Source organism: Metopolophium dirhodum, chromosome 1, assembly GCF_019925205.1.
Source record: "Metopolophium dirhodum isolate CAU chromosome 1, ASM1992520v1, whole genome shotgun sequence".
NCBI lineage: Eukaryota > Metazoa > Arthropoda > Insecta > Hemiptera > Aphididae > Metopolophium > Metopolophium dirhodum.
The window spans coordinates 60753645-60814592 of NC_083560.1; the positions used below are offsets into that span (position 1 = coordinate 60753645).

Below are 60948 nucleotides of genomic sequence, written 5' to 3' on the forward strand. Positions count from 1 at the left end.
CATCATTGCAAATGGCAAATTACCAAAATAGTTTTCCCGTGTAGAAATTTAGATTTCAATAAACCAGATACCGTTCATTTTTTTGATGTAATAACATAGTGCTTAATTAATATTTTCACTATAACAATTGTTTTTAAATAGAATTTCAAAGTATTTAGTAAGGTATTTCACTGATTTCATTAATTATGAAATTAAAAATAATATCTATAAACTATTAGACAGTAAAAATACTAACACAGAATAGTTTATTCTATGATAGGTAGTAATACTTAGTTGCAATCTGTGTCTGCAGAAATAATAATGATTAAAATTGAATACATATAAATGAATACAATATTATTTCCATAATATTATTAATTCATCAAAAGATTCCATTAACCATTGCAAAATGTTTTTTTTTTTAATAAATTAATTGGTAGGTTTATTATGGAGGATGGTATTTTGTTACGTAATTCGGTTCCAGTTATTTCAAAATATTTACCAGATGTGGTTTTTACCTATAGCTAACAGACAAAACAGATGAGACAAAACAGATGAGCCCGATTTTGTAATCATTAATTTTAGCTATAATTAATTTTCTAAAAATATATTGTATTTATATACATAAAAAAAACATAAAAATATTATAACTTTTATAAAGAGCAACTATAATATAATAACAGAATTATTGACTATAAATAATATTTATTCATTTTTTATTTCATAATTACATAATAATTATAATGATAATATATTAGTATGTACCTATATTGTATAAATACAAACCCCCCACCGAGATAACTCGTGTCAGTGACCCTAATATAATAATATTTATGAATACAGCTACGACTAGGTACTTCTAACTTTCATAAAATAAGAATTGATAATTATTATGAAACTTCAATTATAGGTACTATGAATCGTGCCACCAATAACCCAGTTTATATTGGTAAACCTGGTTCCTAAAAACCCTTTGATTGACTCCAAAATCAAATTAATTCCATTGATAAGGCCTCAAAGACACTGGACTCAATCTGAACCAACTCATAGTATAGCATCAACATAGGCGTCACTGCAATTATTTGTTGTGGGGTGTGTCATGAAGAAAATGGGACACTTTCCCTTAAATGCCCTTAATAAACCAAACATAACTCCCCTCCTCCCACTTAAAAAGAAAAATAGACAAAATGTAATGCAAAATATAAATTCATAAATACTTATATTGGTTAGTTCCTACTCTATACACCTACCTAACTTTAAAAAAAAATTTTTTATTTGTTTCAACAAATAGATTATTATCTAAAAAAATAAGTATGTATATTTTGTAAAATTTTTATAAATATAAATAAAAATAATAAATGATTATACATCTACATTAGAATATTAAATAAAATGATTCCTTATTTACACCAATTACATCACCCAACTTAAAATCACATTTTTAATAATAGAAAGTTATAGGTTTTTTTTAGTTTTTTATAAGTAAAAGTAGGAACACACGTCTTGGAATAAAAATGTATATTAACACGATCTAACGGTCATTGAACGGTAGAGATGAATTATATCACCATTTGTGGTTGTTTTATTTAACTGGCTATCTAAATTTTGGTATAGTCATACTTCATACCTCATACTTCATACATCTTGGTTATTATTCTTACTATTTTTTTTGTAACTTGAATATTAAACAAAGCCCAAAATGAATAAAAGTCGTACAAATAGGCAATGGCCACAGACCACAACACACCTGGCATACCTACCCAGTTCGGACGCTTATGAGCATCAACCGATACACAATCAATTCCTAGATCCTCAAGAACTACTAAGCCTTCTCAACACAAACACATTTTCCTAAAATATGAATGTTGTTTTCATAAAAATAACAATTTAAATTACTTATCTATCGTTTATAACGTATTATACACCACACATAATAATATTATATATTTATATTATTATTATTAAGTTGCGTTTTAATATTGTTATCATAAACAGATAATAAATTGAAATGTTAACAATTTTATTATATTAAATCATAATTATTATAAAACCAAATGTTATTATAAGAAAAGAGGTGTTACGTATCAAATAAAGTTTATACATAATATATATGGTGGGGGATCGTCCTACCGGCTACCATACGCGATGTGTGTGTCTTGTACAAAACACAGCAGTCAATGTAGATTGTTTCAATAATAAACACGTATTTAAAATAACACAATTTTATGTTCGATTTGATTCTATCTATTTGATATAAATATTACGACTAACCTTAAACTCTTATTACCTACTATATAATATAATATACACTGTTACAAGCTTGAAATTCAACAATCTTAATAAAACGACTACAATTATTAATTATACCGTTGCGTCCTGCAGGAACGACGACCACGTTATGGTGTTGATCATCACTGTGCTGTGGAAGAGCTCATTGCACACGAAATGCAGACAAGTGATCGAGAAAGACCGCATCGTAGATTTCCTTCTAGAACTGTTGGCATACAAATTCGACGACCGGGTAATCGGCTACGCAGTCGCCACGCTGTCTGAATTGTGGAAATCTGAATCGTTGCGTGGCAAGCTCAGGCAATTTGCCGTGCCAAAGTATCTGGAACTGCTCAATACTAGCCTGCACAGCCTTGTTTTGGCACACGTGTGCACCGCTATAGGTCGAGCGTCTAGCGATCCGCAGAGCATGGAAATGATCGACGAGGCCAAAGGGTTTCGGTTGATTTTCGTACTGTTGCCGTCCCTGGACGTGGACGAGTTCGACAAGTACGAAGATTTCTACGAACCGCAAACGATCATAGCCGCTGCCGAATGCCTGGCCATGATAGTCGAAAACACACAAGTAAAATATACCTATTATACCTATCAATATTATATTATATTGTTAAGGCGGGTTTTCACTAACACGTACGTGCTACAAATCCTTTGCTGTGATTGGTTGGTTAGGTTAAGTTACCACACTGAATATTTTTCATGTACACGGCAAACGTGTATAGAGGAAACAACCCACCTTAAACGTGATACTTTATAGTGGTCTCTTATTCGTTTTTTTCAAAAAATTTTTCATCTTGTGTGTTTTTAGTTCAGCTTGAACCCTCTGAAGGGAATGTACGAGGCGATCTGTGACCTGGTAGATTTATTGACGCACAAGAATTTGGACTTTTTAGCGGCAGTTTGTCATCTGATCGTCGTTATTGCTACGTTCGATGAAAATTCAAAAATAATGGTCGACGCAGGAATTGTCGAAAATTTGGCAAAACTCGTATCTACGGTAAGTTTGCATTTTAATATAGGTGGAGTATGATATTATAGTTATAAAAATATAATATCTACCTACACATAATAAGAAAATATATTAAATAAGTGGGTAAGTAATAAATAACCATATGTGTTCTTACAGAAAAATACCCATTTATATTATTATCTGTTACAGGAGCACACGAACTTGAGAGCCAATCTCTGCAAAGCTTTGGGTAAATGCTGCACTGTTGGTGTGACTGCACGTAGATTCAGCTGCAAACAAATTATAGATAAATTAATTAAGTACACGCATTCTGAGCACAAAGTCGTCCGAGACAACGTTCCTCTTGCGCTTAGCGGATTATCCGAAGACCCCTTAAATTGTGTAAGGATTGAGGCGTTAGGATTCCTTCCGGTATGTTAACATTTTTTTTAAAGAAATAATGTGGGTACTTACTTATTTAAAAATGTTCTTGAAATCATTTAGTTTTTAAAAAAATGTATACATTCGGATAATCCTAATACGGCCATGGCTGCTGTTAACTGTTTGAGCAACGTAAGAAAAGCAAGCGCAGCTATAGGCCAATTTCAAGAGTGTACGACGAAGCATTGAAAATTACATTCTTACAATTTCTTTATTATAGTATGAAAATTATCGATGCAGTATACAAAATATATAAATAAAAAAATTGTAAATGTATGGATAAAAATGTGAATGTGCCTACTTACATAAATATATTATAAATATAAAAAAATTAATATTCATGGTTTATAAAAAGAAATAAATCAAAAATATTCTTAAAGTAAGGACATATTGCATATGCATTTTCATTATGATGTACATTAAAATGTATTTTAAATCATACTTTAACGTATATTTATTATATAGGTAGATATTATAATATGTACATCATGTTATTATTGCCATAAATCATAATGTATTTCAACATATACAGGGTATATCCCGTGAGGACTTACCCATTGCGAAATCTCCTGAAATAAAGGAGTTATTATAATTCTGGTTTTTTAATAAGACGACTCACAGGGACAAGAACTACAAACATTTCATGTTTTAATTTATTTTAATGTTTTGGTAAAAAAATTAAAAAATATATTTTTTACTTAATTGTTGTTAAAAAAATTAATGATAGCCATTTTGAAGAGTTAATTTTTCTGAAAATATTGACGTTTCAACATTTTAATTTCATTTATCTCCTGATTTTTAATATTTTTATTAGTTTTGAAATACTATATAAAAATACTATACTCATTGGCGTATATAGGGGGGGGGGGGCTTGGGGGGAGTTATTGGGAGTTTATCAAATCCGTTTTGTTGAAAACAGATTTTGCGTAAAAATTCACGTTTTTCCCTTACTTTTATATCAAGTATAAGTTTAAACATAATTAAACATTTAAAAAAAAAAAAGGCTCTGGAGGGGATCCATCCCCATCATCCCGCCCCCCCCCCCCACCAATAACTACACCACTGGCCTTCTTATGTTCTATTTCGGTGAAATTATTCCATTCTCACTGGTTTTAAGTTGATTAGGTGCAATTGCGCTAAATTTAAATAATTATTATAATTTAGTTTCGAAAATTATAGACATTTTTTTTATTTATTTATATTGAATTCAAAAATTTTGATACTATAATATGTTTAGTATAGTTATTAGTTTAATGTAAATTTCTACACAAATAATAATTAATTTTACAACTTAAAATTTTTTTTGTTCAAATGTCGAAGATTTAGGTACAGTAAATAATTAATAATTTTGAAAATCGGGAATATCTACGCAGCATCAGTTGATAAAACATAATTATTATTGCGATCTCTATTAAAAATATAATTTAACTATTCGAAGTTCAAATGATTACAAAATTATATATTTAGTCGAAAAATTACGATTATTCATCTTAGAATTTTTGTTGTAAATAATTTTAAAAATATTAACTATTAACACTTTTTCCCAATTACGTATATTAATATTTTCTGGATCTGATAAAATTATGAAAATAATTGGATTACAGTACGTACATCTTTATAAGTTAATACGAATAATAACTCCTGCCTAATTAATTATATCAAAAAGAGTGATATAATATTATAGTTCAATCTACCCTATGGCTATTATATAATACACTATGCAGCAGAGTGAGTTATTAGGTTTTATTGTTTCGATGCTTTTGTATTAAAAATACAAAGTTTTATTTGTACAATTAAATATAATATAATTTAAATGTTTATTCTCATAATATTAAAATTAATTATAAAAAACTTACCTTTCAACAACGTTTCCTCAGGAGTTTATTTGAAAAATATGCTGTGCTACATGTAAAATTGAAATAATAGTATAAGCAAAATATGTTCACCGTACGAAGTCAAAAAACAGACTAACAGTTAAGTTCTTTTATTTTACTTGAAAACATTCCTTAACATTTCTTTAACAGGCCCATTATAATTATAAATGTATTAAATATATGGGTGTATTTATTGTATTTATATATTATATTATTATGTATATGCCTATCCTTATTATCATATAATATTACACAATACACATGGGCACCGTATAGACTGAAGTTCTCAATAATTCGAAAACCAGCTATTAGTAAACCTATAATACATAATGTTATCATTTGAGAAATTGACATCTATAGGTAGTCGTGTCAGACGGGTCACCTTAATGAGTTTCAAACTCCACATCACAATAGGCAAAAAAATAATACAGCACTTACCATAGCACCCTACCTAACCTATAGTACAAAGGTATTTGCGGCAGATGCTGTTTTTAATAGGTAGATTTTATTGAAGCATAATGTTTTTAAATTATAAAATGTAATAATAATACTATACTACTATAATACCATAAAATACTACCGATTGATTTTTAAACCTTAACCGGTTGTATATAGATGAAATGAGTATTTTCATAAAACATTTTAAACGAAAACTAAAGAAAAAAATTGGTTAAATGTATTTTTTGTTTTGTTTTGGTTTTGAGAAGAGGGGGGGTGGCTGGGGAAATAGACCATAATCCTAGTTAAGTTAATGTAAAAGATTAATTCATATAAAAACATTTTAATAGTGTAAATATATGAATTTGATCTTGTGAATTTTAACCGGGAGGTAAAATTTCGCTAGTGAAATTTTATCTAGGTAAAATATTCCTAGCAAAACTTTACTTGTGGTAAATAATCACTAGTGAAATTTTGCCAGTGATTATTTACACGTGTGTGAAGTTGCCCCCCCCCCCCCCCCATATCGGGCAAATCGATCCGGACCAATTGTAAGTTAAAGATATTCATTTGTAAGTATTTGTAAGTTGGTTTTCAGAGTTTGTAAGTTAAAACCCTGCCCTCTGGCGAATTTCCAAAAATCCGCCCCAGCCCCCTCATATCGGCCGAATCGATCCGGACCAATTGTAAGTTAAAGATATTCATTTGTAAGTATTTGTAAGTTGGTCTTCAGAATTTGTAAGTTAAACCCCTACCGTCTGGCGAATTTCCAAAAATACTTCACCCATTCTTCAGAAAATCTGGTTTTTTGACTGTAGTACCATCCACTTCCACGGGAAAACTAATTTTTACCTACATAATATCAAAGAAAATTGTTGAATAACATAAATCAAAACAATTAATTATTGAAACTATAATATGTCAAAACAATTAATTAAACTAAAAAAAAAAAAAAATTTATATTTCATTAGTTAATTTTTTTTTAGTCATTCTTTAATATTTTAAAGTATCAATTTATTATTAATTATAAATATACATTAAAAAATCTATTTAATTTAGTTTATAGAATTTAGTATTTCTCAATTTCATCGCAATAAGCTTTTTCAAATTGGCTTTATAAATCTACGTTCAATCTATGGAAGTTAAAAAATCTATACTTGACAAAAAAATCTATTCATTAAGAAAATCTTTTTAATAAAATAATATACATGTGATAAGTCGGATAAAAAATCTATATTTGTTAAAAAAAACTATTCATAAAAAAAATGAACACAATTATTTATAAATATTATTAATGTATTAACAGCTTAGTTTAATTAATTGTTTTGACATATTATAGTTTATAATATTAATAACATTATATTATAGTTCATAATATTAATAACATATTATAGCCAGAGGGTAGGGGTTTAATTTACAAATTCCGAAGACCAACTTACAAATACTTACAAATGAATATCTTTAACTTACAATTGGTCCGGATCGATTCGGCAATATGGGGGGGGGGCTGGGGGGGGGGGCAACTTCACACACGTATTATTTACCCACGGTAAAATTTCGCTAGTGAATATTTACTGGTGGGTAAAATTTAACTGGGCCATATACACAGTTCCACCGGTAAGACGTTATTTTCTATCAATGTCTTTATTATCTATGTGAATCACACAAAAATGTGGTGGCCATATTCCTAGTTAGCAATCAGTGGTGACTGGTGACCATAAATATAATATTACAAAAGTTTTTAAAAATTACAATATAATATGTATGTAAAAACCATGACACTATTAAGTACATTCCGATTTTAAATAATTATGTTTTTATTTTTTCCATTATAGAAATTACTAATTAGTAACAGAATATTATAATATATTATTTTTTACATTTCATACCATAAAACTTCATACACTCACTTTAAAATAATATTAAAGAATATGATATTGATAATCGTTTATAAATTTACAAATTTTTCAATGTTCTTACATTTGATAGTCTATACTCTATATCCTAATTCCCAATACATTTCTTTAAATAGTAAGTATAAAAATTTAAAAACCTATTATTTATAAAAGTTTTAACAGTTATTGTTACACAATAATATATAGTATACATAATACATTTATTTAAATAGAAGGTGATAAATAATAATACATTTACAATAAAAAGTATTTATTATTTAGAAATATGTGTACAGTTGTAATTATAAAATAATAATAATTCTATTTTTAAGAGAAAAAAATTCTAATTACAAATAATACAATATTGTAGAAGTATGTTGAGTTCTTTTCGATTCTGAGCAATATATTGATTTTACAATGATGTGTGATTTTTATTTTTGTGCTTGTCATCACCTTTTAGGACAGTAAAAATGCTTGGATTTTCTTTAACAGTATCTTTTCTGATAGGAAAGTGAATCTAATTGGTACTTTGGGGGGGAAGGGGTCAAAAGTGAAATTTCCCCAGTAGTTTTCAAAAGCGACGTGAAATACAAAAGAAAAATTAAGGAAAAACGGGAATTTTTACGCAAAATTTGTTTTTGAGAAAATCGATTTTGGTTTTTGGTGTAACTCTAAAACAAATGAACGTATATACATGAAATTTTCAGTGGTTGTTTATATTTCGATAGTAATTTTAAAAATATTTTGATTTGTTTTGAACTGTTTAGGAACATTTTCAGTTTCCGATTTTATAAGTATTTTTTTCTATGGATGTCAATAATACTTTATTTGAGGTGCGTGACGCTGGCACCCGCAATTTTGAAATTCAACTCAACAACCACATCAGTAATTGTTATACAATTTGTACAAATTTGTAACCACAATTCCAAAATTTGTACATTTAAAATTTAATAATTATTTTGTAGTTAAAAATTTATAAAATGTTCAACTTTTATAGCTAAGGATTGACAATTTAAAACAAGACTCCAGGTAAATAGGTTATATATAAATTACTTTATTATCAATAATATCATCAAAATATATACTTGGTAATATCATAGGCTGACTGACCGTTTTCGCTCAGAATTTTTCTTATACAATGATATTATATCATTGAATTCAAATTTGAGGGGCGACATTCCATAATGTACTATTGCCACTTTTCATTAAGTTTAGGAATCACGATTTTCTATTGTATACTGTTATTAAGCAGTTGAAAAAAGGTAAAATATGTTAACACGTTGGTGGACAGTACTGCTATAGCAGTAATTTCAAAAATTGATGTCGGGGGACACTTTCAAATATTACTGTTATAGCAGTAATACGAAAACCGTCGAAAAAATGTCAGTACTGCTATAGCAGTAATTAATTCTATGGTCTTATATGAAAGAGCATATTGTTCTGACCAGTAGATTTCAAAAAACCATCGGGCACTGTCAAAATAAAGCCAAATAAAAATAAAAATAGTAAATTTAATTTCTCCTGTCTATTTGTATCCCTGTTCGTGTGTTTCCATTAATATATAATAATAATAATAATAATAATCAACATTAACAATCGTTATCGGTGTTGTCGGTATAGTTTTATGCACCGTATAATGTGACTGAATTAATCATTACGTTTGGCGACCTCGTTGTACGAACTACGAGTACCTACTATTTAGTGCGTTCAATATGTCATCACGACAAGATAAATTAATTGAACAATTCTTATCTGATGAATTAGATTCAGATGAATCTATAATGTACGATTCAGATGCCGTTCCTGAATATATTCCTGGTGGTAATAAATTGCAAAGTTGCCAAGAAACATCGACATCTAACACATTCGTTCCTGTTGGTAGATCAGATTCAGATGATGATGACATTTCTGTGGAGGTAAGTTCAAGTGACGAAGATTGTGATTGGTCTGACTCAGATTTATGGATAGACACTGAAAAAGATATACCGGATTTCAATTTTGATTCAACTCTATCGGGAATTAAAATAAACGTACCCGAATCTGCTCGAGATTCACCAATAAATTTATTTAAACTTTTATGGACTGACGAAATTTTTGATATAATTGTGAATTCTACAAATAATTATGGTCATAAAATTAAAGCAGTAAACCGTCCTCACAGTAAATATTCCCTTAAGAATTTAGAGAATAGTGAACCAAGTTTTTCTAAAACTTACTCCATATTTCCTCCAGATGTTGAATAGTATTTATGAAATAAAATCCAAAATAATTAAGTAGCCTTTTTTGAATAATGTATGATGGATGAAAACAGTAAAGTTGTAAAGTTTGTCTTCTAACATATTATTTCCAATACAAATATTTTACAGTTTTTGGATAGCATGGCACCAATTAATAACTAATAAATAATAACCTTTATAATAAAACAAACTTTTTTTTTACGATATTCCTTGTGAATCAGAATCTATGAATTCATTAATAAAGGTAAAAGGAGAAATTACTAAAATAAAACAAATAAAATAATTTAACAATATTAGATATTATCTTTATCTGTTTAAAATAAATACAGTTTATACAAAACTAAAATGTACCTTATAATATGGTCATAAAAACATAAAATGCATACCCATTGATGGCATTCATTTAAAATTAAATAATTATACATTTAAATTCAGTAGTTATGTATACCTAATACTTACTATAAATAATAAATTATATCATTTAATTTAAATGTGAGATTACTTATAAATAAATATAATAGGTAGGTGCATACCTACTTCATGGTTTAATATGAGTCTGTTTTTATGCTAGTCAAATATATTATTACACAATTAAAAAAAAATTATTCATTGAAAATGAATATCAATAGAATTATAATATAATGCCAAGAACATATTTTAAAGTATAATGTAATATTACCCACCCTATTCATCAGTAACCTGTTATAAAGTAGGTAATACATTTAAACAAATTTAATTCATACACTTTTAACAAAAATGTCATGCCTATTATAATAAGTTATGAATACAAAACTATATTTACTTATATTTAATACATTAAATAGTTTTTTGAAGACATAATATTTATATTATAATTTTATTATAGAATATTAATTATTATACTAGGTACACATTTGATTGTATCTACCTCCTGTATCCATTGAAGAATATTCTTATCATTATTTGATACATTATTTTCAACAGCAATATCTGGTGGATGGCGGATTGTTAAGTTATTACTGTCTTCAGTAGTATCCTGTTATAACATTTTAAATTTCAATAAAATGTAATCCATACACACAAAATGTCATATTAATATTATAATAATGAGTTATGAATACAAAACTGCATACTGTTTATACCTTACACTAAATGGGTAATAGTTTTATAAGACTATATAAGTTATGGCTTTATTAGTTTTGATGACTATATGTTTTGATGTATAACTCATATTTTAAATTTTTGGCAATAGTACACTTTAGAATGTCGCCCCTAATTTAACACCATCCATTACAGTGACCCACTTCTAACCTACTGTACAGCAGAGCGACATCCACTTACCTACTTTTTTTAGTCTCTTTGATATAAAAATATAAATTATGTATATAAATTGTACAAATTATGATATAATGCAAATGCCAAAAATTAATGTTATACCTACCTATACATTCTTATCAACACAAAAGTGATTTTTTAAAGAACATTTTATTTTTATTTATATTATACTATAGATACCTAATATGTATATTTTTTATATATTTAGATTTTTTAGATTTTTAATATTTTTTCTTGGTATTGTACCTACATTTTTATCATTTTATAATTTGTAAAATTCTTATAATATATATTGTTAAAGTCAAAGAAACCAAAAAAAAAACTTTTTAAAAATATTTTAACTATAACTTTGGTTTACACTTTAAATAAATCATAGGCAGTCTGCTAAAGTATGAAGAAAAATGTTAGTATAGTATAGTAATTACCAAAAACTATTAGGGACCCGGATTATAGTGTAGTACCCGAAAAAAACTGGTACCCCACTATTGTAGTACCTACCTATAAAAAACTGTGGGGACCCTACTAGTGTAGTAGGTACTTGAAAAAAAACCGGGATCCAAATAGTGTAGTACCTTAAATAATCTCAGACTCAATTAGTATAGCTGTAGTAATAAGTTAAGTAGGTATGGAGGTTTAGACGATTTGAAAAAGTTTGTATTTTATCAATATAAATAATTTGTAAAAATAAATCGAGTTTAATAAATACTACATCTATAATATTACGTCATATAGTTTACATTTTTAAGGATTATTATTCTTAGTATAAACATTTTAATAACATAGAAATTACTTATTAGTCATTAGAATTTTGATTTAGACACATCAACATTTCCAAGAATATATTATTATGTTATATTATGTAATATTATGGTTGCTGACGCCTTAGTTTAGAGCATAGGTCGCCAACCTATGACCCGGAAAACACCATACTGGAGAAGGATATCGTAGGATTTGTATACTCTATTCCAAGAGAGAAGGTACATGTTTTTTCGCCGGTCGATACTCGATGCGCTATTTTTGCCCGTTCGGATACGATCGTCAAACGTTCGGTGGTCGGCAACGACTTTCTCGTCACCGGGCAGAAAACATTGGGAGTGATTTGGCCTTCGTTTTGGCAGCTATCGCCGGCGACAGTCAGATGCATGAACGGAGTATATTATTCAGGGCCATAGGCGTGCGCACGGGGGGGGGGGGGGGCAGGGTTGGCAGCTGCCCCTCCTCCGAGCTGAAATTTTCTTCCAAATATTGTTTTTAAAAAACATAATATTATAATAATATCATTTTTATATTATAATGAATAATATATTAATTATTAATATGTAAATAACGAGTGATAACGAGTGTTTATAGATAGCGGCAATCACTGTGGTTTCACGGTAATCCAGACAAAATCGCGCCAATATATTCTACTATTAATTTTGACGTTTGATTTTTTTTGGAAATATCCAGCTCATTCATAATTTTATTGAAAGCAGCTGCATTAGACATGCAGTATTAGAGAAAATTGCCAATTCAATGAACTTAAAATTAAAAACTTTAAAATCGGTTTCTACTACACGATGGGCTTGCCGCTACGAAGCCGTTAGTGCAGTCAAAGTAAATTACTCAGCTCTACTTACTGCTATTAATGAAATCTCAGAATCCACTAGATAAGCTGATATTCGTGCTAAAGGTTTAGGTATTATTTACCAAATGAAAACCTTCGAGTTCGTTTTTGCATTGGAAATGTTGAGTCCTATATTATGTTCAATATTAAAAGTGAGTGAATATTTGCAAAAATCTGATATTAATTTGTTAACAGCAGTACAGTTGGTCGAATCATTGAAAAATACACTGGAAACTGAGAAATACTGAATCTAATTTTGACAATATTTACAAAAAAGTTTTTAAATTATGTGAAGACAATCAAATCGTAATTCCACCGGTTAAAAAAAGAAAAGTTTCAAGTAAAGTTGATTGTTTTTCTAGTACCCAAAATTTCATGGATACTAAAAAAGAAGAAATGAGGATCAGAGGATTACAGTATATAATGTGACATTAGATCAAATGATTAATGGTATTGATTTGAGATTTAGTCAGGAAACATTAAATATGATAAAAAGCATTGCCAATGTACTAGAATTAAATGTTGACGACAACGATATCACCATTTTAACCAAAACCTTTCATTTGGAAGCTGAAATGTTAAAAAGTGAAAAAGTCTACTTCAACATACAGATAATGTACCCAAAAGTACTATAAAAAATTGTGATACGTGGATAAAATGGTTAACAGAGTTTAATAGTGGAAGGGAAACTATATTCAATAATATATTTAAAATGTTAAAAATATTTGTTACTATTCCTGTAACTAGTTGTTCTTGTGAAAGGGCGTTCTAAAAATTAAGCTTAATAAAAACCAAATTACGTAGTACAATGCATCAGGATCGACTAGATGGACTTCTCACCATGTCAATTGAACAGAAATTGGCCTATAATCTTAATATTGATGACATAATTGAACAATTTAAAATATTATCTCCTTCTGAGAGAAGAATGGTACTCTGAAGAAGTAAAGAGCTAAGATTTGTCTTTTGGTAAATTTTAAAGAATGTTTTTATTTTGTTTGTTTATGTACATATTAATATAATATAAATAACCTAACTTTGAAGTTTCAATATTACTATATTAAATTTGTAGTTAAATTAATGATTTTTAAAACTAAAATACTTCTATACTAATACTTCTGACTAATATTAATTGAACTAACTAATAAAGTAACAACCAAAATAATATTTAACTATATATTATAAAATATATATTTTATTACATACTGCCCCCCCCCCCCTGACAGCATGGTCTGCGCACGCTTATGTTCAGGGCCGGTACATTACAATTTACCAGTATATTATAATCTTAGCTTTTTAACACCCCGGGGAAAATGAAAATAATACGCCCATTTCAGGAAGATGACCAGAATTAGTATTTTTTTTACGAAAAATCAAGCACACTCACACAGTATTGTGAGGACCGACCATTTAGAAAGCATTTCGCAATATACTGGACTAATAAATTATTTACCACAAATAATTAAAACGATTTTAACTTAAAAATGAAACATTTTAAATTTTAAGCTAATCAAATAATAGTTTTAGAAGCACTTTTTAATGGTGTATTTAAAGCTAAAATCTGTGGTCAATATTTGAATTTTTCAAAAGAATATGTGGAAGACAATTAAAATAAAATAATACAAATGGTTAATTTAGTTCCATGTAATTTGGGTGCTGTAAATTGGTCGTGGTGTAATATCGTGGTGCGTCATATAGTTCGATATCGTATTATATTATCGTCGTCTCTATTGTGATATCGATTTCGCGATTAGATGATTTGTCAAGAAAAATCATATGATGTGTTATGTTTACATTTTAACTTAGTATTTTTTCAACGCTTGTTACGATTGACGATTCGTACTCCGTGTATACAATTACACAGTCCCGTGTATTTAATTATTTATACCTATAATAATTTTTGAAATAAAATGCCTTTAAATTATATTTTGAATCAACGGAATCAAAAGTTATTGGTTCACAATAATTATGAGCACCAAAAAGAAAAAGACGGTGACGAAAAAATCATTTTGAAATGTAACGATTACAAACAATTAATGTTACAATTCAGCTGTGGTGGTCATGTTCACACTCGAGATTAAACTGTAATTAAATATGTTGAGCATGACCACCATGTACCCGACATAGCTAAATTGAAACGAAGGGAATATATTATGAAAGATTTAAAGAAAGTAACGAAAACATCCCAACTGAGTACCTATGCTGTCATTGGATCAGCTGTATCAACAGTAAAAACATTATTATAATTTAATTTTACTTTCTAGAATATCATTACCGAAAAAGAAAAAAAAGAAAAAAAGAAAAAGATTCTGCAATTAGTATTAAAAAATAAACTTCAACATTTGACCCACTAATATTCAAAGCTATTTACGTGGGATAGCTGTTAATTTTCAGTTGTAGTTATAATTTAAATTTAATTTTTATATAGTTTTGTTTTTGCTATCTGTGATACAATTTTATTTATATAATTATACATAGAATTTGATTAAGATTAAAGTATTGTACATAGGCATTATTGGCGAAACTAGGGGGGGGGCTTTGCCCCCTTACTAAGATTTAGCCCCCCACAAAATATCCCTTATTGATTTAGATATAAGCCCCCTATGGGTTATTATTTTTTGAATAAATAGTTTTGTTAGTCCTCCCAGAACTAAATGACGCACGACGATATTACACCCGCGCCCAAATTACTGCGACCAATTTACCACGATGTATTTACGTGACACCGGTTAATCAATAATCTATATCTAAATATATGATATTTGTACCTAATGCCTATGTCCTTTATGCATTCATAAGCCGTCCATCCGATTGCGCGATGAACTTTAGACTTTGGGAAAGAAGATGGGTCGAGAAAAAATGTTTGCTTTAGGACAGAATGTATCGATTTCAAACCACGGTTTCGGTGGATCAACTTTTTGCATTGTTAATTCTTATAGAGTTAAATTATATACTTACGTATGAACCACGCGGTGTCCGCGATCTACCTCAGGTATATTACGTACCTGTTAATATACTTCTTGCATAATCACAAGTGAAACAACTCCTCTCGGGATGGCAATAAATTAAAATATAATATCATTCAATTACACTTAAAAATACATTGCTTCCACAGCGTGTCACACCTAAAAGGAGTCGAAGTATTTAATAATCATAATTTTTTTCCGGGCAACGTCGGGTAATTGCTATATTAAGCTAAATAATTATATATTTATATATAATGGAACCTAGCAATAGCAAAGCATGCCGGGTCAGCTAGTGGTTAAAATGAGGGTACCTATAATTATTATTTTTTTTTTTAACTAAGCACTTTAATCAATCGAAAAAAATATATATATAATATTATAATGAAATATACTATTTTATAGGTTAGATGAAATAATAACTTACTTTTTGCCAATTGTTATATCCAGTTTTTGTCCATATATCTTTAACACTACTAGTACCAAAAATGCGGCAAACAAAACAAAACGCAGCATTACATTTGATGCTGTACTCTAACCATTCATAATATTTAAACCATTCACTTTGGAATGATCTGTACTGCTTTCCAAATTAGGTGTAAGTCTAAGATTAAAATAAACTTATCAGGACCATAAGAAGGAATAAATATAATATATTTTAATTTTTAATGTATTTTAAAGTTAAAATAAATATTTAGCTTGTATGTCTATAAAAAGAAACTTAAATAGAGAACAGGGCGACAGGGTCCAGTATCCAATGTACCTAAGTCAGCTAAATCAGAAGACATTCCAATGTTTAAATTTAACTGTAGTAATTCATTATGTTCTTTAAAATAAAACATTTGGAAAAAACATGTAAATTATAAAATTCTTACAAATAAAGTGGCCTATTCCATTAAAACTAAAAAATTTAAATAACGATACATTTTTAGTAAATATAAATCATAAATGCTAAATTGGTGTACTTTGTTATAAATTGTTTCCAATAAAAATAAAAATTCACTCCCTCTAATTTTTTGGTGAAATAGGCCATTATTGTGCAGAGTGCCTCAATTATTTTACTGTGCCTGGAAGTGCTGCTGTGATATTTAATTCACAAGATGAACTTTGACAAGGGGTTCCAGCGTCATCATTATTTTCATCTTCTATAGAGTGATTATATTTTTGATTTTTTTTTTATTCAAATTAAAAATGAATATTGAAATTTATAATAGTTAACACACTTCACACTTCACATTAACATAAGGGAACGAAATATTTTATTAAAATCATACAAATGCGTATACACTATAATATGATTTTTGATAAACAAAATATGCCGACCGCGTGTATTAATCTAACAATAACATTTGGCGGCTGATCAAATTATAAGCTACTAGTCACAATATTTTATAAATAAACTACTGGGTTTATCGTCTTATCACTTATCTGTTATCTAAAACCTTCATATTTTTAAATGATATCAAAATTACTGCTGGCTGAAGAATTTATTATCTAATCTATGACTACAACGATATAGTTGTCGATATAAATGTTACATACCTAATATTTGATATAACCACATATAACTATAATCATCATAAACAATTTGTGTTTCCGCTAAAAACGTCAAATAAAAAAAAACCTTATGTAAAACAAAGTAAACTTTTTTTCATAAGATTTTTCCATTTTTGGTGTTTTTGATCTGGGGGAGCTAAATTAAAGACTGGGGGTGCTGAAACACCCCCCAAGCACCCCCCTAGTTGCGCCAATGACTATGCTACGTCACGTCAGTAGCATATTTAAGATTTTTTCAAGGAGGGATATAAAATTATTAATGGACATTCAGTATACACATATTATTATATACATGTTATATTGTGTACACAATTTGGTCCCCCCCCCCCCCGTATATACGCCACTGCGTCGCGTGCTTATCGAAGGATTTGACCGTAAAAAAGTTACGATCATGACTTGTTGTTTATATCACGGACAGACGAGTGGGTAGTGGCCATAGAGCTATAAACTTACTGATGGGTAGCGCTTAGAGACAGAGGTTAGGGGTACGATAATACGATATAGAGTAAAAGAGAAAAGAGAACGTGGGGGGAATTACAGTGTTAGTTTATAGGTCTATGATTACTATTTTATATTCTTTCTCTCTTTTCTCCCTTCGTTCTTTCTTCTTTCTTTCTCTCATATGACCCCGTGCATTATTGGCAGGGCGGAGTGGAATACGCTGTCCATTAGTTCATAGTAGGTTAGTGGTAGTGGTAGGGTAGTGGCGGTCAGCCCCGTCAATTTTTGGTTGCGCTGTTGCCAGTTCATTGTTTGCATTCCGGTATGTGCAACACTGTAAGCTGCTGCTGCCGACGCCGCCGACGCTGCCGCTACCGTAACCACGGACATACATGTAAACAGTTAACACTACTACTGCAGTATCAGCTAGAGAACCTAGATAATATTATATAAAGGCTTTCTAGTATCAGCTATAGCCGTGCTCGTCATCAACAGGTAATTTAAAAGTCGTGGCCACACAGATATCATAAGATAATAAATATTATTATTTATTAAATAATACAATATTGTAATTTGTCTTATCGACTCGTGAACTAAGATTTGACATTATTTGAAATTTTGATCTCGTCTATGCCCTGTCTTGTGGTCGTCTGCAACCTGCAATAATAGTAATAAAATAGTTTGTGTTCAAACCATTCACTGAAACGTGATTTGGAGTTAGTCGATCGAGCCGTGCTAGTCGTATTATATTGGTTTAGACGATTTACAAACATTTCGTTACTACCAAGATCATGAGCATAAATGCCGAAACTAGATTTTATCTCACCAAGGGCATCATGACATTGGAGGAATCCAAGTAAGTTTAATTTTTTCATGAGACCCTTTGTAAATTTTAATCATCTTGTTTCTTGCTATTTCAGAAAGTTAGACAACGACCGTGAGTTCTTAGACTATTCACTCTTGATTGGCGATTCGACCGAAGATCAGCTTTACAAACAAATCGAAGTCGAAATAGACATATTTCATAAATGTCTTGCGATAATAAAGGTAAGGCTGCCATTTTCATATTGACTCATGGAGTTATAATTAATTGTAATTATTGAAAATTATAGAAAGAAAACCAGAACGATAAACATACAAAATTATTGCTCTTGATGTTGTTTGATCGCATTAACAATATGTTTGCCTATATGTTTTACCTGTTCCCCATCAATGTTGAGCGTGCCATGAAGTACGTACAATTTTGCTTAAATCATGTGAGTATAAATTAACTATGCATTATGCCAAAACCAATATAAATATTAATTTAAACTTTGTTTTTTTTTTTAATTAAGCTTTCACTCATATTTCCACACAGATCTTGATGATAAACTATAAGTTCAGAATAAACAATTTTTTTAATTATTCAATGCACTGGTTAAATAAGCATTAATATCTCAATCACCGTTTACTATTGTAAGACTCAATCCCATTTACCATTGTGTACTATTATAATTATAAATATAAGTTTTGTAATCGACTACATAATGAAATAAATATAAAAATCTGTAAAATGTATTAACATATTCACAAAATTCCCCACGAGCATGTATTAAATAATTTTGCACTTGAGTCGCAGTTTTTAAACTGTCGGATTGAGTTCCACTACTTAATAATTCCAAATTCGAGCACTGATTAATAGATAATTTTTTTGAAAATGATATATCAAATTATTGTTGTTTATTATTTGTCTTTGAAGTTTGTATAAGTTCTAATTGTAATTAAGCTCCTATTATATTTATGTTATATCATTCAACTGTTATGTTAACTACGTATAAAAATCAATGCGAATAATTATGTTATAGGAGAGTGTTGTACCCTGGGACTATTTTTATTAAATATCCTCTAACAGCTTTAATTGTCAATATTTCACATTAATGCATATTAAAAATATTGTAGATATTATAATAAATCTACACCTACATGAGTTTTTTTTAGAATTCCTGATTCAACTGCCTTCTGAAATAATTTTAATTCTTAACACAATGGTCCTTGGAATTTACCTCAGAATTTACATTGAAATATAGGTTTTAACCAATTATTAAGGAAGAAATACACGAGGCCCAAGGTACAACTCTCTCCCCTACAATTAAAATTAATACATAATCATTTTAATGCAATTTACATATTATTTATTTATTTAAATTTATAGTAATTAATTTTCAAATAAATAATATTTTTAATTAAGTGTATCATTACAATTAACATACCTATGTTCCTATTTGGTAAGAAAATTGTCAATTATTTGCAGAGTACCGTATTTCTGTAATATGTAAAAAAAAATCAAGTATAATTATTATTACACAAATTGTTAATAGGAGCATTATCTGAATTATATGTACAAAAAGACTTACATATTATTGTTGTTCATAATATTAATATTTACAATAGATATCTTATTTCTACTACAGCTGAGTCGTGATAACTCAAACTTCAATAACTCAAAGTTTTAAAATATGTTAATGAGTCCAATTTATTTTTTTATTCCCTTTGAGATTTGAGTTATCAGGACTCGACTGTACATAATATATTATAAATGAATTTTTCATACAATTTTAATTTTTTTTGTTAAATATGTATAATGTTATACTGTAATAATTACTCAGCTTATATAATTGACATTTAATTTAAATGTTTATTATTATTTAAGCTAATAGTATTTCTTAATTATTCTTGTAATTGTTATTAATATTAAGTTATACTTACATGAAATAATTAAAAGTGTTTGTAAGATACCATCGTACTCTTCTGATATTAACGTAAGTTCATTAATGGTGAATGGTGATTTGTAAAGTTTTATTGTAGAATCAATTTTTTTTTACTAGCCTAAAATATTTATTGTTAAACACATTTGATAATGTAATTTACACCTAAATAGTTAACAATATATAGCTAAAATATATTAAATTTCTTGGTTGAAAATTTTAATTAATAAACGTATCAAATGAAACAATAATCCTAAATCTATAATATAGAAAAGTTAAACAAGTTATTATATTTGTAGGGTTTACACTCAAACACCTCATCTTAGAATTATATCTTACCTTTGATGCTACCCTTGCCATATATACTAAATAAATAAATCATAAAGTTTTTTTAATGTTGGTACCATAGCATAATTAAAGGTGGGAATTTATGCATTATATGCCCCCATGACTTTTTTCAAAACTGGTAAACCACATTTATGTACTTACTTATTTAATTATATAAATATTATTTTTTATAGAAGTAATACAAAAAAACACCAAATCCCTTATGCTAGCTTTACTTTGTAATAAACACTAATGTCTATTGCACAAATATATTATACTGTGGTACAAAAATAAACCACAGCGTTTGAATATTATTTTATCGTGGAGCGATGCTCCAACGCTGTATAAAACATATTTTATATAACTATATCAACTATCAAATAACATAACATAATAATAATATAATAACAGCAACGTTATGAAACTGTTGTTAAACTATATCTAGATAGTACTATAGTATGTACCAATAAAGTATAATACCTATAATTTGTAAATGTGAATATTTAAATACTATGTGATTATTTATTTTAATGTGAGCATGCATTTATACGCGTTCTACATTTTACAGATAACTATAGTTTTACTGAGAGGTGCTTATGATATAAACCAAATGTTTTAGAAAAATATGTTTCAATCTCCCTTCCCCACAAACATGACCGAATAACACTACTGGTTTATACAAATTGAATTATTTCTTATAAACGCACAATTAATTATTGCTAAAATTTGATTGTTACTTGGTAGTTGTGAACAACTTACATTATACTTCAATCAGTGAATATTCTATAATAAACTCAATAGAATTGAACCAAAAACAAATATTTTTTTAATTGATATAAGCTTATTATATTTATTTTGTTGTCTTGTTCCCAAAGTGAAAGCTTTATTAAAATGTATTAATTAATAATTTTGTATTTCAATAATAAGATTAAAAAGCAGGTAAGTAGATGTCGCTCTGCTGTACAGTAGGTTATAAGTGGGTCAATGTATAATGGATTGTATTAAACTTGAATTCAATGATATAAAATCATTGTATAAGAAAAATGATTCTGAGCGGAGACGGTATGTCAGTCTGGATTTTGTATATTTTTATTATTAATTATTATTAAAGCCTGTAAGTTGAATTTATACTATAATAGGTATTGTTATTATTTTTTATTCATTTCTATGGTGATAAATAAAGCGTTAGAATTTAAAATCCTATTTTTAGCGGTTTTTCCTGTGGCATTAAATAACTATTGAGAAAATCGAAACCTTTCTAAAGTACCATTTTGATCCAATTTGCTAAAAGATATGGTACTATATGTTGAAATCGAAGCACTCCTTCTGGTAGATATTTTGTATACAGTATATAAAAAAAAAATTAAATTAAAAAAAAAAAAACACCATTTTAAAACTATTAGCTTCCTCGCTCCTCTCAGAATCTAAAATAGAAAAAACTAGGAAAAAAAGTATAGATATTTTCTTAAAGGGATTTTTTTTTAAAATCCTATGAAAATTATAAGTAATCCATTTTTACCATCATAAATTAACAACCAAAAAGTTGAGGAATTCAAAAGTTGTAGAGCATCAAATTTGTTTACAAGAAACTGTAGCTCTTCTGTTGGAAGGAAGTTTGTGTAATGATCTTTAAAGTTTAAACATGAACAACTTACAAACTATGTAATTCCAATATGTATCCACTGTTATTATATAAAACAAACTGATTATTAAAATAAAATGTATACCTAAATAACCTGAATATAGAAATCTAACTATATAAATGTGAAATGAAAATCTCTGTACAGGCTAAACTCTGGAACTACTTATCAAATCTTCTTGATTTTTTTTTAAACGAAAGAGTATTTCACGGAGAAGGTTTATATGAGAGAGAATTTTAGAAAAATCCACCAGAAAAGTAGAAAATCTGGATGTCAAAAATACAACAGTGACGCAACAGGGTAGGTTAGGAATTTGTATTAATTGATTATATAAAACTTGGTATAACTTTGATACTTTAGAGTTAAATCATACACTGACGTTTACGTACAAACAGCACCAGGTCTGCTATCTGACGTGATCTAGATTGTCTACCTGATAATATATTGCTGCAAATTAGAATTTTTACTCCGGACAACGGAAAAGTTAAGATTAATTTTGAACACCATACACAGAATATTAAATAACGAATTGAACAAAGTTTGAGTCATATAAAGTTGGTACATTTAACGGGCAACAAAGTGCACAGTTTCAGCTAGTACATATATATAAACTAAACCAGTGGTGGCTTTGACGTACTTACAAGAGGTGCCCTGCACTCCCAAGAAATATGGGGTGGGTGTACTTTTGTATGGTAAATTGTTATAGGACAATATTTAATTATACCTATATCAACATTAAGTCTGTAGACTATGATAATATTATAGGCTAATAACTTAATAGTAATAAGTAATAACTAATATAATATAACCCATGATTATAACTTATAAGCTCTAAGTTATAACTGATTATATCATAATGCATTATTAAAATATATTTGTTTTATAGATTAAAATATACAGTATTAGACTTGTATTTACTGATTAAAAACAGTTTACTTGTTACTATAAGTTTATGTAGCTAGTTATTAATATAACTATCATACAATTAAATATCTATGTCATAATCATATTATTAAAGCATATTTTTTTTTTGTTTGTAAAACTGCATTTAATATTGAAATTTGCTGTGTTAATTTTGTTCATGTGAAAATTCAACTATAGTTGTAGATGTTTGTAATGAAAATTGCAATCAAAATGTTGCTTTGTCTGGACTGAATACTGATCACTTAGAGCTGTGTAATTAATATTCCTATACTTTCAAGTAAATTAATTAATTTATTCAACGTGATTATTTTATTTGTTTACTTATTCAGTGTTAAATATTGAACATTTATTTACAAATTAGCTACCTAAGTATTACAACTTTTTAAATTTGATATACTATATACTTCAAGTATAAATAGCAATATGATGAAGCATATTTTAATACTTCTTAAAATTGAATAAATTAATAATTATATGTTGAGTTCTTTGTTCTATGTATTTAAGTATTATTTAGTTTTCATTATGTACAATATAATTTTTTTTTTTTTTTTTTTATTGATTCTTTAGCACGGCATCTATGGCCATTAGCTGTTTGTAGGGTTGTGTTGTGGTGGTGGTAAGGTTTGGAACTGTGAGTTTTTACATGTGAGTGTTTGTGTTTGGCAGAATTTTTAAGTTGGAACCCGTAGGTACATGCCATGCCCGAGTGGAACACCGTGACTGCCCGAAGAAAAATGCCGCCCGTAGCCGGGATCAAACTGACGCCTCGACCACTCCGGCCCCCAATTTATTATTAAGAGAATGCTACCCATGCATTTGTTGTCTTCGTCTTACACACGTACGACTTAACAAATTTTCGTTCACTAGTTACAATCATGGCTAAATATATAGGTATGATCGCATTGAGACGCATTTTCGTTATTGGCTGCGCACATACAATTATTGCATGTTTTAGCATGGAGAGGAATCTCAGCTTGCAGTGATGTTTGGATTTATTTAGCCAAGAAATTAATATTTTGTATGGTTATGTTTGCAAATAAATCGAAGTGATAATAATATTCACTGCCAGTGGCGGCCATGACACCTGCGTATCACAAAGTTGCGATCATGCCTATATATTATTTAGCCATGGTTGCACAGTGTCCTGTTAGTTTTGATATTAGAGTGATTTGACCTATTTTTAATTTTTGATATCTCACATACCCATATCTTGCTTGAAAATGAAAATTTCGAAAAATCGACAATGCTGAAGCACAGATAATGTTCTTACTTACCTAAAAGTTTTATAATATGTCAATTATCTCTAGTATAAAAACAAATGGCACACTATTGAAACTAGTGAACGACATTTTTCATGCCGTGCGTGTGTAAGACGGAGAGAGTGAGAGACAACAATTGTATGGGTAGCGTCCTCTTAAATAGTATTGGTATTAATTTAGTAATGATGTGAAATTATAAAATTTATATTTTATAGTTGATTAAGTTGAATTGTTTTGTGAAAATTCAACTATAGCTGTAGATGTGTGTAATGAAAATTTTAAGATCAAAATATTGCTTCGCCTGGACTAAATACTGATCACTTAGAGCCAGGTAATTGTTCGATGGAAAGAAAAGATTATTCTCAACTCGTATAAATGTGTTTATGTATAATATATTAATATACTTTAATCTATAATATTATATATTTTGCACAGCGACGTAGCCTCCTCGGTTCTTTCCCGCACAAAACAGTTTATTCTGTTTTCATGTGTAAGACGAAGGTCGGGGACAACGCATACAGGTATGTGTCCTTTCGAAAAAAAGACACACCCCTAATTTTTAGTTCTAGAATCTAGAGTCACGCCTGAGCATTCATTGTATCGGACATGGTGGCATGATTTCGTCACGACGAACTCTCTCGGTCGTTGATTGGCACCAAATTATAACGCGCACTATTACAGATTACCTACACGTTTACACGTTTGCTGTTGAGAGCCGAGAGGTGGCCAAAATATTGATCGTATCAGGCGCTCTAGCGCTATTGTGTTTACACAGTTTCGTCGTTAGATACCTAATCGTATTACCTACCTATATTATTATTATTTTTTCTATTACAAATTTACAACACTCGCTTAATACCATCTTTCAGATTTGTTTTTGGGTAGCGCATAAATCTCGTGAAGGAAACGACCTCGTTAACTACGAACTCGGATGTCAATTACAGTGATGCCGCCAGTGGCGTAACTAGGATTCTTGTAAAGGGGGTGTTAGCTGTTAATAAATTCTAAATATTATTCAATAACAATTTCGTGTATAAACTAAAACTTTAATTTTAATCAGCAAACATCTTAATACATTATGTATGTCTGTTATAACTTATGACTTATACTTAATAGATAATGATAATGATAAATTAATAATTGTAAAATAAAATAAAAATTCCTTTATAGTTTAGTTCATGCAATAATTTGATGACATGACTCAATGGGAGGGGGGGTCATAACCCACAAACTCCTCCCTTGGATACGCCACAGAATCCCGCTTTCACTTACACTACTCATACATTATTATGTCACCAGTATTTATATTTCCACTGAGGTCTAGTTTCGAATACACACTCGAATGATAACAGCAGTAGTTAAATTTCAAACCAAAATTCGGATTGGTAATTATTATTAAGAATATCTACTTAATCTATATCTACCTAAAAATGTGTTATAGGTACACTAAGGAATCGTCGAATTAATAAACGGGGCTAGGTAAATTGGTCTGCGATAATTTGGGTACATTTTGAAATCGGTAAGTTGAGTCCCGGGTAAAAAAAGTAGTAGTTAAGTTGGGTCTCGGCTATAAACCTACTTACCGGTTCGGCCCGATCATTCCAGTTTTTACCAATAACATAATATTATAGGTAATAAACACATATATTTTAATTTATACCGTAAGATTTTTTATTAATACAATTTATACCGAGAACATAATATTACAATAATGAATTCCTATTTACTATATATGCCTAATATAATTATTATTAAATTTGACTTCTAATATATTAAAAAAATGGAATGAACATACTAACATTTTATTTCCGGGACTCAACTTCCTATAACCTTTTTTTTCCGGGACCCAGGGGCGGACTTACCATTTTTCCGCCCCTAGGCATTACAACACTAGCGCCCCGTACATTGGCGTGCTCTCATGTTTAATCTTTAATATTGTAATTTATGTTTTCTTATAGGTAGCCAGGTAGGTACAGTCGTTGCCATATAAATTGAGACGGCGGCAGCGGCGCGATAACGGAAAACCAGTGGTTCTCCGTATTTGAATATTATTACCGAAAATACATCAATAAACCCAAAATTGTCCCAAAAATGATTATACGTTATTAATTTAAAATCAAATATTCTGATAATAATCTTTTATTTAAGAACAAAAAGTAGAAATTGTAAAATAATATTAATTAATTAATAATAATAATAATAAATAAAATTGTTTGCACTGAGCCGGGTTCGAACTGATGACGGCGCGCGTCGTAGCCAACTATGTGACCTTTGCACCACACTGCCAGCGACTAGCATGTGCTACACTTACTGAAAAGCGCCGCCCCCGCCGTCTCAATTTATCTGGCAACGACTGTACTGATTAAAGTGGTGAGCACTCTAGTCTCTATAATCGTAATCGATTAGCAGATATCTGAGCAGTATGCATTATGCAGGAGTCGCGCGTCGTCGCAATGTTTATTATTATTAATTACTTTATCAAGACATCTGATTTCTAGAATATAATTCCAGTATTCTAAGAATAGACTAGTTTGGTGGCCGCGCACCCGCGCACACTTATTGTGGTTATTGTGGTGCCGGGTGCGGTGTCATTCCAGTTAATATCAAATAATTTACTTGCTAAGCACTGTGCGAGCTGTCCCCCACCTAGTTAGTAGAGGGGCTATATACCATGTACCCGGCGGCCCGAGGTAGTATATATTTTGACTGCCTAGGCTGGCGTTTTGCGCATGCGGCATTCACAATATTGTATGTGTTTACGCCGCACACCCGTATACCCGTATGAATTAATATAGGCAACTGCCTCTTCGAGTGTCGATGTCGAACCTCTGCCGGTTGCAGAAGTAAACTCAAACGGCAAGGTTATTATAGCTTATAAATGAAAACGTAACTGCCACGTGACTACGTGAGCCATTCCCCAATTTCACGCAAGTAGTATACAAAAAAAAAATTTATATAAAATATAAATTTAGGTAAATATAATTATGAAATTATGAAAAACTAAAAAGTAAAAATTAACTAAAAATTTGCGCCCCAAAAAATATTGCGCCCTAGACACGTACCTTGGTGGCCTATGGGTAAATTCGCCCCTGCCGGGACCTAATTTACCGTGATCAAGTCATTTGGGACCCAATTTACCAATCCCGTAATAAACATAATATACATAATAAATAATGCAAAAAAATGTAATTAGGTAGAAGAGCACACCCAGCTAACGGACTTAAGCCCCTCCTCAATGTTTGGCCTCCTAACATTTGGGTAATTTTATCAGTTATTCTAAAATTCGAATTTTTGTACATATTTAAAAATAAATACTATAACTATTAATACCTGTGTCCTGTGTCTAGGTGTATGTACCTGTGTCCTGTATGTATATTACAAATGTATATCTTCCAAGATATATTCTATATATTATACTAACCGTGTAAATGTATTACCGAACTACCCGAATTATTTTAATTAAGAGGATTCGATACCAAGATTTTCTGTATTTGTCTAACACACGCGTGACATAGTATTTTAGACTTGTTTTTTGCCAGACACACCAATTGATTTAATGGAGCGATAAGAATTCTGAAAACCGATTTGAATTTGTCATCAAGTCTACTTGAAATTGACTTTCCCACATTTTTGATACTATCCCCCAAATTCCTAAAAATGACATATTAAAAAAGAGTATTTAAAATTTTAAAGTTATTTTTCGGGGAAGTTAAAATCAAAAAAACAAAAATGTGGAAAAGTCGATTTCACACATTTTATCACACTTAATTAAAATCAACACAATATATTCAATAATGATAAAGTTAAATAAATTGTTAAATTTAACTTCCTACCAATAATTTATGAAGTGGTGTGTTGGGGTTATGCACGAAACAAATATGTACGTGACGACATTAGACATTAAATATTAATAACATGATGAAACAATGTCTAAAGCAAAAAAAAACTCAAATTGATGCAATATAGGTACCTAATTAATGTGCATTTTAGATTCTGAGCGAAGCGATGAATGTATTGATTTTACAATGATGTGTGTTTTTTTTTTATTTTTTTTTATTTTTGTGTCTGTCATCACCTTTTAGGACAGTAAAAGTGCTTGGATTTTCTTCAATAGTAACTTTTCTGATAGGAAAGTGAATCTAGTTGGTACTTTGGGGGGTCAAAAGTAAAAATTTCCCAGTAGTTTTCACAAGCGACGTGAAAAACAAAAGAGAAATTAAGGAAAAACGGGAATTTTTACGCAAAATCTGTTTTCGAGAAAATCGATTTTGGTTTTTGGTGTAACTCTAAAACAAATGACCGTAGGGACATGAAATTTTGACTGAATGTTTATATTAGCATTTTCTATACACCATAAAATTTACAAAATATTTTGACTCTTTTTGAGCTGTTTACGGCCATTGTCAGTTTTCAATTTTTTTAGTTTTTTTTTCTATAAATATCAATAAAATTTTATCTGTTGAGTAAAAAAGCTTAAAAATTTAATAGAAGGCTCCTCGGTTATTTTTTCAAAGGCAGATGAAAAAAATTAAAAATCCTTAGTCACAGTTTTTATTTATAAGCATTTAAAGTTCAAATTTTGACAAAATACGGAAAAATCACGAAAAATAGCAAATTATTTTGAGTTGAGAACTCATAAAAATTTTTCTTTTTAAATCTAAGATTTGAAAATGTAATATAAGATTACTCATAAGTTTGTCTACCTTTATCAAAAAAAAAATGTCTAGAAGAAACTTAAATTAAATTTTTATGAGCGTCTGAAATTTATATTTTTACAATATTTGATATTTACTCGATTTCTCATGTAACAATTTTCTTATATTATTGTAATTAAAAAACGAATGACTGTAGATACTTGAACATTTCACTGAATGTTTATATTAGCATTTTCTATACACCATAAGATGTTGAAAATATTTTGACTCTTTTTGAGCTGTTTACGGACATTGTCAGTTTTCAATTTTTTTAATTTTTTTTTCTATAAATATCAATAAAAATTTTTTTGTAGGGTAAAAAAGCGTGAAAATTTAATATAAGGCTCCTGATATATCGTTCTAATAGAAGTTGAAAAATATTAAAAATACATAGGCACAATTTTTTTTTATAAGCATTTAAAGTTCAAATTTTGACAACATTTATCAAATTTATAATTTATTAATTATTTTGTAGTTAAAAATGTATAAAATGTTTAACTTTTATGGCGAAGGATTGAAAATTTAATACAAGGCTCCACGTAAATAGGTTAAATATAAATTAATTTATTCACAATAATATCATCAATTATACTTGGTAAAATCATAGGCTGACTGACCGTTTTCGCTCAGAATCGTTTTTCTTATACAATGATATTATATCATTGAATTCAAATTTAACACCATCCATTACGGTGACCCACTTGTAACCTACTGTACAGCAGAGCGACATCCACTTATCCACCTTTTTTTTTTTATTTATTGTATTAAAAATGTTTCAGCAAATAAAAGTTACAAGTTGCACAAGAGTGAACTTATCAGTTAAATTATCTTCGCCGCATTTAACGCACCTAGGCTGTTAACTGTAGTAGTTACGCGTATGACCGTATGCTTGACATGAATAGTATCGGGGTGGACTTTTTCGATCACCACGGCAGAGTGAAGCCGTGTGTTCATCTTGAAAATGTCTTGGTTATTTTGACGTTAAGAACCAGTTCGACGTGGAACAGTCGTAAAGGGCGATAATTCTTTTTGATATTAACCCTGCGCGTAGCCATTAGTGTCCTAGTTCGGCCTGGGCGTCTAAAATATCACCATAACGGGTAGGATTGTAGAGTGATGGAGATTTTTAATTACTACCTTGTATTGGTGTTAGCGATGCAGCCGCAGCTTAAAGGAGTGAAATTCTGCATTGGTGCATTGGTGCAAATTCTGCACCTAATCAATTATTGGTAATATTGTAGGTTATGTGGTTTTTGGGCCGGACTATTAGAAATGATGGTGTGGACTTAATGAAATATTGTTAGTACCTGTGAGGGATAGAGTGATCTTAACTTCTTACTTCTTATTGAATATTGAGAAGTTTTAGAAATGTAGATGCTCTGTACATATCTATAGATTGGCGGGATTCGAGTGAGCTTGGGTGCGACTTCAGTTTGGGGTAGTTACTTATAATCAACCTGCATGTTATTATTAGGTAGAAATACCTCGGTTTCAGTCTCGCTGTTTTTATTGGTCAGTGCCACGTATAGTGATTTGGCGAAATACATGATTTAATTTTATTCCCATCTTGTTGAGATGTGATGGAGGTCGATGACAAATGCCGTTTTGATTTATTTGTATAAGGTGATCAAGGCGGCTGTTATTTGGTAGCCCAATGAACGGTCAACGGTGTAGCGTAAGTAAGTTACGTAATAATTCAAAACGTTTCGTGTACAATATTATGCATCGACATTTGCGATGACGGAGCGCGATTAAGATAACAGTGATAGCAGTTGGCACTACTTATTTGGCCTACTTAGTTTGTATAATTAAAAAGGTTATCATTATGAAAATTGTGTAAAAGTGGTTTTTTTAGACAATTTAAAAAAAAAGGTCGAATAATGTATAATACACTATAGTATATATTATACTATAGTTATGACTTATGTATATTGTATATTATATTATAGTATTATACAAATTGGTATAGTATAATAATATTTACCCAATGAAAATCTTATATTAAATGTTACAATTTTAATGACTGAAAATTAAAATTACGTTTTCCTTGCTAAAATTGCATGTCCTGAATTAACCAGAACACGTAACAGTTTAACAGCCTAAAAACCCCTTAAAAAATCAAAACCCATATAATTACCGAATATTTCTAAACACCCAAATCATCCAAAACCCGAATAAAACAACATTTTGTTTAATCCAAAACCCAAATATTTTTTTATTTTACAGTCATCATGACATTATAATATATATTTGTGTATGTCTTTTAATAAGTGGTTATTCAATTTTTTAGTTAATTATTTGTTTAATAACAACAATATTAGGACATTTTACAATAGATTGCATGTGAATACTAAAAATATTTTTATTAATATTAATTAGAAAATAAAATCCGATTCTATCATTCGGTTCTGATAAAACCGAAATTCAGATATTGAATTTTTTAAATTATAATTTATTACATAATTATCGTAGAACAAATTAGAATTCCAATTATTGCCTGCAATAGCAATATAAAATATTAGCATGTTGACTACTTGACGTACATCCGATAGTTGGGTCTGGTGTCAACAACTAAACTATGTAGGTTAGTCAGCGACCAAACACTGTTAATATAATTTATAGTATTTGCAGTGAAAATGCCGTCTATTTTTTAAGTTGGTTAATTTTTGTTATGGGGGAGGGGGATAAACATTTAAATTAAAAAAAAGATCTAACAAAAATAACTATAAAAATTATGTTTTTTTTTAACTACTTAACACTAGTAGGTATTAACCAATAATATTAACACGAATAATAATGGTTATTAACACCCAAACGTTTGTTTACATTTTTTATTCTGCTTTTTGAACACCCGAATGCATGCAGCACCCTAAACCCGAATAAATGATTTGGATGCAAAACCCTGTAAAAATGCAATGCAAGGGCATTTACGAGTTAAAAAGTTAAAGTTAAGTTAAAAAGTTAATTTAATTTAAACTTTTTAACTTAACTAGTTACTTTTGTCTTTTCATTAACTTAACTGTTAACTTACTAAATTTCTTTCTTAATTAACGAGTTAATTTTTCATTTTAAGAAGTAAGTAAAGTTAATTTATTTTGTTTTTAATTTTATAATATTTCACTATTTCAGTCTATTTCGTTTTCATGTCAAAAAAGGTGGATAAGTGGATGTCGCTCTGCTGTACAGTAGGTTACAAGTGGGTCACCGTAATGGATGGTGTTAAATTTGAATTCAATGATATAATATCATTGTATAAGAAAAACGATTCTGAGCGAAAACGGTCAGTCAGCCTATGATTTTACCAAGTATAATTGATGATATTATTGTGAATAAATTAATTTATATTTAACCTATTTACGTGGAGCCTTGTATTAAATTTTCAATCCTTCGCCATAAAAGTTAAACATTTTATACATTTTTAACTACAAAATAATTAATAAATTATAAATTTGATAAATGTTGTCAAAATTTGAACTTTAAATGCTTATAAAAAAAAATTGTGCCTATGTATTTTTAATATTTTTCAACTTCTATTAGAACGATATATCAGGAGCCTTATATTAAATTTTCACGCTTTTTTACCCTACAAAAAAATTTTTATTGATATTTATAGAAAAAAAAATTAAAAAAATTGAAAACTGACAATGTCCGTACACAGCTCAAAAAGAGTCAAAATATTTTCAACATCTTATGGTGTATAGAAAATGCTAATATAAACATTCAGTGAAATGTTCAAGTATCTACAGTCATTCGTTTTTTAATTACAATAATATAAGAAAATTGTTACATGAGAAATCGAGTAAATATCAAATATTGTAAAAATATAAATTTCAGACGCTCATAAAAATTTAATTTAAGTTTCTTCTAGACATTTTTTTTTTGATAAAGGTAGACAAACTTATGAGTAATCTTATATTACATTTTCAAATCTTAGATTTAAAAAGAAAAATTTTTATGAGTTCTCAACTCAAAATAATTTGCTATTTTTCGTGATTTTTCCGTATTTTGTCAAAATTTGAACTTTAAATGCTTATAAATAAAAACTGTGACTAAGGATTTTTAATTTTTTTCATCTGCCTTTGAAAAAATAACCGAGGAGCCTTCTATTAAATTTTTAAGCTTTTTTACTCAACAGATAAAATTTTATTGATATTTATAGAAAAAAAAACTAAAAAAATTGAAAACTGACAATGGCCGTAAACAGCTCAAAAAGAGTCAAAATATTTTGTAAATTTTATGGTGTATAGAAAATGCTAATATAAACATTCAGTCAAAATTTCATGTCCCTACGGTCATTTGTTTTAGAGTTACACCAAAAACCAAAATCGATTTTCTCGAAAACAGATTTTGCGTAAAAATTCCCGTTTTTCCTTAATTTCTCTTTTGTTTTTCACGTCGCTTGTGAAAACTACTGGGAAATTTTTACTTTTGACCCCCCAAAGTACCAACTAGATTCACTTTCCTATCAGAAAAGTTACTATTGAAGAAAATCCAAGCACTTTTACTGTCCTAAAAGGTGATGACAGACACAAAAATAAAAAAAAATAAAAAAAAAACACACATCATTGTAAAATCAATACATTCATCGCTTCGCTCAGAATCTAAAATGCACATTAATTAGGTACCTATATTGCATCAATTTGAGTTTTTTTTTGCTTTAGACATTGTTTCATCATGTTATTAATATTTAATGTCTAATGTCGTCACGTACATATTTGTTTCGTGCATAACCCCAACACACCACTTCATAAATTATTGGTAGGAAGTTAAATTTAACAATTTATTTAACTTTATCATTATTGAATATATTGTGTTGATTTTAATTAAGTGTGATAAATGAATTAGCATTATACTATAAGTATATCCATATTTTACTGATTTAAGTACTAAAGGGGTCAGCTGTCACTCTGTCATTATAGGTACCTAATAAAGCGCATGCTGTATTGTTGACTGTTGCAGTATGTAATAGGAGAACTAGTTAAATAATATTATAATATTGCATGTGCATTGTGCACACTGGCACTATAGCCGTATAGGGTATATAAGTATATTATTTATTATTAGAATTTATAAGCAACCTAGATTAGCCTTTAATATCAATTGATATTGTAAGTCGTAAGATATAGGTTCTACCAGTATTTATTTTATGATAAAAAAATTATACATTGGCAGGTTTTAATTTTATGTGTAGGTGGATACTGAAAGGTAGCTTCAATATTTGCCCTTTTGGATAGAATGTTTGTGTCACCACTGTTTGCCTCGTTAAGTTCGGTCTATAGTCTATACACCTACTAGCGTTTCCCGAACTTTTCCTCCGCCGGACTCCTATCCCTAAGAGTATAATAGTAAAAATGATTGTATTCGAGTATTCCTAACGATAATAAATAATAATAATTCGTGGACCCGGCCCTTCCGTATACATAAATGCTACATATACATGACTACTATAGGTTTGGGAAACGATTTTATTTCTCGTAATTGAATTTAATTGAACAGTACAAATTACAACATACACGATGGACATGACAATTTTGTTATAATAGCGTTGAAACTATCAAAAGTTAGAATTATTTATAATACCCTACCGCGGCTACCAATTATTATAGCTATCGAAATAATATCATGTTGTAAATCAGTAACTCTCAAACCGGGGTTTGCTAAGGTTTAAAAAACAGCTCGCGGTTAATTTTTATGTTGAAACAAATCATATATAAAAAAATTATTTCTAAGATATTTAAATTCCAACATTTTTTATTTCTTTTATTAGTACCTAGTCAGCACGAACGCGAAAGTAAGATTTTGGTATTGTAGCCTGCCGAAGAAAAATGTTTGAGCATCTCTGTTAGATATCATATTTGTCAAATAATAAAAAATCAAAAACCTGGATTAAAAAAATAGAAAGAGTGTCGAAATGATATGGGGGATATTGGTATATCGTGTGTACCGTAGCGTGACGTAACTAATAACTACTTTTAAAACTTGTAGTTTTGTAATTTAGTTTATTTTAATAAATCAAATTTACAATGACAAACGACACCTTAACACACCAAATTATAATTTAAATATTATACAACCTATAATATAAGTAATATGTAACAATATAAAGAAAATAATAAATAATAAATAATTCTATGTAGGTAGGTAGTAAAAAAAAAAATATAAAACTTTTAATTATTATGCTTATTGTGTAAATATATAATTTATTTTAGATAATGTTTTAAAGTATGAACGTTTATGGACTAATACCTAAAACCAGTGGGGTTTTGTCTTGGGGGGGGGGGGGTATGATTTTTATCCAGTAGCCCCGCTTTTAAAGTTAGAGACCTTAAGTTAGGACTCTAAAAAATGTTGCATATTATATACAGCCTATGGGCTATGGGGAGGATTGATTCCCTTGATCCTCCCTCCCCCCTCCGTCAATACACCACTGCCTAAAGCCATAAACAAATATATAAAATGAATGTTTTGATATTTATTATAGATATGTTTTTGATATGTGATACTTATAACTTATAAGAATAATATAATTAAATTAAAGTCTGACAATTTTTCAATTTTAAATTCAAATATAATTTAAACGTGAACATGTTGAATCAATTATTCAAATACTATGTCGATGATCATCCCAGCTGATCCACGTGTTGTTGTACAAAGCAGGATTTGCATCTTTGGTACCTCTCACATTCATGGGCTTGGACGCAGATTCTCTGAATTTTCCCAAAGATGTCTCGAAATAGTCAATTTTTGCCTCTACAAACTTTCTTATTTTGCTGTTGGGCTTGTAATTCAAATTAACCAATTCACAGGGATCTTTGACAATGTGAAATAAACATGGTTTTATGAATGGCTTACATGGTCTCATGTCTTTCTCGAAGTCGCACCGTACTGTCGAACTGTTGCGCAGTGACTCGATCAAAGACGGCGTTAAACTATCTCCATTTATTTGTGACAGTATGCCGGCCGTAGTACTGTTCAATACAGCATCAACATTATAACGGAGTGCACTCGGGGACAACGATCCTGACCAATAATCAAGATAACCTAAGAATGTACTTCCTAGAATAATGAAAAGTAATTAAGCACTGTAGTATATTGAAGGTAGGTATATTATTATACAAATAAATGTATTACCATAATGTAAATTGAGTTTAGAAATATTACATGAAAATAATAGGTAGGTACAGCATATTATTATTGAAAATTCAAAATGAAATTTTTTTAAATTGTAAGTACCTACTTAAATATTACCTATTCTATATTTGTATAGCATATACAGATTCCAGCATAAATAGATTATATAGCCTATTTAGCTATATAGATATATTATATTAGTATAATTTATAATCAATACTAAAACAATGAATTACTTTGATATGTGTTCGTATTAATTGGAAATAATTAACTTTTAATAGAAGGTGTCTATTTCTAGTTGAGTATGTTTGAATCCAATATCTGAATTGTGTCCTTTGACCATAATTTATTTATTTTTTTAAGTTTTTATTTTGCATTTTCATAGTTTTGGTTGAAACATAAATATCAATATCAACTATTCAACAAATAATTAGTACATTAACCAAACCCAACCAAAATAAATTACATTAGATATCACAACGAAAGTCTAACGAAAATGAAATTAAAGAAAAAATGCTCATATTACAAAAAAACATAAATACATCAATATATCAAGATATAAATATATAAAAAGCATACCTATTGGCTATTGCGTAAGTTTTTACCAATATAATTTATTACATTTGTTTATGTATTATTTTAGTTAATATAAAATATAATAATACAATAATATATTACACATGTATTATATTAATTGGCTATTAATGTGCATGCCGTAATATAATAGGTGTATTATATTTTTTTTATGGAATTTTGAAATACCTAAGTGAGTATTTTTTCTTTCAAAAATAATACACGAAAGTTAAATTATTAACTTACCTTTTATATATTTGAAGTTAGTATCTCTAATTGCCGCGTAACCAGTTATGTCGTCGATATTATGTAATATTTGTTTTCTTGGAGATTTTATATTATTTGAAAATGATTCCCACATACTTATACCATCAATAGCACCTAGATCTTGAGTATTTCCACCTGCAAATATTTTATTTAGGTATAAACGTATAGAACACTAAAAAATATTATATAGGTACATATTTATGTAATGGGCCGAAAGGACGGAAAAATGTAAGTTTATTGTATTTTTTAAATACCTTAACTAAAAATTTTTATCTAGTTATTCAATATATATACATATACGAATGTCAGAATGTGTGTTCATTTTTAAGAGCATTATTAAAAAATAGTCTCAAATTTTTTTTAAAAGTATTTAAAGTTCAAATTTTGACAAAATTTATCAAATTTAAAATTTAATAATTATTTTGTAGTTAAACATTTATAAAATATACAACTTTCATAGCTAAGGATTGAAAATGTAAAACAAAGTTCCTCGTAAATAGGTCCCATTAACAGTTTTTTTTATATTTTTCTCGTACGTTTTCAGCGCCACTCTTTCGTTTTTCACCAGCGTCAAACATAATTTAAATTCCACAGTTCAATTGAATTTTTACACTAAATACACTTCTGTAAGTACTGTAACTGACTCGGTAACTCGTTTGTGTAAAAAGTTCAAAATCAAAATACATACAAAAAATAATAAGATAAGGTTATCAATGTTATCACGCAACTAACTGAATTCTACCATAGAGTATAAAATATAAATACTAAAATACCAATACCACAAATTCCTAAATAATACATCAGCATTAATCGTAAGGAAAATAGTGTAAATACCAAAATTCCTACTATGAATTGCAATAGTTTAAGATATTAAAAACAATACCTTCGTAGGTATTTGATTTTTTAATATATTTTATGCTTAATTTATAAAAATATAATTTTTTTTGTATAATTATATTATAATAAATATAGTGACCCTACCGGCGCTCACAAGAATCAGCCTATTTGGAAGATTCCCGATTTCCCGATTGGCCAACCGCCCCTGCCTATAACCTATATGAATAAATCGATCCATTTTTTATATTTCTTAATAATTATACATTATACGTATACGGTATTATTTATTATATTACGTAACCTATAGGTTTACAGTTTACTGAAACTTTTAAAAATGTATTTTATTTTTTTTGTTTATTGAAACACGGTACACCGTTTTGAAATTTGATCAAGTATATAAATTACTTAAGGGGATTCCATACCGTGATTTTCTGTTTTTGTCTAACACACGCGCGACATAGAATTTAAGACGGATTCTTTGCCAAACATATCAACTGATCTAATGAAGTGACAAGAATTCTGAAAACAGATTTGAATTCATCGTCAAATCTACTTGAAATCGACTTTCCCACAATTTAGATTTTTTGATTTTAGATTTTCCAAAAGTTGAAATACAAAAATGTTTAAATATTCTTTTTTAATATGACGTTTTCTGGAATTTGGGGGATAATATCAAACATGTGGCCAAGTCGATTTAAAGTAGACTTGACGACAAATTCAAATCTGTTTTCAGAATTCTTATCGCTTCAATAGATCAATTGAAATGTTTGGCAAAAAACGCGTCTAAAATACTATGTCACGCGTGTGTTAGACAAAAACAGAAAATCACGGTATCAAATCCCCTTAAATAGCTAGGTTTCAGCTAATTTTCGTTTATACTTGTTTGTTTTAAAATGTTGTATCGCTAAGCATTTTTCAAATCCCTGATCTTCAATGGGCGATTGCATGTTAGTTATTTCCATAAGATATTTTGATTTGATATTATTTATATTAATTTGACTTGGGTGTCAATTCGGATTAGTGTGAAAGTTACTGGGCAATCGGCAATCGCCCAGGGAATTTTCGTTTATTAACTGATTTATATTCGATTGTTCAACTAATCATATTTATTATTTATTTTGTTTTTGGTTGATACCTACTATCTATTATAATTTGTATTAATGTATTATTTTGTTTTAAATATTTCAACATCTTAACTTGTCACAATGTACATTATTTAATATACAATATGATTCATTCAGCGATTTGTCTTTACGCGTTGTAACTAGAGAATAATTAGGTGTAGGTACCTACATCCAAAGCTGATATAAGAAATGTAACCAAATATAATTTACCTGCTGCTTGGTATAATGTAGGTAACCAATCAGAAATATGCATCAGTGGATTTGGAAGCGTTTTCTTTTTCGATAATAATTTACTCCATACGAATGCTGCAGTTCGAATGCCACCTTCCCAAGGTGTAGCTTTTTCCTTGAATAAAAACAAATCACAGTTAGTATTTTAAATTTTTACTAATTATTTAATCCAATATAGTTCTCAGACTCAATAATAAACCTATCAGGAAAAATTAGCTAAGTTATCCATGGTCTTATTCATGTACATTGTACTAACCTATATACATCTAATAGGCGGCGGCGGTGGCAACAAATTTACCAACATAATTTTTTTACCCTTTTTACCCTCTTCCGAAAAATTTGACCAAGAAATTTCGTTTTCCATTTTTACACTCTTTTTACAATTTGGGAAAATGCATTCTTAATGGGCTTCTACAGTCTACATATTAAAACGAACCTACTGACCAAATTTCATACTCATAGCCAGAGCTGAAATAAGGGTTGGGGAAAATGGGGAAAGTGCCCTAGGGTTGCAAAGGTTGTAACGTTTTAAAGGGCTGAAAATGTTTAAATATATATGTTGAATAGGGGCTCCAAATATTATTGCCCTGGCCCCTGGGGGTGCCAATGAAAGTTAGCATACGGCACTACTCATAGCTTCATATATTTATCCCGACTAGGCGATGATGAATCAGTCAGTCAGATAGTCAGTCGACTAGTTCTTTTATATATTATATGGATATGTTATACTATTATAAAATATTGTGTTGTAAAAACATATTAATATTATTTAACTTAATCAAAGCTTACTCCTTTCAACGGCCAATTGGAACCATAATTCCTGTGGATACCATTTGTTGGAGCTCCATTGTCTGACACAAACACAAATATTGTATTATCAAGCATGTTATTTGTATGTAATGCGTTAAACACTTCAGCTACCGAATCATCTAGATTTTTCATCATTCCTAGAGGACATATTATTATATTAAGATATACAATATAACCATATAAAAACTATATTAAACAAAACAATTACAAATACAAATTTGAAAAGTTTACAAAGAAAAATAATTATATATTTATGTGAGTACTGAGTATGTATACCAATACAGAGTGGCTACATGTGGGTATTATTCCTTATTGTAATTTATAATCATGGCTAAATAACATTATTAAGTCATGTTTATAACTATTTAATTATTCCTACTTTGAACGGTTAAGATGGCAAACAGGCATTGAATTTGACAGTTATTAAAACTTCAACATTAAAAAAAAAGTTTAGATAAGTTTATAAAAGTTTTTAAAAAAACTCCCATAAATGCTTAAATAAATAGCCTCAATTGTTGACTTAAATTATTTATCATTAATCATAATCTGTATAGCACTATAGCTAACCAATTATTTACATCAAGTTTAATGATTCCCCAACTATTAATGTACTAAACATATAATATATCTTATTTAACCCCTACCAATATACCCTGTACGGGTATATATTGTGTATGCAGTTAGACACAATTGAAACTCCATAAGTACCTATACGGATTAATGTATAGGTACATCTATTTAATACAACCCTGATAACTGATAAGCAGGTCGTAAGTTCTCATATATATATATATATATACAACAACTAGCTAGCCATCTTTATAGTTTATAGGTACTAAAGTTGTGACCAATGTTGAAGTCGGCCGCCATTTATAAAGCAAGCTATCTATATTTACATTTATTTTACATTTATTCATATACATATCTACTTTTATATACATATATTATATATACTGTTATAATATTATTTTGTTATATATTATTTTTGCATTGCCTGCTTTGTAACTGGCGGCCGACTACGACGATAAGAAGGAGACGGCTATCTAGTATTCTAGTTGTTGTATATTGGGTATCTTTGTAAGTAGCTACCTACCTACATTTAACCTACCTATTACCTAATATAATATATTTATGAATAGTTAATTAGGTCATACCAGCATATTTACGACGGTACTTGTCTTTGATCGATTGAAAACTATTTATGTCTTCTTGGGGTGCTTGTAATGGATTTTCGTAAGTGCCTGCGTGTGGAGCCAAATGGGCGAGGTACAAAAACAATGGCACAGAATTATTATGTTTCGTTATAATATCAGTGGCTTCCTTGGTGAATAAATGTGTTGAATATTTCCCTACACTTGACCAGTCAGGATTTAAATCACGTCTCATATCAAACCCTTCAAAAGATGCAAACTAAAATACAACAAATAATAAACAAAGATAAAAACATAATTCGAGTTAAATAATATTATGTTAACAAAAATCATAATTCATAATGAATAGCAAAAGAACCGTTTCTAAAGAATGTTTTTTTCATGTTCTATATGTGTATTAGGTAGTACCTATAATCTATATAATATATTATTATACATTATACATTATCATATTATTTTTCAAATATTTTACATAACAAAATAAGCGGCAAGTGGGTGACGCTGTGCTGTATAGTAGGTGTCTAGAGGGATTGCTGTTACAGTGTTAAAGGTTAAATTTGAATTTACCCAGACAGCAATTTTTTGATTAATAATATTATTATAACATTGTAATAATGAATAGTAATAACGTAATAAATGTAATAACGAACAGGGGCGTATTTAATAGTCAATATTACATACAAAAAAATACTGAACATTTTTTTTAAAAATTATGTTTACGTAGAAAAAAATTTGATCTAAAATACGAAACGAAAAAATATGTACGCGGCGGTAACGTTCATTATCTTGACATCTTGTATATTAATATTACTATCTAATAATAAACGTCACTGGTTTTTCAAACGGACGGTTAGTTATATAGATAAGCTATTCTAAGAATATTGTTTCTAAAGCAGCCACCATCATGTAGGCTTCGCAGTTGGCAGTTCTATTATCTGTTTTTTTAATCTATTATGATTTGTATTTTGTACGACACGTTCGTTGTCGCCTGTCGGGTTGTCTACTACATACAAATCATATTAAGTTATTATTTATATTTACATTTTATATTTACTTGATACTAATTATTTAAATATATATTTTCAATTATTTTTACAATTTTGTTTATTAATAATGTCTAAACGTGTATATTTGAGTGGAAGTTTAAAAAGAAAATTAAAAAAACAGCGCATTAAAAAAGAAAAACTACTCCCTCGAATAAATGATTTTTTGAATAGAGATGATCTTGGAAATAGATTCATGTATAAGTACGACTGTGAAATCTACGCCTGCGGAAACAACTGATATTGTAAGTAGTTTAATGTTGCCATTCTATAATAGTTTAATAAAAAATGATTGGAAACATATTTCGGAGAAAATTAAATTACATGAAAAGAGTTTATCCCATATAAACGCTTGTCTTACAGTAGACCGATGGGAAAAAAATAATACTTTATCTGAAGAATTAAAATCTCAAATTAGCGTAGAAGTTGGATTTTGGAGGCAAGTCATAAAACGTATTATAAATGTTACTATGACGCTAGGATTTCAAAATCTATCATTTCGAGGCCACAATGAAAAAATTGACAGTGAAAACCGTGGTAACTTCTTAGCAGTCATCGATCTTCTTGGGATGTATGACCCTATATTATCGGAACTTTTACAACGAGGACCTAAGAAAATCAATTATTTAAGTGCCACTATACAAAATGAAATAATTGATATGATTGCTAAATGTGTAAAAAAATCTATAATTTCAGCATCCGGATTTGCCGATCAGACTGTACAAAATATAAAAAATGATGGATTAGATATTAGTAAATTACGCGGACAAAGTGATGACGGAGCAGCTGTTATGGCGGGAATTTATAACGGTGTCCAAACAAAAATAAAAGCTCATTGTTCTCTTGCAGAGTATATTCACTGTAACGCCCATAATTTGAACTTGGTTTTAAATGATACTAAGACTGCCTCAATTGAAATTCAAAATTTTTTTTCCATTATACAAAAACTATATGTTCATTTTGCGTTAAGTGGAAAACGCTGGAAAATTTTAACTGACATTTTACCAGTTGGTGGAGTAACACTTAAAAAACAAACCAGGTGGTCATCACGCCATCTTAACGTTGGTATTTGTAAGTGATATACTAAGGAAAGTAGATGGTGTCTCACAATTGTTACAACAGAGAGATATTGATCTTCACAAAGCTACAGGACTACTACAAACATTAACAAGTAATTTAAAAATTATAAGAGGACATTTTTCGGAATTTTTCACAGAAGCTACAAATCTTTCGAAAACATGGGGCATAACACCAACATTTAAAAACCAAAGGTATAGCAAAAAAAAATGTTTTTTGATGAGCTTTGTGAAGACCAAAGATTAAAATCACCTGGAAAAAAATTTGAAGTTGAAATTTTTAATATAACACTTGATCGTAGTATCAACGAAATGGAACGTAGATTTCAAAGTTTTAATTACGTTTCTCACTTTTTTAAATGCTTACAACCTATTTCATTATCAGAACTAAACGACGAGGAACTACACAAGGAAGCAGAAATACTACAAAAAAAGTATAACCACGATATTTCTCCAGAGTTTGTTCATCAGATTCTATCTTTTCGATCATGTTTTAAGGATATAATATTGAAAAATTCAAAAACAACAAAAGAAATTGCAGAAATGTTATTAATTGAACATTCTTCTCTTACAACAACATACCCTGATGTATGCACTGCTTTTATTTTGTATTTGACGTTACCCATTACAGTTGCAGCAGCAGATCATTCTCAAAACTAAAAATAATAAAAAATTATTTACGGAGTACGATGGCAGAGGAACGACTGAGTGGTTTGGCAAATATTTCCATTGAGAATAGGCGGGCACAGCAATTGAATTTAGAAGATGTAATTGACAAGTTTGCTCAAATGAAGGCTCGAAAAGTTAATTTTTAAGTATAATACTAAAACATATTATATGTTTTTATTAATAAAATATGTAATAAATAATAAAATAAAAAATATATTTTATAATTATTATTAACTCATGAATCATTATTGAATAATTTATATTTGTATTATTATTAAATTTCTGTGTTGAAGGGGGCCTCTGTCTCTTATGGCCCTAGGGCCACCAAGTTCCTCACTACGCCACTGATAACGAATCTAACCTAACCTAACCTAACGTTATACTAATATAGTATAACGTTATTATAATACTATTATAATATTATCATTACTAGAGTTAGGATGTTGATGACCTAAAAAACACACAAAAATGCCCTAAAAAAATGCAAAAAAGCCCTAAAAAAAGTGCAAAAATGACCTTAAAAATTATCTAAAATACTAATTAAGTAAGTGAACAAATGTATTTATAAATAATAATTTTTTTTAGAGATATGGGTATAATAATGGGTGTAATAGTAATTTAAAATATGAATTATAAATATATTAAGCATTTAAATAATTTATAAATAAATTTCAATATTAAAAATAAATTAAAAAGTAAAATATAAATAAAAAAAAATTATATTAAAAATATTTTCATTATTAGTGTTAGATGGTAATGTTATAATAATATTCATATTGCATTGTTGCACTGTACAATTAATATGTGTCTGATGTTATCAAACAAAAGGCGACGACGTCGATCAGTTAATAAATTTAAAATAAATAAACAATTTATAAATATAATACTCGATAAGCGTGTATGATCGGCGTATGTCTGAAAGAGCACTTGTTTTATCAATTTATAACACTGAAAGAGTAAATCTTATCGGAACGCGATAAATGTAATCACAACAAAAACCCCGCAATAATAATATTAAAATTATTTTTTACTAATAGTCCAAATCCAAAGTTAGATTTTAAATAAATTAAATTTGTTTCCAAACTTGGGTGTAACATTTGCCCTAAAATCTATAATTTGTGAAAAATGCCCCACATTGTATAAAAAGTACAAAAAATGCCCTAAAAGATGAAAAAATGACTTAAAAATGTTGAAAAATTACGTTAAAAAACAAAAAAAAAATGCATTTATAGCTTAAAATGCAAAAAATGCAAAATAAAATTAGAATATTCTGCATCAAGGGAGCATGAAACAATTTTTTAGCTAGGATACCATTGTACAGAATAAAAGGAAAAAAATGCAAAAGTCATCAACATCCTAACTCTAATCATTACAAAATGCTGTCTGGGTAATGATATAAATTCATTGCATACGAAAAACGACTCTGAGTGAAGACAATCTGTCAGCCTATAATATTACTAAGTATATTTTATGATATTATTGCTATTAAAGTAATTTATTGAACTATTTAGTTCGCATAGTACTTAGTAATACACTAATACAAGAGGTTGAATTAATTTGTATTTGAAAATGTGTGTAGGTATACGATATAATCATTAATCATATACTTAAAAAGTTTAAAAGATTTAAATGGGTACCCACAAATAATATTTTTAAATTACAACCTGCAATAGTAAGTAAAATAATTGTTCTCTCTTTATATATCTCATTTGTCCAAATTTGAACTTAAAATATCAATAAAAAAACTGTTTTATATATTTTTTAGATTTTAAATTCAAAATTGAAAATGTCTTTAATTAACTCAAAATGAGTCAAAACACTTTAAACATTTTATGAATTATAGAAAATGATAAAATAAATATTTGGTGAAAAAGTCATGTACCTATCTACGGTTATTTTTTTTTTGGAGTAACACCAACAACTAAAATTGAATTTGTCGAAAATTTACTTTGCGTGATAATCTCCGTTTTCCTTAATTTGTTTTTGTTTTTCCCGACGCTTTTGGAAACTATTGGCTATTTTTTTACTTTTGAAACCTTTACTTATTCGTAAATTTCGCTTAAATTTAAAATAAATAATAAAAGGTATATAATTATATGATGGATAAATATTTTATTATTTTATTTAAATTGGTAAATTTCACTAACAAAAATGATTAAGAGTACATACGCACAAGCAGGGGTCGAAACCGTTTCAAATTTTAACGGTTACTGTTTCGGTTTTAAAACGAGTTTCTACATTTTCTGGTTTTCGTTTAAGTTTTAAGATCAGTTTTACAAATTTATCAGTATCAAGATTCAAGAACGGTTTTTGAAAATGTTCATTTTATTTAACTGTAGACCTGATTTTTGCTATCTAATAAGGGCTGAGTCTAAATCCTTAAAATATGTCCGATTTGTATAATTAGTGTAAGGTAAGTACATAGGTACAATATAGCAAATTTACGTTCAGTAAATCTAATTTTGTGTTGTTAACTTTAATATGTTTTACCTACTTTTGCATACAACATATGGTTGAAATAATTATTCGATTACATTAATATTTAATTGTAATTTTAACTAATTTACAATAACATAACGCTATATTGCAATTTACAGTACAATAAATCCTTGTTATGAGATTAATGTTTATGGTATTTGAACAAAATATTAATTTAAATGGACACTAAAAGCGTATTGGACTAGTGAAATATTGTTACCTATTTAAAAAGTTTTACTGTGAAGATTCAAATACACGTTAATACGTTATAAGATTTGGTACACACATTTGTAATTCGAGGTACACATAGAGGCGATATACTGATGAATGATGATAATGACACAAGCGAATGATGACGGCGGGACGGACAAGGATCAGTCGAGTACGAAACAATTGTATAATTACATTAATTAAAGCTTTTGGTTTCGGTGTTCGAATATGAAATAATAGCGCTTTTAACCGGTTTTTCAGAAAATGTTGTCTCCGTTTCACAAATGTAAAACATAGAAAAAACTGTTACTTTCGAAAAACCCGAAAAGGCTACAGTCATAAGTATAATACGAAATATTCACCACATAAAAAAGAGAACTATGGCTGTGAAAATAAGTAAAATATCGTTTGAATTTTTTCGATATCGGAACTACAAAAAATGTTAATCAATCATGTTAAAAACACAAAAATAAAAACTTTTTTTGTATAAGCGATATCAAAAAAATAATAACAATATTTCACAGATAAAGTTCTCAACTATATTGTATATCAATTTGGAGGCTTAACTATAACTACAGTCTGAGTGGTTTTATTCCGCACAGAACAGATTTTGCTATGTTGTACATATTTTGTAAGGCGGAGACACATTCGGGTGTAGCGTACTTTAATTTATTACCTATACTAATAAATGTTCTTAACATTTACAGACTTCATATAGGTATTTTCAATGGACAATGATGTTATATTTAGTGTAATTTAAATAAATATGTTTGTATATTATATTTCAATAAGAAACATTAAAAATATTATTTAATATATTAACTTCCTATATATATTATGTATAACTTACAGTTGCTTGGACCATATGTGTATAATAATCTTGATATCCATTCCAGAAACCATAAAAGCTTTTAAAACCCCGGTATGTTGGTGTGTAAGCTTTCTTGAAGTAACCCAAATGCCATTTGCCAACGGCGTGAGATGCATAACCTAATTTATTTAAATGTTCAGGCAATAATATTTCATTCAATGGTAACCCCCAAGGTTCAGGCTCTAATATCACATTATGTTGAGTCCCTGAAAAATTACAAAAAACATTTAGTTAGATGATATTATTATAAAGTAAATCAGATCTTATTTAATAAAATGTTATCAAATTTACTAAATAATAGATATATTAACCATACACGAAAATATTATATAGGTATAGGTGCGAGGTGGGCATCTAACTGCGAAGCGCATAGGTACATAAATGTTTTTATTAAATTAATATGTTTTAATAATATTAGTATATTACATAATATTAGGTAATAATCACATCAAATAATGCTGTACGTACTTACATTTTAAAATTTTAATTTCCTTATTTACGAAATATGTTTATCAAATAAACATTTAAAGTATGCATTTGAGTCAAAAATATTAGGTACTTAACTTAAAATTTAAGACCCGTAAAATATCAAAATATTCAAAAATATATGCACCAACATTTTTAAGTATTTGATCACAGACGCTGTGAATTGTATTTTATTGTACTTATTAAGCATGTAGTTTGTACAATAAAATTACGCAGATAAAATATGCATAGGTATAATGCATTAAAGTCCTTGCTCTAGATCTCAAACAATAAGTAATAAAATACGCGTATGTAGACAGATTATGGTAGATAGACATCCAAGAGCATACGATAATATATTATTTAAATTATACAATAGTGGAGTAAACGCACTATAATGGTTTGTGTATAGGTACATATTAGACAAGTAGGTATAGTAAAATATATGTGTATGAAATAATGCCAGTTTCGTTAGTTAAATAAAAAAATCCTGATAACCTAAACGTGTTATGAAATATCCACTATATCTATTTACGTCCTACATGTTAAGTCAACACCAAGCGCAGGTAGGTTAATCTTTTTGTTCGAGTTCTATCAGAACTCAACGATTTTGCTTATAATATTATGTTAGTTAAATCAATACGGCTCTGCAATTAAGTGACTCATATTCATTAGGCTGACCTTTCTATCTATCTAATTATTATAATTCAGGGTCTTCTAGCTTTCGGTGTTATCATTAGTAAATATAGAAATATTTGATTGTTAAATAAATTACAATAATATTGATTAATTATGTTAAAAAAAAATAATAAGTTAATCAGTCATAATATGTTCATATTAGGTATATAATAACGCTGCACGTTGATGGTCACTCTATGGCTTTACCAACTTCGACTGAACTGCGTATGTATAATTAATGTGAACTTGAAAATAACAATTATCTGACATTGCATAGGAAAAACTATTCTTATAGGGTTTCTACAATTTACAATGACATCATTTTTCTCATTATTATAATTGATATGTTCTTATAGAAATAAGTGAATATAATTACTCAAGATTTTGTTTTTATATATTGTAATATAGTAGTTAGAATAATATATTAAATAGGTACTTACCTACATTTTAATTCTTCAAAATAAAATTAGAAGTTATGAAAAAATACCAAGAGTAAACAACTTAATCAAAATAATTAGGTATAGTTATTATTTGAATTATAATACATTTAAATTATATGCGATTCCTAAAAATGATTGAGGATAAAAATAAAACTATCATATTCATATAATATAATTGTATAAAATATATATCTTAATAAGTTACAATCAAAATATCTAGGTACCCATAAAATACCTGACCTAAATAAATAAGTACTACCTATATAATAATATGTAAAATTAATATTTTGTCTTTTTTGTTTTGAATGAATACTTTCACACGTTTCATTTAGGTCATACGATCGATTAAACATTTTTCAATTATGACAATTGTTTGTTGAATTTCATAGTAATTTTTTTTTATCAATTATGGGTTAGGTTTCAATAATAATAATAAAAAAAAAAAATATCCCTATAAATATAAGAATCACTCTAGTGAACTCGTTTTGTAGAAAATAGATTTTGTGTAGTCAGTATTATTTTGTCTAATTCAAAACATATATTATTAATCTTAATGAGTAAGTAGGTATACCTAATTACTATATTTATAAAGATTATCATTCATCACCAATAAATTTATTTTTAATTCAATTAGATGTCTTTAATAACATTTTCTAAAGTAGTTCCAATAATTATTGCATTACTTAGAAGTTATATTCTTCATTTGGCTTTTAGTTTCATACGACGTCAATACTGAATAAACTCTCGATGAAAATTCCCCTAACAGTTTCCATGGTTACTAAAAGTGATATTGATTTATATAACCAACGGGAGTCGGTCAATTTCAGTTCACTTTTTACTTGTTAGCGGTTACATATTATGATCATGGCATCATGCTATCAGAACTTTAACATTGTTACATAGGCACAAATAGAGGGGGCTTTAGGGGCTAAGCCCCCAAAAATGTCCTACATTTTGTTTTCAGCTTATTAAATATTATCAAAGTAAGGCTTTAGCCTCTTCAAATCCCAAATGCTATTTGTGCATATGCTGATTGTTCTAATTTTATAAATTAAAAGGATATCAGCAAAATATTTGTTTTCTCTCTCAGACCCACGCACAACATAGTTAAGTCTCTCCACCTAAAATCGTTTTCTTTTATGATTTTTGAGTTATTTTAGAGTACAATCACCTATTACAATAATTATAGGGAATAATATTTTGAGGATTTGACATATCGGTTTTATATTTTATTATTATTTGACTTTGCATTCGACTTTCAAAATAAAATAAAATATGTTGTAAATTTAAATTATGTTTAAATTGCTTTGGGACAATATTTAGACAAATCGATATGTCATACTCTCAAAAATATTATTCTCTATCGGTTTTGTAATATTTTACTCTAAGATTACTCAAAAACAAAAATAATGATTATGCTTTTTGTCTATGTTACGTGTGGGCCAGAGAGAGAAAACAAACAATGCGCTGACATTATCATAAGAAAATAATAATATATAATGTCTTAATTTAAAATTTTTATATTGACTAATAAAGGGTCAACAAATACCTTTGAGAAAAAATAATAAACACGATTGCGTATGTAATAAATTGTATGCAACGTTGTAAAATTTATTAATTTTACCATAATATATACCTACTTAATAAATAGCAAGTACATGTACATTAATTCTATAATAATCAGTATAATATAACTAAATATAATAGTAATATATAAATAAAATCGTGAGTGATAAAATAATTAATAAATAAAAAATTCAAAATCGTCAATAAGTTATTTTTAAAATGCCTAAATTTGAATTCCGTGACATCTCTATAGTATAAAGTTGTTAGAAATATTTAGGCGCTCATTGAAATGTACCATCTGCAAAAAGCTCTGAACAATTCATCATAAACTACAAATTTTCTTAAAAGCCTTATGATTATGAAAAAACGCAAAGTATTTATGAATTATTTTTAGTTCACTCGTGTTGCCGTATTGTATACTGGTATAAAAATTGGCAACAACACTTAATGCTTTGTACGTAATCGTGTTTTACCCAAAAAATAATGTGTTTATATTTTTAAAAATTTCAGGTTGTTGTAAGAAAAACTATAAGGACCGTTGTATTAAATTCTAAAGCTTTTTGACCAAACATAAACATTTTTATTACATTAAAAAGAAACAAAAAAAATCGTAAATTTAAAATGCCCATAAATGCTTAAAATTAGTGTAAATATTTTAAAATTTCATTTTGCAAAGAAAACAATAATTTGAATAATAGGGGAATGTTTCGAGTGTCTACAATTAATATTTTTAGAATTAAAACTATAAAAAAAAAGGTTTTGATGAGAAATCGTTGTTATAATAATATTATTATATAATATATAAGTATATGGCTATATATTATATGGAATTGATATTTAATATCCAATATGGCAATATGACGTCAAAATTTAACACTATTTGTATAGTTTTTAAAATTGTACCAATATAATTCATGCATAATTAGTTAATTGAATATACATTTAAAAAGGTAGGATTATTTTTGCTATTTGTTTACTGTGATACGAGTGGTAAGGTATAACATTTTATTTTTTAAGTATCATTAGGTAAGTATTAGATTCCCACTTCCTAATAGAGGTTATCTTGGTCTTATAAGTTATTATATATATGTATATATATTATGTATATATATATATATATTATATATATGCTATATATGATATACATATGAGCTGAAAAAGTAATTGATGAATTGACTAAAAAAAAGAAAATTAAATTTTATATTATAATATTGTTTGTGGTTTTTTGAAATAAAATGTATTAAATATATATTTTTTGTAATTTATTATTTTAATGTGCGGATACCTAGGTTTTTTCTGATCCCCTCAGTACAAACATTATGTATATGCCACTGAGTCAGTGTATAAGATCTTAATATAAAATGGTAGTCAACAGACTACAGGTAGGTATTATCATTGAGTATAGATAGTACTATAGTACTATAGTACTATCTATACGACTATACTCAATGGTATTATATATTATCGTATTAAATAAAGCTATATATTATAATATAAAATGGCCTGATTTGTTTTTAAATACCTATTTATTAGGTATAGGTACTATATTATAATAATATAGATACGTATCGCATTTACATTTGCCCTTGGATATACTTTTATAATTATTCAGATTATTATATTATTCATATATGTCTCATTGAAGTATAATTTAGATGATTAAATATAAAATGCGGTTAAATGGGTGACACTCTGCTGTACAGTATAGGTTTAAAGTGTGTCACTGCAATGGATGGCGTTAAATTTAAATTCAATGATATCATATAATTGTACCTACCTATACGATAAATGATTCTGAGCAATGACGGGTTGTCAGCCTAGGATAGTTTATATTTTTTTATTTCTATTGTTATTATAAATACGGTAGCCAGTAAATTCAATTAATATTATATGCATATTATCATATTTGTATATAATAATATACTTTAGAAGTTTCAAGTACCAACAAATAATATTTTTTATATTACAACACAAAACTAAAATAGTTATTTTTTGTTTAAATATCTAATTTTGTCTAAATTTTAACTTAAAATAACCATAAAAAACTGTTTATATATTTTTTAGATTTTTTGGTTACAGTATTAACCGATCCTTAACTATACAAATTGAACATATTTTTAATTTTTAACTGCAAAATAACTAGTAAAGTCTCAATTTGATAAATATTGTCAACATTTGAACTTTAAATTCTTATAAAAATCGTACTTATGTATTTTAATATTTTTCAACTGCTATTGTAACAATATATCAGGATACTTGTATTAAGTTTTCAAGATTTTTTATCTGAAGAATAAAATTGTATTGATATTTATAGAAAGAAAAACTAAAAAAATTGAAAATTGAAAATGCCAATAAACATCTCATAATGAGTTATATTTTGAAAATTCCATGAATTATAGAAAATGACAAAGTAAACATATGATGTACATTTCCAGTATCTACTGTTATTCAATATTGAATTACAACATAACAAGAATATCGAATGTATTACAAATAAGTCTAAAAAAAACTAATACAAATCAAACATTTCAGATGCCTATAAATAGCTCAAAATAGCTCAATATGAGTCAACATATGTGTATAGAAAATGCTAATAGGTATAATCATTCGGTGAAAAATGCATGTGTCTACGGTAATTTTTTTTAGAGTTAAACCAAAAACCAAAATCGATTTTGTCAAACACCGATTTTGTGTAAAAATTCCCGTTAGTCCTTAATTTTTTTTTTGTTTTTCCCAGTGTTTTTACCACCTGAATGTACCAACTAGATTCAATTTTCAATCGGAAAAGATACTGATATTTTAAATCGAACCATTATTTGCATTACTTATCGTGTACACAGACACAAAATATACACACATAGGTAATTGTAAAATCAATACATTCATCGCACCACTCAGAATCTAAAATTGACTGTTTCTTATATAATAACGATTAATTGTTATAAACAAAAAATAACCATAGCTAAAGGCATTTAATTAAAAAACTAATTATGTTTACAATGTTTAGTGTTTACATAGGTACCTAGTTATTATATTTCAAGATATACGACAATATTAACACCTTATGCATTTATTATATTCGTTTTGACAAAATATGTCCCACACAGCATTTGGGAAATGATAATATTTTGTGAATATTTTGAAGTACTTGAATAATGAATATTTGACTAATAATATTTTATAAATATTTTTATTTTATGATAACAAAATATTGTACTTTATGATTGCTTAAAAATGTTGAGTTAATATTTTTATAAAGTTTCGTAATAATGTTTTTTGAAAATATATGATTAAAATGTTTCGTAAATGTTTTTTATAAAGTATTTTCAAAAATTTGAACTGCTTGGACAAAAAATATGACTAAAATATTTCCTAATTATTTAAGCAACTTTTTAAAATATTTTGACAACTATATTATTTTTCTGAAAATATTTTTACCATAGTAATGACATATTTTTATGCTGTGTGGGGTTATCTTGTGGTTTAATAACTTGTATCCGATCAGTTATCTTATTATAGGTAGATATAGCTTACTATACTAAACTTAAAATATCTCAAATCTTGACTATTGATTTTTATTTCCAGCATTACATACATTTCTCATAAGTCATACAGGGGCGTATATAGGATTTTCTTGAGGAGGGGGATATCAAAATTTTTTAGTGTTGATGCAACCTTTTGTTAGTTACTCCATGTAAGGCTAACAATAAAAACAATAATATTGATTTTAATTTTACTCCGTTTTATTAATTTATAAAATAAACTCTAGTTTTCTGTTTTTTAAGCACAACTCATCAATTACTTCATCTGTTGTAATTTCGACCTCTCTGTGACAAGAAAGCATAGCCAACCCATTAAGTCTAGTCTATAATCACAAAACACATACATTTTTTAATATTTATTTTAAAATTTACGAATTCCTTATCGTTTTCTGTCCGCTGTCGCAATTAGTTTCGTGTTCTACGTATATAACAGTATAATAGGTTAGGTACTAGCGGGTTTTACCCGACTTCTCTCGAATATAGTCCTATTTTAATTTTGTTGTTATTGTTGGGTAATATCACTCGCAGCCCACAGGATAAGAAAATTATAAAATATAAATAGCAACAGTACTGCAGCTTAAACTTTATACCTAAACTAAAAAAAAGGTCAAGGGAGGGGATCTATCCCCCATATCCCCCCCCCCCCATAAATACGTCACTGAAGTCATAATAGATTGTTTTCTGATGAGTTGTATTCATAATTTTAACCATGTCAATATATTATTGACTATTTGTTAAGATGACTCCACACTCAACACATGTCCTCGTCTTACAAACGTAGGTATAATTTACTATAGCAAAACTGCGCAGGGCAGAACTTTTTTTGTGTTGATAATTTGATATAATCATATATCTAAATCAGAGTGAATTGAGTATTGAACTATCATCAAATTTAAAGGTAAGGAATTTGGTCTTAATTTTTAAGCGTTTTCAAATTGTAATATTTAAAAATTAAAAATCGTAAAAAACCAACGTAGTGACGTAATTACGAGGTTCCACGGTGGTGCACTGGCACCCCTAGTACCTATTATGAAGCAGTTGTACAGATATACTTTTGTACCTGCTGGACTGCAGGAGCCAAATTTTATACCTATTAAAATTTAAAATACAATACTAATTCTAAAGTGATTTGTCAAGTTTTTGTAAAAGATAACATAACTGAACAAATAATAAAATAGCTTTATAATTTATACAATAATTCTGTTACCACTAATTCATATTATAGTCGATAGCCGATAGCCGTGCTACTATCATAGATTATAAGCTAAATTTACCAAAAAAAACATTTTTCATTTTATATAAATATTATATTTTTATATGTATAATATATATATACAGACGTACAGTGTTTAACATATACAGATATCGATGTTTGTTTATTATGTTATATAACCAATACGTATATATACGTATATACGTATACAAACTCATATACGCTAAGTGTACCTACGCGGCAACGGGACTTTAAAGACGGAAACAATTCACGCGGAAATGGCATCATCTTAACAGTTCATTCGATCCCACAAAATAAACAAGTTTCATAAGCAAACCAGTATTATTTGTGTATCTAATTTCTATATGCAAAGCTTTTAGTACTTCTAAGAAAAATCTTGTTTAGGTGCAAACACAATTCATAAGTGCAACTCATTAATAAAAACACATCATACCCATTGCAAGACTAAACATGAAAATTTTTTTTTTACAATTTACTTTTTTAAGCCTATTAGCCTTATTTAATACACAAGAGACACCATAAGAAAGTTGGCTCTTAATAGTTAATTGTTTCCTAAAAACTTGTTTGCAACTTTAATTTAAAAATATGTTAATCGTTATAACTTATAATACTAAATCTATAAGAAATAAATATTATAAAATATTATTATATACAAATATTTTTATCATTATGTATTTTTTACCTACCTATTATATTCAATCTAAAACAGTAACTATAGTAAGTAGGTTAAGTTGTATTACGTATGTATATTATGGTTAATTGTATTGCACCTAAACTTGTTTTGTATTCCTACCTATAACCTATGTCTATGTGGGGATAGTCGAATTGCCCTTTTTACTGAAATTAATTGGTCGAACTGAACTCGGGCACAAAAAAGGATTATCAATAAAAATGTTAAACAAATAAAGTTAATTTAAATGTGAAAAATGATTCTGAGCGAAGGATTTCAATCAGCCTATGATATATTACTAAGTATATTTGATGATATTATTGTGAATAAAGTAATTTATTTACCTGTTTAAAAAAAAAAATGGAAATTGAAAATGTCTGACACCAGATCACAAAGGGTAAAAATATTTTAAAATTTTTTTCAAGTATAGGATTGATAAAATAAACATATTATGGTGTACATTTGAAGTGGCTAAAATTGAATATCCCATATATTTCCACTTACATTGGGCTACATTTAACATAGTATAAATTAAATAAAAATGTTATAAAAAAGTATGTTAATTTAAATTTTTACTTTAAAATTTTATTTAACATATTAACATTGTTATGTATAGTTTATTTAAGGTTTTATAACAATATAGTGTGCATATACAATTTTAAGGTATTAAAATAAATTATATTATAATGCATTAAATACCTATCACTATTTATTGTAAGAATAGTTTGTATTTTCATCATTTAATTTTCATGTTTTCTTCTGGTAGGTACACCTTTCATATATATATTTGTATATAATATACTGACTATAATACCGATAGTTAATGTGTTGGTATTGATTGTGGCTTTTAATTTATATTGTGGACAATAATAATATTATAATAATGGAATCATTTAATAACTAATACTAATAACTAATAATACTCAATAACAAAATAAAATAGGTACCTAGGTGGCTAAGGTAGGTAATATATTATATTCCATGTTTGTAAACTGTATTAAATTATTGTTAAGTAGTTTATAATGTTATTAATAATTATTATAATATAGCTACATGATGCCTGTAAATTCATTAAAATATATTTGTGCGCCTATAACGCTTATAGCACTAAGCCACTATTATACTACCGTCTACCACAGTACTAGGTACCTATATAAATAGCAACACAATCAACAGTGTCACAATGATTATAATATATATTACATAGATATACATAGTATAAGTCGTATAATAATAATAGTAATAACAATAACAACTACAATAATAATGATGATAATAATAATAATCAATAACAAACCCGTATGAATAGGATATTTTCCAGTAAGCAATGCCGACCGGGACGGTGTACACAAAGATTCGCTGTAATGATTGTTTAGAATTATTCCGTCATATGCCAGTGCATCGATGTTTGGAGTGTTTATTTGGTTCGAACCATGAAAGCTGACGTCGTTCCAACCCTGTATAGTGCGTATTGAATTTTCAGTTTTAACATAAATAAATATGTACCTCTATAGGACTATAGGTAACAGTAGTCAGTAGGGACGATTGTAAATTCCACCGATTAAATATTTTTTTTGTTCATATGTAAATCCCACCAGTACGATTTTATTATTTGTAAAAACATTTGAATTCCACAGGTATCTATTAACTTTTGACCTGTAAATAAACGTAAACTTTACCATAGTTAATTTCTAAGTAATTTTATTTTTAAAAATTAAAGTTTAAGTTTAAATAAAATTTGATTATTATGAAATAAATTTTTTTCCCAATTTAAGACTTAAATGAATTATACATCTAGTACAATGTAATAGACTAAAATTTTTATTGGTAAATGTTTACTTTATTGATTATTATCATTTAGATTATGATGGTAATAATATAATACTAATAGTATACCTATATAATAGTAATACATTAGTAAAGTTGACGTTATGCTCTAATAAACGTGTAAATAGGTAGGTATAGGTATTACATTTTCCCAATTTCACTTAATCATTGTTAACAAATTTAGTTTTAACTTTTAATTAATATTTCAGTTGACATTTATTTTTTCGGGTCAAGAAAAATATACATTTGTAATTTTATAAGTGCTATAAAGCCACCCAAAAAATCGACTCTACCTGAAAATCGGTGGAATTTACATGATCCCGCCAGTAGATAAGTAGGTACTTATGGCGCAGAGGACCTTTAATCGAGCCCGACCATTGAATACTATTTAATTCAACTCGTCCTAAACCGAAGACTGCAGAATTCAAGTTTGGTGCCAAATTAATTTGAGCAGTACACGTTGGTGACATACAACATTACGATTATTACGCACTTTTTACCTTTTAACCTGCAAAAATCACAACACGGTTGCGCATATTTACCGTTTTATATTTGGGAAAGCACAACACGATAGTTTATGAAATTCGGCTAATGTATAGGTAGTACCTATATTATGTATTATAATTCTACAACATTGTAGTACAAAAAGGTATTATATACCTATAATATTTCCATAACACCTTGTACTATATTTTGTTTAATATGCAAGGAATTATAAACAGTTTATTGCTTCAAGATAGGTAAACGTATAATTAAAGGCACGAAATAAATATATCATTATAAACTAATTACCAAGTAGGTACCTATTATTAGTGTGAATAAATCAATACCTATTATAGATATATATAAGACAATTATCATTTTTTTTAAAACTAACAAGCAATATGAATGTTGTGCACAATCATGTTATGTTTACTCAATCATAAAATTATGAAAAGTGATCGACCTAATTTAATTTAAAAATATCTATATTAACATTATTTATTTTTCAACTGCTATTGTAACAAATTATGAGAAACCCTCCATTAAATTTTCAAGATTTTTGACCCATATGAAAAAAATTGTATTGACATTTATAGAAAAAAAAAAAAAATAAAATTTAAAATGTCTAATGCCTATAAATAACTCAAAAAGGGGCAAATTATTTTGTAAATTTTACCATGTATAGAAAATGATAAAATAAGCACTTGATGAAAATATCATGTAACTACGGTTTTTGGTTTTTAATTACAACATAATAAGAAAATCGTTCAATGATAATTCGTTAATTTACGTATGAATGTCTAACGTTTTATGGCATATGGAAAATGGTGATTTAAACATTCAGTAAAAATAACTACGGTTATTATTTTTTGAGGTACTCGAATTAACAAAATCGATGTGTCAAAAACTGAATTTGCGTAAAAAATTTCGATTTTAATTAATTTTTATGATAATTGTTGACTACAAAAAATAAGTTAAAAAAACACATTACTTATAAATCAATTCATACATCACTCCGCGCAGAATCTAAAATAATTTAGTTTGAATTAAATACCTATTAATAAATATATATATTATATTTATTATATATTCGGGTAAGGTACATATTTAAAAAATATTTTTAGTCGACCTGGCTGAACCAAGTTTTTTACGATGAATATTTTAGTCTTGTCGGACTTAAAGGTCACTAGGAGACTAGGATACCAGTCCTATAGATAATCTATATTCTATGTTTGTATTATTTGTATAGCTGAGATTTTTTTTTATTAAAACACTTACCAAGTCATCGGCCAACACAAAAACTATATGAGGAGGACTCTGCTTCGCAGCGAACACTTTGACACAGGTCACAACGCTACTTAACACAATTAAAAAATTCACGAAACGGAACATGATTTACATAAAATATGAGATGTTTTAAATTTTTGAAACGCATAAAAAAAAGTAAGAAGTTATATAAAATTAAATGTATGTTTCACACGATGTAATTTCGAGATATAGATATTCGTAGCGGACTCAAGATGAATCATACTGGGCGCTTTATATACGTATGATCAAAAACCAAACGAACAAGCGAAGATATAGGTACCTAACATAAAAACGATATGGCCTAACACCTTGTCACTGTTTGTATAATATAAACTACTGTATAAGATTTACAATACTACGATGGAGAAATAGTAAAATATGACAATGAAACGTTAACACAGGACTATGAACGACTTACATGTACCTACCTATTACAAAATAATATCTTCAAGAATAATATCCGTACTACCTTCGTGATTACAGTCTGGCATTTATATTCAAGGTCGATAACTCGTTTGCCGCCCGACGATTCTGGTTTATAGAATTTATTATATAAAGACTCATTTGTTTAAATTAGGTAGGAACATAGTAGTTTAAAATTAATTTCTTCACGTCGACGTCACTCTTGCACTTGTCATTAAAAAATTTTAAATAACAATTATAATGAACAATTTTTAAATAAATGTATGCTCGAAA

General features: G+C 28.2%; 3 protein-coding genes across 4 annotated transcripts in view; 2 read left to right on the forward strand and 1 right to left on the reverse strand.

Annotated features, from left to right (window-relative positions):
• Window positions 1-3844, forward strand: part of LOC132934037 (armadillo repeat-containing protein gudu-like) — an 8429-nt gene extending 4585 nt beyond the window's left edge. Inside the window, exons 7-10 of the mRNA XM_061000322.1 lie at window positions 2362-2833; window positions 3074-3262; window positions 3425-3646; window positions 3719-3844. Of these exons, the coding sequence (XP_060856305.1) occupies window positions 2362-2833; window positions 3074-3262; window positions 3425-3646; window positions 3719-3844 (1009 nt within the window). The remainder of the gene's footprint in view (window positions 1-2361; window positions 2834-3073; window positions 3263-3424; window positions 3647-3718) is intronic.
• A 14461-nt stretch (window positions 3845-18305) lies between these two features.
• Window positions 18306-20342, forward strand: LOC132936864 (uncharacterized). 2 transcript variants are annotated; one of them, XM_061003647.1, is made up of 4 exons: window positions 18306-18836; window positions 18901-19027; window positions 19093-19236; window positions 19315-20342. In XM_061003647.1, the coding sequence occupies exons 1-4, from the start codon at window positions 18772-18774 to the stop codon at window positions 19342-19344; spliced, it is 366 nt and encodes a 121-aa protein (XP_060859630.1). In that variant the 5' UTR covers window positions 18306-18771; the 3' UTR covers window positions 19345-20342. The 2 variants fall into 2 exon arrangements, with proteins under 2 accessions (XP_060859630.1, XP_060859631.1); XM_061003648.1 differs by having other exon boundaries at window positions 19093-19211.
• A 15678-nt stretch (window positions 20343-36020) lies between these two features.
• Window positions 36021-60698, reverse strand: LOC132936132 (arylsulfatase B-like). The gene is made up of 8 exons (XM_061002817.1): window positions 60223-60698; window positions 57932-58091; window positions 48019-48245; window positions 41696-41951; window positions 40521-40678; window positions 39711-39846; window positions 37519-37674; window positions 36021-36624 (listed from the first exon to the last, which is right to left on the reverse strand). Exons 1-8 carry the CDS (start codon window positions 60334-60336, stop codon window positions 36170-36172), a joined length of 1662 nt encoding a protein of 553 aa, XP_060858800.1. The 5' UTR covers window positions 60337-60698; the 3' UTR covers window positions 36021-36169.
• Between the last annotated feature and the right edge of the window lie 250 nt (window positions 60699-60948).

What these genes read in the sequence shown, in the direction of transcription:
- LOC132936132 (XM_061002817.1), bottom strand. Translation starts at nt 60,336, where the DNA reads ATGTTCCGTTTCGTGAATTTTTTAATTGTGTTAAGTAGCGTTGTGACC. An exon ending in TTGTGTTGGCCGATGACTTG is followed by an intron (nt 58,092 to 60,222) that starts GTAAGTGTTTTA and finishes CGCACTATACAG; the next exon opens with GGTTGGAACGACGTCAGCTT. An exon ending in CCAATTGGCCGTTGAAAGGA is followed by an intron (nt 39,847 to 40,520) that starts GTAAGCTTTGAT and finishes TTTTTATTCAAG; the next exon opens with GAAAAAGCTACACCTTGGGA.
- LOC132936864 (XM_061003647.1), top strand. Translation starts at nt 18,772, where the DNA reads ATGAGCATAAATGCCGAAACTAGATTTTATCTCACCAAGGGCATCATG. An exon ending in ATGACATTGGAGGAATCCAA is followed by an intron (nt 18,837 to 18,900) that starts GTAAGTTTAATT and finishes TTGCTATTTCAG; the next exon opens with AAAGTTAGACAACGACCGTG. An exon ending in AATGTCTTGCGATAATAAAG is followed by an intron (nt 19,028 to 19,092) that starts GTAAGGCTGCCA and finishes TGAAAATTATAG; the next exon opens with AAAGAAAACCAGAACGATAA.